At 41.4% G+C, this 60,123-nt stretch overlaps 3 protein-coding genes and 1 pseudogene across 7 annotated transcripts; all 4 read left to right on the top strand.

The window, feature by feature from the left end:
• Window positions 1-1,707: 1,707 nt before the first annotated feature.
• On the top strand, window positions 1,708-2,670 carry LOC123948729 (olfactory receptor 52B4-like). Its single transcript, XM_046015891.1, has one exon. The coding sequence runs from the start codon at window positions 1,708-1,710 to the stop codon at window positions 2,668-2,670; it is 963 nt and encodes a 320-aa protein (XP_045871847.1).
• A 9,378-nt stretch (window positions 2,671-12,048) lies between these two features.
• Window positions 12,049-13,011, top strand: LOC123949809 (annotated as a pseudogene).
• A 4,497-nt stretch (window positions 13,012-17,508) lies between these two features.
• Window positions 17,509-36,493, top strand: TRIM34 (tripartite motif containing 34). The gene is made up of 8 exons (XM_046017449.1): window positions 17,509-17,711; window positions 23,306-23,786; window positions 24,620-24,715; window positions 25,362-25,592; window positions 31,883-31,905; window positions 33,123-33,223; window positions 33,533-33,559; window positions 33,839-36,493. The coding sequence occupies exons 2-8, from the start codon at window positions 23,367-23,369 to the stop codon at window positions 34,402-34,404; spliced, it is 1,464 nt and encodes a 487-aa protein (XP_045873405.1). The 5' UTR covers window positions 17,509-17,711; window positions 23,306-23,366; the 3' UTR covers window positions 34,405-36,493.
• Window positions 36,494-38,158: 1,665 nt separating this feature from the next.
• LOC123949808 (tripartite motif-containing protein 5-like) lies at window positions 38,159-57,076 on the top strand. Of its 5 annotated transcripts, XR_006820083.1 has the most exons (8): window positions 38,162-38,918; window positions 46,468-46,987; window positions 47,870-47,965; window positions 48,600-48,830; window positions 54,042-54,064; window positions 54,387-54,403; window positions 55,054-55,154; window positions 56,627-57,076. XR_006820083.1 is itself a non-coding variant. In XM_046017455.1 (7 exons), the coding sequence occupies exons 2-7, from the start codon at window positions 46,562-46,564 to the stop codon at window positions 55,800-55,802; spliced, it is 975 nt and encodes a 324-aa protein (XP_045873411.1). In that variant the 5' UTR covers window positions 38,161-38,918; window positions 46,501-46,561; the 3' UTR covers window positions 55,803-56,619. The 5 variants fall into 5 exon arrangements, 4 of the variants coding, with proteins under 4 accessions (XP_045873413.1, XP_045873411.1, XP_045873410.1 ...); XM_046017455.1 differs by lacking the exons at window positions 54,387-54,403; window positions 56,627-57,076 and adding an exon at window positions 55,705-56,619 and having other exon boundaries at window positions 38,161-38,918; window positions 46,501-46,987; XM_046017454.1 differs by lacking the exons at window positions 54,387-54,403; window positions 56,627-57,076 and adding an exon at window positions 55,705-56,619 and having other exon boundaries at window positions 38,161-38,918.
• The last annotated feature ends 3,047 nt before the right edge of the window (window positions 57,077-60,123 follow it).

The following is a 60,123-nucleotide window of genomic DNA, read 5'->3' as shown; positions in this document are numbered from 1 at the left end:
CTGAGCTAGATATTTTAAGATACCCCTTCATCGAATATCTTCAGAAACCCTGGGAAGAAGGTACTTTATTATTGGCTCCATTTCTTCTTCATTCTGGAGAAAACTAGATGAGATTTGACTATCTTCTTGGGAGGTGCCCTCTGAGCCACACCTGGAATATTTTGCTAATCCTGTCTGTGTACATACCCACCACTCTCTCAATCCATAAGCACAGTTAGGACGGATGCCTGAAATACAGCCCACGCTCCAAACAAGCTTCCTGAATGATTAAGCTAATGAATGAAGGAAAGTTTGCTAGGGAGAAATGGTAAAATTACATGGTAGTTTCTAGCAGAAGAATCTTCCAAATATCAAGTATTGCACACCCTCCCCCAGAAATAATGCCTTTTCCCCCCTCAACTTTCTGTCATTTCTTATTATTTTTTAATTCTTTTTAAATTTTTAAGTGTCCTTTACACCCAATACAGGGCTCAAACCTACAACCTCAAGATCAAAAGTTGAACTATCTGCCGACTGGTCCCCCAATTTCAGTCATTTCTAAGCTTAGCTCCCCAGGGTGTGAACATTGAGACACAGAAGTCCTGACTGTTACCTCTGAAAGTTCTCGTGATCATCTTCCCAAGTGAGCAAAATGTATGTGATGAAGTCCAAGAGATTTCAAACTCATTCCATCAATTATTGTTGTGAAATTTGGCAAGTGATTCATATTCTCTGAGTCTTTCTTTAGGTGTGAAATGGAGATAATGAAAATATCAATTTCCTAGTTTGGAGGTCTGCTCGCTACATGATGCTACATGCAATGTGGATACTATAGTTCCTGGAAAAACAATGACTAGTAAATATTAGTTTAATTCCTCTCTGACTGTATTACATTCAGATCCATTCTGTTCCTAGAACACAACTTACTTTTTAAGCATCCAGTTTCTCAGTCAATTACTAGTCTAATAAATCTTCAAGACAGGTAATGGCTGCCCCCTGGGTAAAGGGTGAGGTCTAAGTATGAAGTTATGATCAAAGCTCTTCACTGCCTCCCCTCCCTGCCTTTCAAGCATTGCCTATGCACCTGTCACCCTATGCTGGAAATGTTTCATGAACATTCATGCAGGGATCTGTATATTTACCTTTTCTTATGCTGCCTCTCTTCTGATAAATTACTCAATTTCAAGCATCTTTTACACTCTTCCTAGTCATGCATGAATTTCTCTGTTTATGTATAATCCTCTGTTCGAAAGTGAAATACATGTAGTAATGTTTCTGACTTTGGTTAGCTGGAGGTGAGTATAATTGGCTGTCACTCACTGAGGCACAGACCATATCCTTCATCTTTGCATATTTTCTATTTGCATGTTCCAAGAAGATGAAGAGTGTGAGATATGCCTAAAGCTCTAATATTCACAAATAATATTAGAATAATTCCCCTTAAGAACATATTAAAAAGAATATGTATTTTTAGGGCTCCTGAATGGCTCAGTGAGTTAAGCATCTACCTTCAGCTCAGGTCATGATCTCAGGGTCCTGAGATTGAGCCCTGTGTCAGGTTCCCTGCTCCTGAGTCTGTTTTTCCCTCTCCCTTTGCCCCTCCCCCTGCTCATGCTTACTCACTCTCTCTCTATCTCAAATAAATAAATAAAACCTCTCTCTCTCTCTCTTTTTAAGAATAGGTATTTTGTAAACAGAAAGTAAGATCCCAGGCCATCCGCTCCAGGCATGACTGCCTTAAACCACACTGGTGTTAGCCACCCGGTCTTTCACTTACTGGGCATCCCTGGGCTAGAGGACCAGCACATGTGGATTTCCATCCCCTTCTTCATTTCCTATGTCGTCGCCCTGCTTGGGAACAGCCTGCTCATCTGCGTTATCCTCACAAGGCTCAGCCTCCGGGAGCCCATGTACCTCTTCCTCTGCATGCTGGCCGGAGCAGACCTTGTCCTTTCCACGTGCACCGTACCTCAGGCCTTGGCCATCTTCTGGTTCCATGCTGGGGAGATCTCCCTGGATCGCTGTATCACTCAGGTATTCTTTTTCTCTTCCACTTTTGTCTGTGAGTCAGGGATCTTGCTGGTGATGGCGTTTGACCGCTACATCGCCATATGCTATCCTCTGAGATACACTGCTATTCTTACACCTGCTCTGATTGGGAAAATTGGAGTGACTGTCTGTCTGAGAAGTTACGGTACAATTTTCCCCGTAATATTTCTTCTGAAAAGATTGACTTTCTGTCAAAATAATATTATTCCACACACCTATTGTGAACACATTGGTTTGGCCAAGTATGCTTGTAATGATATTCGTGTGAACATCTGGTATGGATTTTCCATTCTAATGTTAACAGTAGTTTTAGATGTTGTGTTGATTTTTGTTTCTTATGTGCTGATTCTCCATGCTGTCTTCCGCATCCCTTCTCGAGATGCTCGCCACAAAGCTCTCAACACATGTGGCTCCCACATCTGTGTCATTGTCCTCTTTTATGGGCCTGGGATCTTTACAACCCTTACTCAGAGGTTTGGACACCACATTCCTCCTCATACCCACATCTTGCTGGCTAATGTTTGCATGCTTGCCCCACCTGTGCTGAATCCTATCATTTATGGGATCAAGACCAAGCAAATCCAGGAGCAGGTGGTCCATGTGTTGTTTACAAAGCAGAAATCACTTTGGTTTAAAATCTGAGTTTTTGGACTCTCCAGCCATCAGTGAGGTGGTCTCTGGAAGTGGTGGGTGGGAGGGATCCGCTGAAATACTCGGAAATGGCTCAGTGAGTTCTGTCTGTGGGGCAAGTTCACCAGGGGGTTGCAGGACTTACTCCTTCATCGTCAAAACAACCTGAGCACAGCACTCCCATTGGAATGAGCAAGCCGGTTCCTGCAAAGACCCTGGGACAGGATGTTTTGATTTTCAGAAGTCTTATATCCTTAATGACTCTAACATGATCTTTAGAAATAGATGAATTGAGAGCTGTGCTCTGGACTGGGATTTTGTTCAGCTCTTCCTCAGTGAGCTTCCTCAAGCTCTGAGATGTCTTGTCTTGTGATGTCTCTAAACAATCATATACTCCTTAATGCCCTTCATTTTGGCTAATGACATTCTTAGAAACAGTGATTCCTATGTTTTATAGTTATCCCTATTACATTATAATTTATATCCTGTCAACATGCATGTCTGTAATAAGAGAATGTAAATGAATTGTGTGTTTTGTATTTGGCAGAACAACCTCTGAGGGGATTGAGGGAATGGACACTGGTCCCTCCTGTGGTTTCTGAGGGGTGATGTGTGCTGGGGGATGATGAGGAAGGGATCCTCCAATCTCAATGTCAGGCCATGTTCTTCAGTGATCCTGTCTTCATTGGGGCATTCAAGGATTTAGTGAGCTGACTCCTGATGTCCTTTATGGCAACACTGCCCATGTCACCTCCATCGGACACCAGGCCATTAAGGCCTCACCATTTCCAGATCATGCCACATTCTCCATGTCCCTGCTCTGCCTTGGGATAACCTCCATTGGCTTGTGGAAATGCCTGTTCCTCCTTCCACACCCACTTCTCACCTGGTCTCCCCTATGACATGCTCTCCAACCACAGCTCTCTAGTTGGTACATCCTCTCAGAAAAAGATCGCGTGCTGTCCATGTTTCGTTTTTAAATATGCATTTAATTAAAAATCTATGTCCTGGGTGCCTGGGTGGCTCAGGGGGTTAAAGCCTCTGCCTTCGGCTCAGGTCATGATCTCAGGGTCCTGGGATGGAGCCCCACATCGGGCTCTCTGCTCAGTAGGGAGCCTGCTTCCCTTCCTCTCTCTCTGCCTGCCTTTCTGCCTCCTTGTGATCTCTGTCAAATAAATAAAGCCTTAAAAAAAAAAAAACACTATGTCCCTTGTAGAAAATATTAGAAATTATGAAAAAAGACAAACATGACATGGAACTCATAACTCCATAAACGTACAGTCCCTGAGCAATTTTATTGTTAAAATTTTGTCTCCTGTGGTGACAGATCTGTATCTGTATACGTACATATCTTTATCTGCATCTGTATCTATATCTGTGTCTATATTTTTTTCTCCATCTGTATCTACCACTTGATTTACTTCTTTATCTACCTGGAAAATATTATATGATACATATATAAAATACTGATTGTACTAGCATATGGTTTGCAGCTACTTTTCCCTGGCAGTACTTGTTGACATTGTTTCTAATACATATGCATTTATATAATCAATTACTGTGTCTGCATAATATTTTACTGCAGGGTTTTACTGTATTTTATAAAACACTATTTTTTAAGCCTTTTTTGTGTGGCATTATGACTATATATTTACAACTTCAAAGCTCAATTCTATTTGCTGTTTAAGTATGTAGTTCAGATACATTTAGATAAATTATTTGTTAAGTATTATCTTTCAATATAAGGTGCAAATACTCAGTGTAAGACAGCTGGAAAACAACAAATGTATAGGGAAAATCCCTAGTCAGGAGAAAACCACTGGTAACATTTTAGTATATTGCCTTATATTCATTGTTCTTTGCATATATTTTTTTAAACATTTTAAATTTTATTAGACATTTAAAGTGTTCTGTTTTTAACTATGCATTTTAGTGTACTTTTCTTTCTTTACATTTTTTTAAAGATTTTATTTATTTATTTGACAGAGAGTGAAGTCACAAGCAGGCAGAGAGGCAGGCAGAGAGAGAGGAAGCAGGATCCCTGCTGAGCAGAAAGCCCCACATGGGACTCGATCCCATGACCCTGAGATCATGACCGGAGCTGAAGGCAGAGGCTTAACCCACTAAGCCACCCAGGCGTCCTATTTTTTTTTTTTTTTTTTGAGTGTAGTTGACACACAATGTTAGATTAGGTTTGGGTGTGGAACATAGTGATTGCACAAGTCTAGACACTGTTCTGCATTCACCACAAGTACTGCAATAAACACTGGGTGCATGTATCTTTTTGAATTAGTATTTTCATTTTCTTTGGGTAAATACCCAGTAGTGCAATTGTCGGGTCATAGGGTAGTTCTCTTTTTATTTTTTATTTTCATTCTTTAAGCCTTTTTAAAAATTTTTATTTTTTTGAGAGATATACAGAGACAGAGCACAAGCAGAGGGAAGGCAGAGGGAGAGGAAGAAGCAGACTCCCCGCTGAGCTGAGAGCCCGACATGGGGCTCATTCCTAGGACTGGAAATTGTGATCTGAGCCAAAGGCAGATGCCCAACCATATAAGCCACCCAGACACCCCAGGTTAGTTCTATTTTTAATCTTTTGAGGAACCTCCGTACTGTTTTTCACAGTGGCTGCAGCAGTTTGCATTCCCACCAACAGTGCATGAGTGTTTCTTTTTCACCACATCCTCGCCAACAGGTTGTTTTTTGTGTTTTTGATTTTAGTCATTCTGTTCAACTTTTTTCTTATATAACATTGGAAGTAATGACTTTCATGTTCTTTGCATGTTGGAACTAAAACTGCAAGTCTCTGATATTCTTCTCTAATTCTCAGTAGTTCTCTTTCACTAGAAACTCTTACTCTCTTTGCCCAGCTAAGTGTCCATTTTTGAGTTTGCTTGTTCACATTTTGACCGACAGTGGCAGAGGAAGGTTCCAGAGTGCTAGGATGGGTGCCCTGAGCAGCCATGTAGGTGGGTGGGTCAGCATTGCCCTTTGCTTAGAGAGCCTCGCTCTTTCACATCAGGAATGAGGTAAGGCCTGTTCTGTGCCTCCAGCAACAGAGGTCAAATGGTGTCGCCATACTTGGCAATATCCCCCGTTCTTCTGGCATTTTCACTGCGGGTTATCCCTTACCAACTTCTGAACTGACACAAATAGAAGTAATGAGCTGCTTGACCAAGTTTTTTCTGGTCCAGTCCCTTCCTTGTCAGGAATTTTTCAGTCCCCCTGCTCCCAGCGGATGACTTTTGCTGAGGGAGGGGATATCAAACAGACACACCCAGTCTCTCTGCACGTGGACACACACCTTTATCTCCAGCACTCATCCGTGGAAACTGACAGCAATCAGCTTATCTATTTCCTTTGGACCCTTGAATACCAGTCAGTTTATCAGCACAATGCAGCACTGGCTCTTGAATTATTGACAAAAACTCTCCAGGGACAGTCAGGTCTTTCATTCTTTGAAATTCCCAATTCCCCAGTTCAAGATGAGAAAGTGGTTACAGAGGAAAAAAAAAAAAAAAGACTTGAAATAGCGAACCCCAGCAAAAAGATCTGCAAGCTAAGGATCATGCTCTTTTCCACAGAGCCCTCAGCCCTAGAAATGGCCCCCTCTGCTGACAAGACCAGGAAGCCTGCAGTTGCTTCCAGTTTTTCCATTTTCAGGGAAAGACCAGAGAAGGGATCCGAATTTAAAAAAAAAAAAAAAAAAAAAAAAAAAATCGTGTGGATTCTCACCACCCAGGAATCAGTTTTAGGACTTTCTCCTCATTATTTCTGAAAGTGTATGTGACAGGAATGCCATCTCTTATCTCTGGGGCCTTAGGACGACGCCGGGCCATAGTTAGAGATGACATATCCACCATGAAAATTTGGGGGGATTCAGGAGAAACTCAGGGCATAAAGAACCTTCAGTCTGCAGGACTGGTTAGTGAGCAAGCAGCAGTATCTAGAGCCACCACCAGAGGGCGATCAGAAGTTTCTCAACCCTGGGAATCTGAGCTCGTCACTGGAATACACCTAGGATCTGTGCTCATTTATGTGAGATTATGATCTTCCCTTTGTTTGAGGACGACGCTGGGCAATCTCTTGATACTGATTGTACCCCAGATCTGTTTTGGCTTTGTTAATCTCAGGACCCTCAACCTTTCCCCCTCTGTAATGTCTCTCCCAAGCTGTGCACCTTCCCACTGGCTCCTGATGATGACAAACACCACCGAGGCAAATCAGCCGATCTAGGAAATACACCAGCAAGTCCTCCGCCGCAGATAAGAACGGGATCAGGCCCCATCCAATCCCCAGTTAAAGGATCTTTCCAGAGGCTCTGGGTGGTTCAGTGGGTTAAAGCCTCCACCTTCAGCCCTGGTCATGATCCCAGGACGCCCTGGGGCTCTCCACTTAGCAGGGAGCCTGCTTCCTCTTCTCTCTCTGCCTGCATCTCTGCCTACTTGTGGTCTCTGTCTGTCAAATAAATAAAATCTAAAAAAAAAAAAAAAAAAGATCTTTCCAGCACACTTTTGGGAGCGTTCCTTGAAGAAGGAGCCTATAATCAGTTGGCTGCAGAAGGCCCCTGATCATCAAGATTCAGAAAATTTAAAACAGAGCATGATTCGATATGTTACCAGGTGTTTGGGGTGTAATTCCCCCTTCTTAATTTTTTGAAGTTGGCATTTTTTTTTTAAGATTTTATTTATTTGACAGAGAGAGATCACAAGTCGGCAGAGAGGCAGGCAGAGAGAGAGGAGGAAGCAGGCTCTCTGCAGAGCAGAGCGCTGGATGCGGGGCTCTATCCCAGGACCCTGAGACATGACCTAAGCTGAAGGCAGTGGCTTAACCCACTGAGCCACCCAGGCGGCCCGAAGCTAGCATTTTTTTACCTTGAGCACATTCCACGATACCTTGACCCTGAGGGTTGTAGGGAATTCCTGTTTGTAATGTGACCTGAAGAGCAGCACAGAAGGACAAAAAGGCCTTACTAGCATAGGCAGGGGCATTATCCATTTTAATAATTTTCGGAAAACCTGAAATAGAAAAGGCATAGAGGCAATGAGCAATTGCATGCTTAGTTGCTTCTCCCATTCCGGCTGAAGCAACAGGGAAATAAGAATAAGTGTTGGTAATAACATGGACATAAGATTGTTTATCAAAAGGGGCACCTGGGTGGCTCAGTGGGTTAAAGCCTCTGCCCTCGGCTCTGGTCATGATCCCAGGGTCCTGGGATAGAGCCCCGCATCGGGCTCTCTGCTCAGCAGGGAACCTGCTTCTTCCTCTCTCTCTGCCTGCCTCTCTGCCTACTTGTAATCTCTTTCTGTCAAATAAATAAATAAAATCTTAAAAAAAAAAGATTGTTTATCAAAAGACGGAACCTGAGCAACATCCATCTGCTAAAGGTGACCTTAACAAACCGGGAGTGTTAATGCTAAAGGACGGAACAGGGAGAAAGTCAGGGCAAGCAGGACAGGACTTTATGATCTGACGAGCAGCCTCTCCAGTGAGAGAGAATTGTTTGTGAAGAGGGGAAGCATTTTGATGATGAATAACATGAGACTAAATGGCCTGATCGACCTGTACAATTGTGAGGAAAGGTGCATGCATGGTCCTATTGGCTTTTGAGCTTCCACACACCAAGGAACTTGGGTGTAAAGTGAATGAGCTTTAATGTGACTGATGAAACAGGGAGCAGAGTGAGTTCGATTAAGTTTTTGCAAGCTTAAAATTGTTGCAGGAGAGTAGCGTTGAGGGTAGAGCCAAAAGTTGCAATTTCAATAGTCACAAGAACAGTGAGCATGTATTTACTATCTGTATATAAATTGAAGGGGTGGGGTGCCTGGGTGGCTCAGTTGGTTAAAGCCTTTGCCTTTGGCTCAGGTCATGATCTCAGGGTCCTGGGATCAAGTCCCGCATTGGGCTGTCTGCTCCAGCGGAGAGCCTCCTCCCCCCTCTCTCTCTGCTCGCCTCTCTGCCTACTTGTGATCTCTCTCTCTGTCAAATAAATAAATAAAATCTTTTAAAAAAAAAAATTGAAGAGGTGAGAGGAAACATGGGTGACGCCCATTATAACTGCATGTAGTTCCCTCAGTTATGCTGATGAGAGAGAGACCTGTTGGTCATCAGTTACTACGTTACTACAGCAGCAGTACCTGAAGCGGATCCCTCCGTAAAGATGGTGCATGTGCCACGAATTGGCTGAGAGTGAGTAACCTTGGGGAATACAAACTGCGTAGTCAAAGTGAAATGAATTGACCAGTCAGAAGGTTAATGGGAAGAAATCTGTCCAAGAAAATCAGCCAAAGTAATTCTGGAATCGGAGAGATAAAATTGCCTGAGCCACAAATTTTCAACGGAAAGTAGGGCTGTTTGCCATCCCTTGAGGGAGATCTTTCCACTGATAGTGTACCATGGGAGTGTAAAAGCTAATCGTTTCTGATCTGAGGGGTACAAAGGCTTGGTAAAGATACAGTCCTTCAAGTCTAGAACAACAGGGTGAAAATGTAAAGGGGGAAATAATAACAATATGGTTAGGAGCATGGGCCATGACCTTAATTTCACCAGTATAATCAGAGTCAATGACTCCAGGGAGAACAAAAAAATCCCTTCATGGTCAGGCTGCTGCTTCCTAAAGGCAAACTAACAGTATCAGAAGGAGGTGATCCAAAAATTCCAGTAGGTATGGCTTGGGGACCTATTTTAGGGGTTAATACGAAGTGAGAGGAGGCACTGAGGTACAGTCCTCAGCTTCCTTTGGTAGCCCAGGACAACTGGGATATTCGGGCTGGGGGGGGCGGGGCGGGGGGGGGGGGATCTGTGGTGGATACACAGACATCACTCTCACTGTTTGACAGGGCAGGGGCCAGCCCGGAGTTCCTTTCCTGGGAGTTCAAATCCCTCTGCATTATACTTAAATTTACATTTATTTGCCCAATGTTTCCCTCACTAAGGAGGAGGGCTGGGTTGGGTCTCTTGCGTGCCAGCAGCAAGTGCTACTCCCTGCATATAAGACGGTCCAATATCAGCACACAACCTGATATAATCTCACAAATCACCCGCTTTCTATAGGAACATCTAGCAGTCTGGCAAGCAGCATCAGCATTTTTATAGGCCAATTGTTTTACTAAGATCACGCCTGCTTCTCCATCCACTACCAAACAATCAACAGCCTCCAAGAGGCGAGAAACAAAATCCTAATAAGGTTCCTCGCATCCCTTTCTAATTTTACTCAATTCCTCCATCTTTCCGCCAGAGTCAGGCAGTCGCCTCCATGCTTGTGTGGTGAGGCGATTAATTTGGTCATTAAGCAGCAGCTGAATACATGAGCTGCGAATCTGTAGGTGCATGTTGACCCTCTCCTACCTACCTAGCAAAAGTTAGATTATTTAAAAAAAAAAAAAAAGTTATATTATGTAGGCAATTCCATTCAGCTTGCTCGGAATCTCCTCGGAACAATCTGATTTGTATAACAAATAGTCTCCCAGACAGAGGCAGGCACAGCAAAGCATCACCCATCTTTAGGAGGAATAGCCTCAGTAGCAGAGCTATCCACTAAAGTTAAAGTAAAAAGACCTCTAGGGCCGTGCTTGCACCAAATGGTCTTTAATTCTTCAAGAGTCTTCAAAGGTAGTGGTTGATGCTCTTGAATGACCTGACCTTGAGCATGGACAGTCTCCACGACTGGGAAGCAGCTAAAGCCTGTGGTCTCCTCCCCACATCCCTGTGCCTGCAAAGTGCCCATGGTAAAGGAGACTGGACTGGAGTTTTGAGACAAGATCCAGCCCACTGTACACGAAGAGGAGGAGGCCATGAAGGGCAAGCCAGTGCCAGGGCGGCAGGAGGGTGTAGAGGGAGCAGCAGTAAAGGCTAATTTAGAAAAGGTAGCAAAAGCCTCACTGAGGTCCTCCTTATCCTCCTCCGCAGTATCAGAGGGAGGAGGTGATTCCCTTCCCTTTTCATACTTTCCTTCCATCCTCTAATTCTCTTTTGTATTCCTCTGGCGGAGGCTCATCCTTTAGCGTGGAGGGGTCCATTTCAGCCTCTGCGTAAGTCTTGACCCGCGCATCCATAGGCCCATTGTGCTTTCCATGCTTTGGACCAAGACACTCACGGACCAGCCTCCACAAGGGGAAGGTGTCTACTGGCACGTGCAAGGGGCCACGAACAGTATAAATGAGCTCGCAAAAACAATGCCCAGCCTTTTCTCAAGTAGATGAATTAACTGTGCCCTCCTCTGGAAACTAGGGACTGTTATGCCTGAGTTTTCATGTCTGAGAGACCCCAAGGAGCCAAGCACCGATGCAATCACACAAGGGTTTATTTGACAAGCTTAAGCTTGGGCCCAAGTATACCCAACACAGCGGAGTAGGGACTTGGACCCCGAGGTGACATGCTTAAGCTTGGGTCCAAGTATACCTGATGCAGCAGTGTAGGGACCCCAAAACAGATTACAGTCACAGTTTTTAAAGGCAGAGTAGGGGTGGACTCTCGGTGGCCACGGGCGGGTGAGGACAAAGGGGATTAGGGATGGCGTAAGTCTCTAAGGAATTTTGGAAGCAAGTTCTCCAGGACCTTGAGGGGCTAGCTATTGTTGGGAGAAAGGTTATTTATTACCAATAACAAAAATCTTCTCATGAGACCCTTTTTTTTTTTAAAGATTTTATTTATTTATTTGACAGAGAGAGATCACAAGTAGGCAGAGAGGCAGGCAGAGAGAGTGAGAGGAAAGCAGGCTCCCTGCCGAGCAGAGAGCCTGATGCGGGACTCGATCCCAGGACCCTGAGATCATGACCTGAGCCGAAGGCAGCGGCTTAAACCACTGAGCCACCCAGGCGCCCCATCATGAGACCCTTTAGATGTATATCCGTGGGCCATATACTTGGGAATGATTCTCAACACTATCTTGGAGGTTTAGAGATAAAGGAATTGTTAAAGTAGACTTACAAGATCCTGGTCAGACCTGTTGGCATTGGGGTTGGTCAGGCTAGGATTGTCCTTAGCAAAATCTCAAGGTGAGGGCAGTTAAGTCCCCAGGGGAGAGCCACTCTGTCTGTTTCAAGGGCTTGTCAATAGGTGAGGAATTTTAATAATTTTCTTCTGCCTCTGTGTCCCATATCAGCTAAACTTGAGGTGGGATGGCCTTAATTTTCTCGGCCTCCACAGGACAAACATCCTGGACATATTGTGAAAAATGTTCAGTTGTGGAGTGTGGACGCGACAGCCCTGAGCCTTACGCATAGATTTTAACATTTGTACTAGAAGCTCTCTCTCCTTGGAGCCTAACTGTCCCATAATTTATTTCTCCTGACTAAACATCTCCCCACAATAAGAACATACTGCCCGCTCCTTTCTGCCCGTGGATGCCGCCGAGTAAGCATCGTTAAAGTCTCCCCTCCCACCACCGTCATGTCTAAGTCAGAGTCTCCCAAAGAGCCTGAACAGCTGCGGAAGCTCTTCATTGGAGGTCTGAGCTTTGAAACAACCGATGAGAGTCTGAGGAGCCATTTTGAGCCATGGGGAACACTTATGGACTGTGTGGTCATGAGAGATCCAAACACCAAGCGCTCCAGAGGCTTTGGGTTTGTCCCATATGCCACTGTGGAGGAGGTGGATGCAGCCATGAATGCAAGGCCACACAAGGTGGATGGAAGAGTTGTGGAACCAAAGAGGGCTGTCTCAAGAGAAGGTTCTCAAAGACCTGGTGCCCACTTAACTGTGAAAAAGATTTTTGTTGGTGGCATTAAAGAAGACACTGAAGAACATCATCTAAGAGATGATTTCGAACAGTATGGGAAAATTGAAGTGATTGAGATCATGACTGACCAAGGCAGTGGCAAAAAGAGGGGTTTTGCTTTTGTAACATTTGATGACTATGATTCTGTAGACGAGACTGTCATTCAAAAATACCATACTGTGAATGGCCACAACTGTGAAGTAAGGAAAGCGCTCTCTAAGCAAGAGATGGCTAGTGCTTCATCCAGCCAAAGAGGTCTAAGTGGTTCTGGAAACTTTGGTGGTGGTCATGGAGGTGGTTTTGGTGGGAATGACAACTTTGGTCGCGGAGGAAACTTCAGTGGTCGAGGTGGCTTTGGTGGCAGTCGAGGTGGTGGTGGATATGGTGGCAGTGGGGATGGCTAGAACGGATTTGGTAATGATGGAAGCAGCTTTGGAGGTGGCGGAAGCTATAATGATTTTGGCAATTACAACAATCAATCCTCAAATTTTGGACCCATGAAAGGAGGCAATTTTGGAGGCAGAAGCTCTGGTCCTTATGGTGGTGGAGGCCAATACTTCGCCAAACCACGAAACCAAGGTGGCTATGGTGGTTCCAGCAGCAGCAGTAGCTACGGCAGTGGCAGAAGGTTTTAATTACTGCCAGGAAACAAAGCTTAGCAGGAGAGGAGAGCCAGAGAAGTGACAGGGAAGCTACAGGTTACAACAGATTTGTGAACTCAGCCAAGCACAGTGGTGGCAGGGCCTCGCTGCTACAAAGAAGACATGTTTTAGACAAACTCATGTGTATGGGCAAAAAAAACTCGAGGACTGTATTTGTGACTAATTGTATAACAGGTTATTTTAGTTTCTGTTCTGTGGAAAGTGTAAAGCATTCCAACAAAGGGTTTTAATGTAGATTTTTTTTGCACCCATGCTGTTGATTGCTAAATGTAATAGTCTGATCATGACGCTGAATAAATGTGTCTTTAAAAAAAAAAAAAAAGAACATACTGCCAGCGCATGGGGAGTTCCTTCACCTCTTCACTTTCACTTTAAAGGCGTTTTCTCCTTTGTGGGCACCTGTTGGAGCGCCACTTGTCGTGAACCAGCGTGAGAAGTCCAAGGGAAGACCGAGAGAGAGACGGGTGGGGAATTAAGAAAGACAAGTCAGAAAGCTGGGATCAGGAGGTCTCCATAGGCTGGTAGCCCAGTGGAGTCCCAACATACATGAGAGTCTTTATTTTATAGTTCAATAACAAGAATGTTTATCAAGGAACTTGAGGTCAGACGACCACAAGTTCCACACGGCTGCCTTGCTTCAAAACAAAAGAGTTTATTCGAGCATATTTACAGAGGGACTCAAGGACCCTGTCAGCTTGACCCAGAGCGCTTATGTAAGCCAAAGCAAATAGTGAATTACCTGCAGGCATTTGCTGAGCTAGCCCTTGGCAAAACTCCCTTGACTGCAAGGACCCTGTCAGCTTGCCGTCAGTTCCTCACATATACCAAACTTGCTTGTCCTTCCTTTCAGGCCATTCTTGTCTCCTGGAAGCATAGCTCAGCTGACAGTGACATGCCAGAGAAACTCTTGATACCCTAAGAGGAGTTTCCAAAAATGCCATTTTCTTCTATGTTTAATATATTACATGTTGGTAGATGGTTGTTAAGGAAATAATAAAAAGATGGCAAAGTCATTGCATGGTTTCAAGCCCACTGAATTCATAGAGAAATCAGGTATAAGGAAAATGGGGAGAAAAAAGTGAATAACATATTAGTGATGAAAATTGGATGTTAATCACACAGAAGTGATGGACAGTGCTGAGGTAATTTACACACCCAAACTAATGATTTACACACCTAACCTAACAAAACTAATGACTTGTTATCTGAGTGATGTAAATTACCAATATTGAATTAAGGATAAGCAAGCCCAAATGGGCAATTATTGACTCCTTAAAAGTGGTCAAAGCATATGTCTAAATAGAATAGATACAGAAATTTTTTATGGGAAAGTTGTTAAAATTTCAAAGCATTGTTTTGTCTTTCTGCTAGGGGCTTGCCCTTGGGCCCCAAGAGTGAGCCAGGTGACGAAGTAGAGCAGAAAGAACAATGGTACCTTGGAAAGCAATTCCAGAGGTGGTGCTTTTTATGTAACCTGCTCTCCAGGAGCCCAGGAGACTAGGACTTCCTTGCTGAGTACAACATAGAAAATTAATCCATCAATTTATTCTCCTCATGTGCTCTTCATGGAGGCACAATGTGCTGGGATCATCTTGCACCCAGAAAAGGTGGGGACTCCTGACAGGGACACCCCTGTTCAAAATGACTTCCCATCAAGTGTGGTGTCAAAGGTTATTTCAATTTCAAAGCAGTCCTTCCTTTCCCAGGCCCCAAAGGCATAATTCACCATTCCAGGCCAGTGGTTCTCAACCTGACACTCAAATAAGAATCACTTGGAGATACTATATCAAAATAAAAGGCTTCTGCACAGTGAAAGAAACAATAAACAAAACTAAAAGACAGTCTAGGGAATGGGAGAAGATACTTGCAAATGACATATCTGACAAAGGGTTACTATCCAAAATCTGTAAAGAACTTATAAAACTCAACACCCCCAAAAAACAGATATCTAACTAAAGAATGGGCAGGAGGCATGAACGGACTTTTCTCCAAAGAAGACCTACAAATGGCCAAAAGACACATGAAAAGGTGTCCATCATCACTTACTGTCAAGGAAATGCAAATCACAACTACAATGAGATATCACCTCACACCTGTCAGACTGCCAAAAATCAACAAGAAACAACAGATGTTGCTGAGATGTGGAGAAAAAGGAACACTTGTGCATTGTTGTTGGGAATGCAAACTGCTGCAGCCACTCTGGGAAACGGAATTGAGTTTCCGCAAAAAGTTAAAAATATAACTACCTTATGATCAAGGAATCACATTATTGGGTATTTACCCAAAGAATACAAAAATGCTAATTCAAAGGGATATATGCACTCCCTTATTTACAGAGACATTATTTACAATAGCCAAATTATGAAAGCAGCTCAAGTACCCATCAAATGATGAATGGATAAAGAAGAGGTAATATATATCTACAATGGAATATTATTCAGCCATAAAAATAATAAAATCTTGCCATTTGCAATGATGTGGGTGGAGCTAGAGACTATAATGCTAAGCAAAATAAGTGAGAGAGACAAATGCCATCTGATTTCACTCATGTGGAATTTAAGAAGGAAAACAAATGAGCAAAGAAAAAAGCAAAGAGATGAAACTGCCCCTCAGAACAATGTATTACTTAAAATATAACCCCTGGAAGATGTTACTAGTTACCAAGCACATTTAGATACAGCTTTAAGAAAAACACATACTGGCAACAGGTCTTTGTGGGAGAGGCTGATATATACATACGACCTTGAAGCTGAGCCACAGGGAAGCCGCCTGCTTCCCTTTTCCGTTATCTCCCCTTTCTCCTCCCAAAAGCGCCTGTTGTTAGATGAATCCCTTGAATGTTCTTGTTTAACTATAAACTTACCCTCTTTCTTGTTTGTCCGCAAGACCCGTGACTAATGTTTGACCTTCATCGACTCTCGTGCGGCAGTCTTTTCTACTGTTGTCCCCTGCTTCTTTTCTCTTGCTGCTGACTTGTTTGTGCCTCATTCTTCTCCCATTCACCGTTTGCCGACAGGAAGCGGCAAAGAGAGAGAGAAACCAAGAAACGGACTCTTAACTATGGAGGGCAAACTGATGGTTACCAGAGGGGAGATGGGTGGGGTACAGGTAAAACAGGTGCTGGGGATTAAGGAGTGCACTTGTGGGGCACCTGGGTGGCTCAGTTGGTTGAGCAACTGCCTTCAGCTCAGGATATGATCCCGGAGTTTCAGGATGGAGTCCTGGCATCAGGCTCCCTGCTCAGCAGGGGTCTGCTTCTTCCTCTGCCCCTCCCCCTGCTCGTGTGCTCTTTCTCTCCATTTTCTCCCTTTCTCTCAAAATCCTAAAGGGGTGCACTTGGGATTGAGCACTGGGTGATGTATGGAAGTGTTGAATCACTGTATTGTACACCTGAGACTAACAGTATACTGTATGTTAACTAACCGGAATTAAAATAAAAAACTTAAAAAGCCAAAGTTTTATATCTGTGTGACTACTGCACAAATAGGAATTAGAAAATGATACTCCAAAAAGTTGTCTTGGTCCTTTGTAGCCAGCTCTTCCAACACCTCCTTCCCTGGTCTGCCCAACTCCTGGCTATTTCCTAGGGTGTGGTGATGTACTCTTTGGAGGCAAATGGAAGGGGGGACCTGAGGGGATATTTAAAATTGGTAGGCTGAACTGATGGCCTGTGCACAACCATAAAATGGGAGGAGACTCTTGGTGCCTAGCTGGCGCAGGAAGCAGAGAGGATTAAAACAGCCTCTCAACCTCAGCACCCAGTGCTGATCAGGGAGCAGGAGGCTGGCTGAGGACAAAACAAAAGCTGGCACCTTGCACCCCCTCTCCATCCACTCCCCTCGGTAATATGTGTAGCATTCCTCAGGCACCCCTGACCACCATAAAGGAGAAACAAATAGTTAACCTGCAGAGATCACTATCCTGCAAGACGGTAATCTCCCAACTATCTAGATGTTAATGGCTTGCCAAAAGACCTCAGGGATACTCCCGGCACTTTGTAGGCCCTCTTTAGCATATGAAAACTCCGTTGAAGCCTCCCTTTCCCTCACCTTCCCACAACCGCAGGGTACATAACCTGCCATTCCTCACAACCCGGGGCAGCAGCTCTTTCTGCCCGTGGGTCCTGTCCCCATGCTTTAATGAACCACCATTTTGCACCAAAGATGTCTCAAGAATTCTTTCTTGGTCATCGGCTCCAGATCTCAGCCCACGGAACTTCACCTAGGTTCTAGAACTTCATCAGCACCATGGACATGTTGCACCAGATCATCCTTTGCTGTGGGAGGTATCCTGCAGAGTGGTTAGCTGTACCCCTGGCCTCTAGCCACTAGATGGCAGTAGCATAACCTAGGTAGGACAACCAAATCTATCCTCATGCTTTGCCAAATGCCCTTGGGATGAGCCCGCCCTCCCCCAGTTGTAAACTACTGAGCTGAAGCATTTCTTTTCCAGTGGCCCTGTAAGGTCAGCTGCTCATTGGGTCCAGAAGCTCCTTCCCCTTTCATTTTCCTTTCAACGCTGAAGATTTCAGTTTCATTTCCCCCGCAGTGGCTCAGGAGGAGTGGCTTCAGGCCGACCCAGTGGCCTGTTCGGTGAGGAAATGCTGACCGCACCTGCCCTGGCTTTTCTTCACCACTAAATCAGGAGCCAAGACTAATCTGCAGGGCTTCAAGGTACGTGGGGAGGTTAGTGGGGGGCAGGCCGTGCAAGACGCCAGAAGGAAGGTACCATGTGAAGGTATGTGAGTTTAGTGTGTGGCCCAGTCTCAGTCTGAAGGGAAGAAGAGTCAGTATGTGGACTTTCTGTTCTGAGTGCAGAGTCCTCATTCTGGAGATGGATGGCCTGGGGATGTTGTTTCTTTCCTGGAGGGGCCCGCCCTTCTCCAGGCTGCATCCGCCCTCATCCCCTCCTGTTCTATAGTTTGAATTGTCTACATCACGGGGGAGAACTAGAATCCCTCTCCTCTGTCGCGCTCTCTTCCCCTTTCTCAAAGATGAACAGAAAGTATCTTCTGTTCTGCCCAGCTCTTCCTGCTTGAAGAAAAGCCAGTAGAAGAGGTCCCTGTGTTCTAAATGTTTGAAAACCCAGGCTCGTAGAATGGAGCACCAGACAAATGGAGTTTGGGAGGCAAGCATGGCAGGGTTCATGTTGAAGCTGATTCTCTCATTCCCTGCCCCCTGCCTGGAACCAACTGAAGGGTTATCTGCGGCCTTCCCGAGAGGTCTCCTCAGCTGCCGGCCTGTAGGGTGATGTGCCTGCCACCTGCTTCTGTGGCCCCCTTTCACCCTGTGTCCTTCCGAGTGTCAGTCTCAGGGGTCTCCCTGCACATCCCTGCATAGGTCCCTGGCTTCTTGCTTGCAGGAGGCTTGGCATTCCTCCTCTACAAAGACACTATTGCAAGGTTACCTCAGTTCCTTAATATTTTTCTTCATGCAGAGGTAATGAACAGGAGCTGATTATTCCTTGGAAGGAGCCCAGAGATCCAGTGGCCTTGGATGAGAAATTTGCGTCATGACTGACAGTGATGACATTCCCATCTTGAGCTCTCTTGGGAGCAATGTTCACATTGATGGGTTGGTTACATACCTTCTGACACATGTACCTCCAGTACCCCTACTTTCCAGAAGTCTCTGTTGCTGTCTTCCTGGGGTCTATGCTTTACTCCTGGATAGGGTCCATTTCTGTGCAGATACTGATGTCCCCCAGGGTCCAACAGAAGGCCCAACACGTGGCATGAAATTTATTTATTTATTTAAACAATTGATTTATAGTAACTAAAGCTGCTGGTGTATAAAAAAATGCAACGAATATGCTTTCAACATTGAGTAAATGTTAAATACATATAGGAGCTCACAGTTGTGTTGGGGAGAGATTGTAAACAGACAAATAATTGATATGTATACAAGAAGGGGACTAATATTATGGGGTAACAGTTTTTAAGTGTCAAATGTAATGACTTGGTAAAGGCCTTGCAACTTAAGTCATTTTCCTGAAGGCATCCTCGTGAGGAGATACTTGAGTAGAATCTTAAGAATGTGAAGGATTTAAAGGCTTTAGCATGGGTTTCCTCCAAAGATTGAAAGGAGGCCCCACATTGGCTGGGGCAGAGTAGGCCAGGAGGAGGAGGAGCTGGCCTCGGGTTAGAGGCAGGAGGAGAAGGTGTGTCATGTGGCCCAGACTAGTGATGAGGACCGGCTCATGCTGGATGACCTGGATTTGAGCACAAGGGTGACAGGACTGGTGTCTGCTCTAAGGAGCACTCTAGTCAGCGATGTGAGAACGGCGATGGCCGCACACTGAGGAAGGGCAATGGTAGTTTCAGGGAGAACCATTTCCCAGAATTCACACAGGAGATGCAGGTGACTCCTGCCAGGGGGATGGCAGTGGAAATGGTTGGGATTGATTTGAAGAAACAACTCAGCATCTTCTGATGAACCAATGAGACCAGGAGCAATTTAATAAAAGTGATCCCATGTTATAAAGTGAGTTTTTTTTAAAAGACTTTAAAAATCACTACTTTCTAAAAACATATTCACCAGAGAGCTAGATGTCTTGGAGAGAGGGTCATGAACGGAGGTCTTGGGGGTGGAGAGGTGCAAATTTAGTCCTGGATTCTAAGGAGTTACTGAAGCAGGAATTCTATTCAGTATAGAGTTATGGGAAGGGGGAATTGCAGTATTTCTGCGTTCCCCAGGTCTCTCCATGTCAAAAACGGGTCCAACTTTCCCCACAGGCAGTTCCTGGCCCAGGAAACCATGAGAAGTGTCTAGGACCCTATCTGAAACTTCAGTGAACATCCTTCCCTCCATCCTGGAGACACTTTTATTTTACTGTGTGACCTGGGGAGAGGCAAAGAGTTGCATTATCAGAGTCCAGATGTTAGGAGAAGACTCCAGCATAGGATACGGTTATCTGACACTTGTGGCAGCCAGTTGACCTGGGACTCCAATCAGGCAGATACTACTTGTATTCTCTTCTTCTTTTCCTGATCACTGCTGGGCTCTTGGGTCACTCTTGGGCATTGGTGGGGGCACTGCCCCTGTGTGGGGGCTCTGGCTCCTTTGTATCTTCCTCCTCCTGTGGCAATGTGATGACAGTTGCTTTAACATCAACTTCTTGTAGCCCCACTGTGAACATACGGGGTTTATAACCTCATAGTAGAATACATGGTCCACTGCCCCGTAGACGTTACATGTTTCTCAGCATTGGTTGGATACTGAACAGAATGAAAGATAACAGAGAACCCCACGCCTATGGTTGGCTTATAGCTTCATTTGTAAGCAGGTATTTCAATATTATCATGTTGTATAAACCCCTGCTCTTGCCAGTCAATAAAGCCTAATCTGACTATAGTCACTGCGGCCAGGAGCTGACAGCATATGGCCTTTGGACAATTTTCAGTACCTGTACCGTTGGCTAGATCCCATTGATCAGCCCACTTTCAGCTTTATTTTTCAGCAGGTTCACTTCATGGATGATGGGAGAAGTGAGCATATTTCTAGACCTACATTCATCTCCATACAGCATTCATCATGCCCCTCTTTTCTCTTTTTAGAGCAAAGGGAAGATTATAGTTTATTACAAACCTTAGTTCTTTCTTTCATTATCAGACCTTTTCAGCTATGTTATCTTCCTAAGGTTTTATAACAAATTACAAATTAGAACCACAGGAGTTTATTCTCCCACAGTTCGGGAGACCAGAAGTCCAAAGTCAAGGTGTTGGCAGAGTGAGTTTCTTCTGTAGGTATACGGAGAGAGAATCTGTTCCACGTTTCTCTCCTGGCTTCTCGCAATCCTTGGCATTTCTTGCCTCCTTGCTGCATAGCTGCAGTCTCTGCTGCCATTGCTACGTAGCCTTTTTCCCTGTATATGGTGTGTCCTCTCCTCTTCTTTAAGGACTTTTCTCATTGGACGTAGAGCCTACCTATTCCAGCATTGCCTCATCTTAACTTGATTATGTCTGCAAAGACCTTATTTCCAAACAAGGTCACATTCACACAGGTGATGTCGATGTGGGGAATAGAGTTCAATCATTTAAAAGTCTTGAGGAGGATCATGATTTAATTGAAAACATTTAATGTTTTTAAACATTTAAAACAAGTATCATGACTAATATCTACTGAAAGCTTCCTTTTTATTTACTTTTTAATTTTTTTTCTGCTTCACAGTTCCTTGTCTATAAGTCTGAGAATCAGCAGCGTCTCCATGCTGTCACTGTGATACGCCTTCTGACCACCAGCAATAGTTTTAGGTTTGGTTTGCCACTCCCACTCCTGTGACTTAGCAGGGCAGAAACCAGTCAGGTTCACACAGCTCAGCTGGAGCATACAGGACAGGAGACTCAGCATGGCAGCATGGCTGCCTCATAAGAGCTCTCAGTGAAGGTCCATATGGTGTAGGAAATACTTCATCCCCTTCATCAGGTCATTTGTGAGAGAACGAGACCATGTGGTATGTATGAAACTAGCATAGCTTAGCGTGAGTCTTGGGCGAACAGACTGATCACCTTATAAAAGAGCCATGAGCATAGCTTCCAGGACCCTGTAGGTAAATATTTCATTACATGAGCCACAGTGCCCTTGTGGAAGCGGAGGTCTGTGCTTATAAACATAATAAAAATAAGACAAAGTGGTAGGAGAAGGTAATGTCAGTGTCCTTTTTATGGGAAGAAAGGACTTAAGCCTGATGATGACCCTCTGTTTCCATATGTCCAACCTAACTCCCAGGCCTGTCCCTTTTATCTTACCATCTCTGTCTGCCTCATCTACTCTCCATTCCCTGCAACAGCCTGTCCTACAAACTTCCGTCACTGATCCCTGCTCTTTGGAGAGAGACACTGTCTTCTACATTGTTTAGGAAGTGTCACATTTTTTGATCTCTGCTGGCACATTAATGCCAAAAGTCTAGCAGCTCTCTGCACACCAGCCATATGGGCATTTAAAAACCTGTGGAAGATGTTACGCCTTCCATCAACAGGGCATTCATGTATGTGACGACTTCTCTAAAATGTATTTTTCCTCTTCTTCATTCCATATCCTTTCCCACTACTTTTAGTTCAATCCTTACTTACTCAAGGAGGATATCTTTGATATTCTCCTGTTTGGCACATCATTAGTTCCCTTTAAACAGGGACCTCTGGGTGATAGTGTTTATCACACCTACCAGACCTCTGAAAAAGAATGCTGAGGACATTGTTTTCACCCTAATTCAACTTACTGAATGAAATAATCCTTATAAACTACTTCATTCAATTTACACATTTCACTAAAGTACTCTGTTTCTCAAGGACTTTTGTATAAAGAATAAATAGGTCAAAGTGATTTATAAATTGTAACTGGTTCTACAATTCTTAGTGGTAAAATTCATTCCCTATTGTGGCCTTGACTGTTTCTGTGAGTGTCTCTGGGAGTAAATATGAGGTAATGGAAGGGTCCTGTATGGGACAGGTAGCATGTGGAGGTAAGCTTTTCTTCTGTGGAAACTCTCAGTGGTACCAACATTACCTACTGGAGAACAGATAATTAATGGAACAAAAAGATGGAATGCTGTTAAAAAAGAGGTCTAATCACCTATGGAGAAATGAGGAGGTTCTTTTTTTTTTTTTTTTTTTTAAGATTTTATTTATTATTTGGCAGACAGTGAGAGAGGGAACACAAGCAAGGGGAGTGGGAGAGGGAGATGCAGGCTTCCCGTTGAGCAAGGAGCCAGACGCAGGGCATCTGCAGAAGGCATCCGCTTAACAACTGAGCCACCCAGCTGCCCCAAGGAGGTTCTTTGTATGTTCATCAAAGGTTGTGTTCCTGTGCCTTCCAACATTAAGGATACAGCAATGAATAAAAACAATGGGCCTGATCTATGTGTGGATTGTATTTTAGGCATAGGGTATTTAAGAAAAAGATAACATAAAGTGATAAAAAAGGATGGCAAATGTGTAGTGAATGATGTATTGGTAATTGTACTATAGATAAAATAATCATTAGGTCCTTCTGACAAAATGATACTTAAGGAGACTGTTGGATGAAGTATAAGAGGAAGTCACGCACAGATCAAAGGGTGGATCATTCCAGGCTTAAAGAAGAGCAGATGCGAAGCCTGGGACATTAACAGTTTACCCAGGCCACTGAATTTCTTTTTTTCCCCCCCACCCATCTTCTTTTTTTTGTCCTTCAGCATTTCGGTATTGGCCAGTCCTTAGTATCTGCACAGTTAGAATCTTTTTTATTTCTGTCGTTCTTACCTCATCCTCTTTCATCTGCCCACCATCCAGGAACGTTTAGGCAAGAAGAGCTACAGGACTAAGGACTGGAAGAAGCCAAAGGAGACTTAATATGGCTTTAAAAATCCTGAACATACAAGATGAGGTGTCCTGTTCCATCTGCCTGGAGCTTTTGACAGAGTCCCTGACTCTCGACTGTGGACACAGCTTCTGTCAAGCCTGCATCACTGTGAATACCACGGAGGCAGAGATCAGCCCAGGAGAGGAAAGCAGCTGTCCCGTGTGTGGTGTCAGATACTCACTTAGAAACTTATGTCCAAATCAGCCTTGGGTCAACATGATGGAGAGAATCAGAGAGTTCAGGTTGAACCCAGAGGAGAAGCTGAAGAGAAACCTCTGTGTGCGCCATGAAGAGAAACTCCTGCTCTTCTGTAAGGAGGATAGGAAGGTCATTTGCTGGGTTTGTGAGCGGTCTCAGGAGCACCGTGGTCACCACACGTTCCTTGTGGAGGAGGAAGTCAAGGAATGTCAGGTAGGGCCCAGGATGGAGGGAGGAAGAGAGGAGGATGGTACTTGGTGGGAAATCTCACCTTTCCACACCTTGGCACCACGGTACTGAATCCTGTAATCTCCTTCCATATTTGTCTCTTACACTATGCTCAGCTTCCAATGTGTGAAGGACATTTCTGCGTATTCTTTTCACTTACATAAAGGATGAGCCTTGGGGTGCCTGTATGGCTAAGTCAGTTAAGCCTCCAACTCTTGGTTTCAGCTTGACTTGTGATCTCAGGGTCATGAGATCCGGCCCCACATGGGGCTCCCTGCTCAGTGGGTAGTCTTCTTCCCCTTTCTCTCTTCCTCTGTCCCTTCCCTCACCCCCATTCTCTCTCTCTAAAATAAACAAATAAATCTTAAAAAAAAAAAAAAAAAAGGATGAGCCTGGAGTCTTGAGCCTACTCTTGGTCAAGAGTGAGAGATTTTCCTTTTTTTTTTTTCCCCTTTTGTTATGGGGGTAGAGAGCTTGGCTCTCATTTTTCCCCTCAGCAGGATGGTTGCTCTTCAACATTGTGGATTGGATTTGGAAAGAGTGTCACTAAGAGTATAGGATTTTTCTCATGACATCAGAGTCAGTCCTCTTTGAAAAAAGAGAACTAGGCTACTCTTGGTGAGGGATGGTGACACCCGGGAACAAAGGATGTATCATCCTTAGCTTTTCTTCTGTATCATAGATTCTAATCACAATTTCTGTAAACTGTCTCTTCAGGGATCAGCCTGATTTCTTCCCCATTTATTCTTTGCTGAGAAAGCTCATAGAGTGATGATGAGTCCTGATATGAGTTATTTGATGTGACTTCTTTTTCATAGGAGAAGCTCCAGGCAGCTCTGGAGAGGCTGAGGAAAGAGCAGCAAAAAGCTGAGAAGTTGGAAGCTGACATCAGAGAAGAGAGGACTTCCTGGAAGGTAGGAAGAGACTCTTCTCAGGGGTTTTTGACACAGGAATCTTGGCAGGATCTTCAGTCCAAATCACAAGGAAGCCCCTTCCTCTTTGCTGCCTTACACAGAATGCATCCAGAAGCCATTTGATTAGTTTTCCTCTTTGTCCTGTCTCTGTTACATAGAGGACTAGAGAGTGGACATGTTATAAGCACACACAAGTATTTGGAACTGGGAATAAAGATAGACTCTCCGTGAGGAAGGATGGAAAAATCTGTCCTCCATTCCTCTTTTCCATTGAGTCTCTGAACCTCCAGTGAAAGACAGTGGGCAAAGGACCAAGATTTTCCCCAAAGTTCAAACTTGGAAGTGTGGTAATGCAGGGAGGCGTGAGTGTCCAGTACAGCCATCTGCAACCTAAACCTCACTTAAAGTTTTACATTTGATCCCAGGATTGGCCTAGATAAGATAGTCTGAGGCCTGTTTTGATGGGTGCTAAAGGGAAAATAGTAGGAAAAATGTCCAGCTTTCCCCCAAATTGCCCCCATGCCTCCATTTCCCTCTTGATTGGAACTCAGAGAAAAAATACTTCTTTTCCTGGCTCCCAGCCCCTTATACAGCAGGTTTTAAGGCAGATAGACTCTTTCCCTCTTTTGTTTATCCAACCTTGCAGTACCAGATACAGACTGAGAGACAAAGGATATGGGCTGAATTCAATCAGCTTAGAAGCATTCTGGACAGTGAAGAGCAGAGAGAACTGCAAAAATTAGAAGAAGAGGAGAAGAGTATATTGGATAGCTTGGCTGAGGCTGAGGCTGAGCTGGCTCAGCAAAACCAGTTGGTGAAAGATCTCATCTCAGATCTAGAGCATCGCTGTAAATGGTCATCAGTGGACCTGCTGCAGGTAAGAGGAGTGCCCCAATCTGGAGTTTTGAAACACAATCTATGCTATCTTCTTTTCTGTGTCCTTGGGCTCTAATCTTCATGTTTTCACTGAGAGGTTCCTTTGGCTTTGTGGGGTCGCTCTTTGCCATACATTCACGATATCATGGACCATTGAATGTAAGCATTCCAGGGGAGTGTCCTACTTTATTATTTAATGAAGTAAGGGAATACATTTGACCTGGGAGAGAAGATTCATGATATTGAGTGATATTTTCTGGACCCCTGTTATCTGTGGTCCCGCGTTGTCAAGTTCTTTTCATTCATCTTAGCCACCAGCAAATACATGCATTTTCAGGTATAAGAAATGTATCCTTTTTTTAAAAAAAGAAATTTAAAATCTGTATTTATTACTACAAACTTCTCTTGTTTGTTTTTTTTTTAAACATGAAAAGATAGAACATTGAGTCTTTTCTTAGGAGGATGGGCAAATATATAGATAGGAGGTATTATACTTGAGAGGTGAGAGTCTGTGTGCAAGTGTGTATGTGAGTGAGTGTGCCAGAAAGTCCACTGGTGTCAGGAAAGCATGCTAGTGCAAATCTATAGACACTTGAGGGAACAATTTAAATCCATACAGTTTTTATTTTTTTAAGCCTTAAGATTGTGACTGTGATCCTGAGCCATGGTAGAGAATTCCAGACTTTTCACATTTTTTTGTTTGATTCTCTATCTTCTCCCTTTTCTTTTCTAGATTTCCAAACGCTTTTTTTTTTAATTCTTCATGTCAAGCAGAAAGCAGAAGGATAATTGATTTCACATGTTGGCTTGTTTCCCTTGTCTCTGATGTTTGTGTCTTAGTTTTTTCCTTTTTTTTAAGTTCCCTTTTTTTCCTTTATTTTAAGTTCCCTTAACTCTTCTCCTCTTTTTTGATTTCAGATTACTTTGGGATAGAGGTCACAAAATCTTTTTTTTTTTTTTTTTTTTTTTTTGGGTATCGAAATCACCTGGAGTACTATAAAAACCTTAGGTCCTCAGACCCATTGTAGTTACATGGCTTTTGCATTTTTTTTAAAATCATCTCTAAGTGGTTATAACACCAAACATATTTTAATAAAAACTACAGTAGGTCTTTTCAACAAATTGGGCTACAAAAACAATATCTATATGCCAAATGCTCCTATTTGACACTGCATACAAAAATTAACTCAAAGGTAGATCAAAAATCTAAATGTAAGTAAAAAGACAGAAATTCTTAGGAGAGAGCATAGGTATCAATCTTTGTGACTTAGCATTAGGCAATAGCTTTTCAGATAGGGCACCAAAAAACAGAAGCACCATAAAGCAACCAAAAATAAAATAAATTGGAGCTCATCAAAGTTAAAAACTGTTGTGCTTCAAAGGAAACCATGTAAAAGTGAAAATAGGAATAGGAAACAATATTTTCAAATCATATATCTGATAAGGTTTAGTATTCATGATATATAGAAAACCTCTCACAACTGAACAATAAAAAGACAACCTGGGGCTCCTGGTGGTTCAAGTCATTTGAGCATCTGACTCGATTTCAGCTCAGGTCATGATCTCAGTGTCCTGGGATCCAAGCTCCTCATTTGACTCTGTGCTCACAGCAGAGTTGACTTGTCCCTCTCCCTGCTCCTTCCCCATCACCTCCTCCTGGCTTGCACATGCCTCTGCTCTCTTTCTCAAATAAGCGTAACTTAAAAAAATAAGTAAATAAATAAAAAGTCAGCCTAATTTAAAAATGGATAGAGGACTTGAGGGGTGCCTGGATGGCTCAGACTGTTAAGCATTCACTTTTGATTTTGGCTTAGGTCATGATCTCATGGGTCAAAAGATTAAGCCCTGAGTCAGCCTCCACACTCAGGGTGGATTCTACTTGGGATTCCCTCTCCCTGCCCCTCTCCCCCACTCACTTGCTCTCTCTGTCTCAAATAAATACATCTTTTTAAAAAAGGACTTGAATAGCTATCTCGCCAGAGAAGATCTATAAATAGTAAATAAGCACCTGAAAAGATGATTGATACCATTAGCCATCAGGGAAATGTAAAATCAAAGCCACAGTGATAATACTGTCAGAAAAATGGACAATACCAAGAGTTGACAAAGATGTCAGGAATTAGAACTTTCGTGTATTGCTAGTGAAGTTTGTAAAACGGTGAAGCTGTTTTGGCAGTTCCTCAAAAAGTTGAAGATAGAGTTACCATATGGCCCAGCAATTCCATTCCTAGAAAGGAAAACATGTCCACACTGAAACTTGTAAACAAAAGTTCATGGCAGCGTTGTTCATAATAGCCCAAAAGTGGAAATAAACCAGTTGTCCATTAACTGAAGAATGAATCAAGATAATGTGTTCTATCCAAACAGTAATATTTTTTGGCTCTAAAAAGAAATTGGCAGTAATATATGCTACCACATGGAAATAAAATGAAAGAGGGCAGACACAAAAAGCCCTTACTGTACAATTCCATTTATATGAAGTCTGTAATTGATAAATCCATAGACACAGACATTAGTAAGTTGCCAGGGACTGGAGAGGAGGCAATAGGAAATGATTGCTACTGAGAGTAAGGTTTCTTTTCTTTCTGCAATAATGAAAATATTTTGGAATTAAATAGTGGTGATGATAAATGTACATTGTAAACATACTAAAACCTACTAAATTGTGCACTTTATAGTGCTAGGTCTTTTTTTTTTTTGATATTTTATTATATCTGAGTAAAAACAAAAACTTCGCAGGCTTATTCCTTGTCCCTTGTTTGTAGAACATCCATGAGTTCTCCACAACTCTTTCAACTGCCAAGTTCATGAAGACTCTTGTGTATATGTCACTTTTCCAAGCATCTGTTCCACTTAAGCCAGCTTAAGTTGGTAACTGGTTACTTGTAATAAAAACAGTGCTCAGTAGATAAATGGTGTAAATTTTGTGGGATTAGCTCCCCCCCCCCCCCCCCCCCCCCCCATTTAGGTAACAGCTTCAAAGAACGACAAATGGGCTAACCACGGGATTTAACTCTTCTACTAGATTACGGCGTTTGGGTGTTCCCTTTCCAACTTGTTAAGATATACTATTGTGGGGCGCCTGGGTGGCTCAGTGGGTTAAAGCCTCTGCTTTCGGCTCAAGTCATGGTCCCAGGGTCCTGGGATTGAGCCCTGCATCGTGCTGGCATAGGGCTCTCTGCTCAGCAGGGAGCTTGCTTCCCTCCCACCACCCCTCCTCCCCCGCCCCCGCCCCCGCCCCCCGCCCGCCTCTCTACCCGCTAGTGATCTCTTTCTCTGTCAAATAAATAAAATCTTAAAAAAAAAAAAAAATACATGCGATTGATTGTAGTGATGTCCCTTAACCTTCTCCCGAAAGAGCTCTTAAACAGCTTTTCTTTTATCTGGATCTTCATTGTAGTGATTGGGGTGGGTCATTTCATCTTACGCATTTTGTTTACTAGAGGGGCGACTGTTTGCATAAAGGCTGCACTCAACACTAACTGGAAAGAAAGAGCCAACAGAAATGCCAGACTTGAAAATGGATAAAAACTTAGATGAGATTTTAGGTTATTTTACCTTAGGAAGGAGGCACTTCTGTTCTTCCTGTTTTTATAACAGTATTATTACATTGGGCCATTTTTGTTTTTCAGATTTTGTAGCATGACACGTGAGTGAATGACAATAGTTAAATGTTGGAGTGAAGATGGCACAGATTATTTTTATCTGCTCCATGTCCATTCAGTCTTTTCCTGGTAACAACACCTGGGATTTCTTTCTGACAAAACAGAACATGTCTCTCTTTATCCATGTACTTGTTTGGGGCTGAGATAATCAGCATCATGGAGGATGGATAGGTTAATCTTACATAAATTAGTTTACCTAATTCCTGTATTTCCACAAACTACACAGTTGGGCATTAGAAGTTGGGCATATGTGGGGCACCTGAGTGGCTCAGTGGGTTAAAGCCTCTGCCTTCCGCTCAGGTCATGATCCCAGGGCCTTGGGATCGAGCCCCACGTCAGGCTCTTTGTTCAGTGGGGAGCCTGCTTCCTCCTCCCTCTCTCTCTGCCTGCCTCTCTGCCTACTTGTAATCTCTGTCAAAAAAAAAAAAAAAAAGTTGGGCATATGACCCAGTTTTGGTCAGTGGCTTGAGGCATCAGAATTGTATTGTCACTACATTGAAGAAAATTGTCCTTTTGCATGTGAATTATATCAGTGAAAATAATTTAAACCAGGAGATTTTCAAGTTGCTATCAAAGCCTGACAACAGACAACTAACGGCAACAGACAGAGAAGAGAGAATTATGAGACATAGAAAAGCCAGATATATGACAGCATTTGAGCTTCCAGATCCATCCGTGACTGAAATAATATTTCTCTGGCCACATGGTTTTTTCTAGAAGGGGTGGCAAGTTGGGGGGGTAGTTTAAGGCAATGTTAGTTGGCTTCTTTGTCATGTACAACCAAACTCTACTAATACATAGAAGCAAAACCATTCCTTTGTTTTGGTTGTAAATCCAGCTGGTTGCATTTAAGAGTAAGACCAAATAATATTGGTGTATATTGTTAAAAACAAATAAATCCACAGTGGTAATGATGTGGAAATTCAGACTAACCAAAAGAAGGATGTGGAAAGGACTGGCTTGGTAGGGTGTTCTAGTATTTGGGACAGGGACTAAGTGAATATTGGTAACATACTCGACAAGTGGACACAATATACTTGGTGAGTAGTAGGTTATATTTTAGATATTTTGAGCTTTTGGTACCTGTTTCTTTTCCATTGTGTATTGTATTAGCATGTATACATGATCTGAGACAACAGACCATGATTAGATTATATAAAGTTTGGGATCAACAGCAACTGCATGTGAGCTGAAATTTCAGAAGTGGAAGAGGTTACCTAAAGGCAGTGTATGCAGCAGAGCTTTGCTATGTATAAACTATGTATTCTGCAAATAAAGATAGTTTTACTTCCTTCCAATATAAATGCCTTTAATTTTCTTGCCTAATTGCCTTGACTAGAACCTCTTTAAATAGAACCACTTTAAATAGAAGTAGTAAGAGTAGACATTCTTGTCTTGTACCTAATCTCGGGGGAAAAATTCAGTTTTTCATCATAAGGATGATGTTAGCCACGAGTTTTTCCTAGATGCTTCTTATCAGCCTGAGGAAGTTCTCCTCTGTTCCCCTCTATTTTTCTTGTTATTCCTTTTTTTTTTTAATGATGAAGGGATGTTGAATTTTGTCAGTTTTTTCCTTGTGTCTATTAAAATCGTCATGTGGTTTTTACCTTTATTCCGTTAATACAATGAATTACATTAATTGCTTTTCTTATGTTAAACCAACCTTACAGTTCTGGGATAAGTCCCACTTGACTATGGTATATATGTATATATATACCATATATATATATATATATATATTCTTGCATATTGTGCTGGATTCAGTTTTTTAGTATTTTGTTGAAGAAGTTTACATCTTTATTTGCTGGTAGTTCACTTTTCTTGTGATGTCTTTGTCTTATTTTAGCATCAAAGTAGTACTGGCCTCATAGAATGTGTTGGGTACTATAACCTCCTTTTCTGGGTTTTTTTTTTTTTTTTTTTTTGGAGTATTTGTAAAATATTTCTCTTATTTCCTCCTCAAACCTTTAGCAGAATTCAGTAGTGAAGCCATCCGGGCCTGACTTCTTTCCAGGGAGTTCTTGATTTCCAGTCTAATCACGACATGTTTTTAGGACTATTTAGAATTTCTATTACTTTTTGAATCAGTATTGGTAGTTTCCGTGTTTCTAGGAATTTGTCCATTTCATGTGGATTATCTAATTTGTTGGCATACAATTGTTCATAGGGTTTATATTCCTATTAATTTTTGTAAAAGTAGGCAGTAATGTCTTCACTTTCTTTCCTGATTAAAGATTTTTTTTCAAATTTATTTTTGAGAGAGAGAAAGAGAGTTCACGAGCAGGGAGAGGGACAAAAGGAGAAGACGACTCCCTGTTGAGCAATGAGCCTGAGGTGGCACTCTATCCCAGGACCCTGCGATCATGACCTGAGGCTCGTGTCTGAGCCTAAGGCAGATGTTTAACCAACTAAAGCACCCAAGTGCCCTCATTCCTGATTTTAATAATTTGTATTCTCTGTTTTTTTCATGGTACGTCTACATAAAAACTTGTCAGTTTTGTTGATATTTTCAAATAGTTCGCTTTTGATTTTTCTGATTTTCTCTAGTATTTTTTGTTCTTTCTTTCATTAATCCTGCTCTAATCTTTATATACTTTTTGACTCATGTTTTCTCTCTTCTTCCCAGGACATGAGTGGAATCATGAAATGGTAAGTTTGGGTGACCAAGAGTGGTGCTTTTGTGTTATGAAGAAAGGTTTGTAGCCATAAGAGTGTTCTGATGGTCAGTCACTCCAAATCAGAGAAATATGGATGTAGTAATCTTTTAAATTGCTGGTCCTGGGCAATGATTTTAGTGTTCCCTATCTGTGGAGAATAGATCAGAATCCATGGTAGTAAATTCAGTGGTTGGCATTCATGGAATTAGGGACAGTAAGGGTAATAAGGATCAGGAATTTCAACTATCAGACTCTTGTGACTTCACTTTGCCCTTGTGCTCATTCCTGTATTCTATAGGTGCGTATCCTATCAATTGGAAGGCTTCATCAGGTCCCAAAATAGGTTATAGGGTCAGCTCCTTTATATTTACTTCGCTTACATGGAAATATAAAAGACCAGGTCATTCTACAGGGTTCTGTTTAGATTTCTAAACTCAAAACCTGAGCCTCAAGGTTAGTGACATTGACCTTGGTGCCATAACTAATCTCTTTCTAGTCACATGTTAGAAACCTATATGGGAAACTGTAGTTCTTGTGGCTTAAGTTGCTAACCCACCTGACAATTAAATTCCTTACAAATGCATGGAATTCTAACCATTTGTACTTCCGTGGCCATAACTTCTCCTTTGCCAAGTGTTTTTAACTTTTTTTAAGAGCACCTGAAATCTCGAATGCTATTTGCAGGTCTCACCAGTGGGGTTCAAGTTTTGGACTAGAGCACAAGCTCACAGGATCTCAAAAAGAGACTTCCAGATCTCACATTATAGCTAGGATCTGCAGCCTCAGTACTAATCTATCTGCCTGGGAAGACACATATATGGCCGACATCAAAGACCCACTGCAATTGACTTGCCCATATATTACATATCTTTTTTAGGGGTAGCAAAAGTATTTTCTACATGTTATTTTATCAGATTTTCTATTATGTCCATGAGGTATCAAGGAAAAGGTTAATTATTCCATTTTTTGAAGAAGAAACTGTTTCGTTGAGGTGAAGACCTTCCCAAGATTACACAGATAGTAAATGAGAAGATAGCCATGAGCACATTTCTTCTGGCTTCAGCATCAGAACTCTCCCTTCTCCCCAGCTTAGGCTTCTCAGGGAGGAAGGTTCAAGTGCATCAGTGGCATGGAAGGAGAGAGAAAGGCAGTAGTATTGGAAGGATACAAGTTAAGAGATGCAGGGTCAACATTTTTTGTCATGCCTAGGAGTGAGATCTGGACACTGAAGAAGCCAAAAACTGTTTCCAAAAGACTGACGAGTGTATTCCATGCTCCAGATCTGAGCACAGTGCTGCACATGTGTAGAGGTGAGGAGAGCCAGGACAGGAGGGTGGAAGTGAGATTCCTGTGGTGTCAACAACTAAACTGGGGAGCTGGTATAGTTTCAAAGAGAGGACAGAAAGGAGGAGTGTATTCAGAGAAGGAGGGATATTGCTGAGAGAGACATGGTTATATCTAAGGGGGAATAGCAAGGTGCCTAGTTCATCATCTCATTCACCAGTTCATAGCCTCACAGGGCTCCCCTCTGCTGGCCCTACTCCAGAGAAGAGATAGGTATTGATTGGTACTTAATCATTTGCTTCTAATCAACATCATTGAATCTCTTACCATTTCAGAGCTAACACATGTCCAGTGCTACTGGGGTAAGAATCCCTGTGTTTCTAATGTCTTTTCAGAAATTTGTGATTCATTGTGATCTCATGATCTTAGGTCCATGTGTATGTATATGTGTGTGTGTGTGTGTGTGTGTGTGTGTGTGTGTGTGTGTGTGTGTATGAAATACATTCCCCAGTGTTTCACCCCCTCCCCAATCCATCAATACAAGCTCTACCTAGCCACTTCCCATGTTCCCTCTTCACAATGTCACCAGATAAACCTGCTCCATATTTAATCACCTGATCTTAATTTTTTTTTTCTTGCAGTGGACATCACACTGAATCCAATCAACTTAAATTTAAACCTTGTCCTTTCAGAAGATCAGAGACAAGTGATGTCTGTGCCAATTTGGCCTGTGGACTGTACTAATTTTGGTATCTTGGGGTCCCAATATTTCTCCTCAGGGAAACACTATTGGGAAATAGATGTGTCCAAGAAGTGTGCCTGGATTCTGGGGGTATACTGTAGAACACGTTTCCATAATAAAAAGTCTGGTGTTAGACAAGGCACAAACCATCAAAGTGCTTACTCCAGATACAGACCTCAATGTGGCTACTGGGTTATTGGGTTACAGAATGAATTTGGGTATAGGGCCTTTGAGGAGTCTTCTTCATCTCAACCCATGGTCTTGACTATTTCCATGGCTGTTCCTCCCCATCGTATTGGAGTTTTCCTAGACTATGATGCAGGCATCGTCTCATTTTTCAATGTCACAAACCATGGGTCACTCATCTACAAATTTTCTAAATGTTGCTTCTCTAAGACTGCTTATCCATACTTCAATCCTTGGAACTGTCCAGGCCCCATCATCCTGTGCCCACCACATTCCTGAACCTTTTTAGCACCTCACCCACTTCTGTGTAGAGCCTCTTTTCCTGGGGCTCACCTACACCTAGCTTACCTGCACCCTTCTGAACAACTCTTCCTTTCTCTTTATTATTACAGAATGGCTTTGTGCAATGCTTTTCTGCATGTATTGAAATGAACATGCAACTTTTCTCCATCTAATTCAACTACCTTTATAGTTTTGTTATCATCATAGTTTAGTAGTTAGTCTGTGGTTTAAGCCTATGTTGTTAGTACCTTGATTTTTTTTCCCCACAGATGACTGAGGTTCTGTTCATTATTTTAATACAGGATAATTTCCCTTAATCTAACCTTTAAGTTCACTTAGTTTTTCTTTGTGATCCTGAATTTCTCTTAAGCCAGTCCTAGATTATTTTTTTGAGTGATTATAGCTTTTAGTTTTAGCATTTCAATTAACAAACTATTTTTGTTTTTTGACATTTCCTATTTGCTTATTATTATAAACATATTTTCTTTCATAGTATTTACCCTAGATACGATAGCTGCTCTCAGGTCCTTGTCTTCTTCTTGTAAATCCTTGTCATAAATATGACATCTGCATTATTTTGGAGTTGATCTCCATTGATTGCCTTTGTTCTTGAGTATGGGCCATGTTAGTTTCTTTGTATGTTAAATAATTTTAACATATATCTAAAATTCCCCCAGGAATTGTGAGTTGTGAATGAGATGTAAAGACTTTGGATTCTGTTTATTTTTCTGAAGAATATTTTTTTTCAAGCCTTTAGTTGAAATCAGATTCAAAATTCTCTCATGCATTTTGCAGAAGCTGAAATCTCTGGTCAGTTCCTTTAGCTCAATTGAGGCTGCTTGGTATCTGTCTCAAACGTGTAGTTCAAAGAGTTGGTCAGTGTGTATGTACAACTTGAGATTTCCTCCTCTGAATCTCTCTTTTACAGACATTTTCCTACCATTTTTCAGCTGTTGTGATAGCCCCAAATCATTCTTCTTGCTTGTCAAGCTAATAAGTCTGTATGCTGCTGAGTTTTAACTGTCCCACTCATTACCAATTGAGTTTTGCTTTCAGATAAAAAGCTATAAAACCAGAAAACTCGTCCAGTAGTATTTCCTTCTGACAGTTGTCTATTACACCCTAGATTCCAAGTGTTTTGTCAGTCTCTAGTGCCTTCATGTTTTTGTTTGTTTTGCTTCATTTTTACAATTGTTCATGGTTTATAGTGTTGATCTGTAGGTTATGGGTGCTATTTTGTTCAAATAAATACCTCCATTTATGGAAACAAAACCTCAGTTTTGCTTGCTTTGGATATTTTAAGCTGTAAGTTCAGTTGCTGAATTCTAGTGTGTGTGTGTTTTTTTTTTCTTTTTTGTTAAACAAACTGACAGATTTTATTCAGTGATTATACCATTTTGGATTACCACAAATTCAGGAAGGGAACAATGATGGTATACAGTTGGGTGGTCAGTACAGAGATATTAAGAATAGATGTATTTTTCAGTATATTTGTTTGAAGTTGAAGGGGATTGGAGAGCTCAGAGTCCCAACTGTCTGATGAGGACAGCATAGTGGTATTGATTATAGTGATCAGAAGGAAAGCACTTCTTTAGCCAGAGACCTCTTCTCTTGTCTGGTACTTAACAACACAAAAATAACAACATAAAACTCACTGATATAGAGATCAGATTGGTGGTTGCTAAAGGCCAGGATTTGGGGGTTGGCAAAATGGGTGAAGAGGATCAAGAAGTAAAGTCTTCCAGTTATAAGTCATGGGGATATAATGTATGGCATGGTGACTATAGTAAATAGTATTGTGTTGCAAATTTGAAAGTTGCTACAAAAGTAAATCTTGAATGTTCTCATCACAGGAAAAAAATTTTTCTCATGACATCCTGTAGTGATACAGATAACTCGATTTACTGTGGTGCACATTTCACCATGTATACAAATGTTGAATCGGTATGTTGTATACCTAATGTATGTTAATTATACTTCAATTAAAAAAGTATCAAAGGGGAATTATATGTATGTCATTGATACCAGAAGAATAACTGAATTTTTTAAAAGGATTTTATTTATTTGACAGAGAAAGAGTGAGCACAGGCAGAGAGGGTGGGAGAGGGAGAAGCAGGCTCCCTGGGGAGCAGAGAGCCCAATGCAGGACTCAGTCCCAGGACCCTGGGATCATGACCTGAGTCAAAGGCAGGTGCTTAAATGACTGAGCCACCCAGGCATCTCGAGAATAACTGAATTATATGATGCGACAGCAACTGTGTTCATAGCAAGAATGGTAGACTAGAAATAGATTTATCATCAAGATGTTCCATTCAGTTATAAATATTTTCATAGTTACATATCTGCATATCTATCAATCAATCCTTATATGCAATTGCTTCTAATAGATTTGAGGCAACAAGCAACAGAATAGAGAAAGTCCTTCCCTGACTTCATGAAACTTACATAGTTAGGGGTGCAGTGTGAGGTAGGGGTGATTACCACTGATAAGATCAGTGGTACACTAGGTACACTAGGTTTCCACTAGGCACGTGCCACTAGGCACGTCTCTTTCATGCCTTCTACTCATGCATTTTCATTTTCTAATTCAAGTAATAGTGACTGAGTCCTCACCTCTAAGAGTCAGCAATGACTTCAGAAAAATTCTAGCAGGGGAAGCCCTAGACAAAGCCTACGGAGTGTCTGTGGGCTACATCCCAGGCTACTGGACCTAGGAGAACTAGGCCTGGCTCTGCTCAGGGATGAATAAGGTACTTTGAGGAAGACAACAGAGGAAAGTCAAAGTTCTTTGAAGCAGTTCTTTGATTCAGTATAATAATGCAGTATTTCTGCATGACTCTCCACAGAAATTCCTAGCACCCTGTCCTCCCTGGGTTTGGAAGCCTTAATGGGGTGATGGTTGCTCTGATTTGTAGTTTATTTGATGTTTTCTAGTTTTACAAGCTTTCCAAGTTAAAACTGAGGGATCTACAGCAGTTCACAAAAAAAAAAAAAACCAAAAACAACAACAGCAACAACAAATACACTAACCTTGCTCCTCCTCCTCGGGCCATTTCTGCCACCCAGAAGCTGACCTCACCTGGGAGATCAGCCAGAAGAGCGCATAGGGAGAATTTCCATAAGGGACATCTTGACAACTTCCCATAAAACAAAATGAGGGACACCTGGGTGGCTCAGCAGGTTGAACATTCCACTCTTGATTTTAGTTCAGATCTTGATCTCAGGGATCAAGGACCACCACCACCAACAACAACAACAAAATGAGATGCATGCTTGTTAATAACATGAAGAGACCTCAGAAGAGTAGCATCATAACAAGATCCCAATGATGAAGTTCTAGAATATAGGTGAGGTCCCGAGCTGATGACCAAGAAAGAATTCTTGAGACATCTTTGGTGCAAAATGGTTTATTAAAGCATGGGGACAGGACCCAAGGGCAGAAAGAGCTCCTGCCCCGGGGTTGTGAGGGGTAGCAGGTTATGTACCATGGAGTTGGGGGAAGGTAAGGAAAATGGAGGTTTCAACAGAACTTTCGTATGCTAAAGATGACCTACAAGATACTGGATACCAGAGGCCTTGCTATTGCCAAGGTCCTTTTGCCCTCTAGCAAGGTATTAACATTAAGGTGGGTGGGAGATTCCTAGAGAATGTCACATATGTCCCACCCAGGAGTGGGGGTGGGGGAAGGTTGGAGGGTGTCAGCCTTTGCTTTGTCCTCAGCCAGCCTTCTGTTCCCTCATCACTCCACAATGATTTTCCTGATTCATTTTTATTATGCTAAGGTTATAAAGATTATATGTTAAATAATAATAGATGGCATTGCCCAGCAAATGACACTGCCTACAGTTTTATCTCCCCAGCATCTTTAGCAGAAGGGTTATTTGGGCAGTACTGAACCCAAATTCTGAAGGTCAGCCTCACCGTGCTGCCAGTTTGGGATAGTCACTGACAATCCCATGGAAGAAATTTCAGAGTCGCATAGCCCTTCCCTCTCATATGCCTAATAGGATTAACTTAATTTAGGTGAATACAGAATAGTAGAGAGCATGTCCCCAGGGCTGTCTCAGGGCAGCCTTCAGCATGGGTCGCTCTTTGTGGTAAAGGAGGAATTTTATTCCCCTCCACAGGAAAGCTCATTTCTGGGAAGAAAAAGTTAGGCGGATTTGTGTGAAATTATATTGTTCAGGTAAGCCTAGTGCTCCAAAGAACTGATTACCTTGAAAAGACATGAGAGCATCCTCTAAGAGTGGAACAGACGAGTTCAACCACGGGTTCATCGGACTGGCCCTGGGCACGAAGCCTTGTCACTTCCTGGAGTCCCATACTCAGGCCTCCCATTGGTCTGTGGCATCTCTCCTCCTCTTCCTGCCAGTACAGGAGAATTTAATTTTCATTTTCACTTAGAGCTTGGTGGAGATTGGCCCCTAGTTTGCTCAGAGAATCCTGACCGCACTCTGGCCTACCTCCACGCTTCCCCCAGGGAGCCACGACTTCTCACCTGGTGTCTGAAGGTGTGTGGACTGGTTTGCAGAGGGCAGAGGTGGGGAGAACTGAATTTTGGAGTGAGTTTAATGTGTGTTCAGGCAGCTGCAGTGAAGGGTGGATAAGGGCAACACCCAGCTTGTAAACTTCCTGCAAAGAGTGTGGGGGTGGGGTGGATGGGAAGAGGCCTGGGGAAGTTGGGGGAAGGGCAGTCCTCAAAGAAGGGAAGTTTGAAGGCTTGAAAGGCTTTGTGCTTTCCTGGAGATACCATTATTTCTACAGGTTGATTCTACCCTGGAGATTCTCCTTCCCATTCTATAATTCTGAATTGCATGTCGCTGAGGACCAACGAGATCCTCTGCTTTTCAGAGGTAGAAAGTTCCTTCTCTCCACAGCAAGAACAAAGGCAGAGGGATCTTTGAATCCTAACATCTTAGTGCCCACTCGCTAACACTGTAGCATTTCTGCATGACTCTAGATAAATTCTCATCACTTTGGTTTGACTGTGCTTAGGAGCTTGATGGGGTGACAGCTGGCAAGCCCAAATCACTAACCTTACTCATCCACTCCCAGGGCCATATCTGCCACCCAGGAGCAGAGGCCACCCAAGAGATCAGGGGCAAGGGAATAACTTTCCAAATGTGGTATCTTTTCTAAATTTAATTTAATTTAATCTTACTTTATTATGTTCAGTTAGCCACTGTATAGTACATCATTAGTTTTTGATGTAGTGTCCAGTGATTCATTAGTTACATACAACACCCAGTGCTCATCAGAACATGTGCTCTCCTTAATACCCATTACCCTGTTACCCCATTCCCCCACCCTCCTTCCCTCTAAAACCTTCAGTTTGTTTCCCAGAGTCCACAGTCTGTCATGGTTCCACCCCTTCTCTGATTCCTTCTCCTTCAGTTTTCCCTCCCTTCCCCATGGTTCTCTGTACCATTCCTTCTACATACGAGTGAAACCATATGATAATTGACTTTCTCTGCTTGACTTATTTTACTTAGCATAATCCCCTCCAGTTGCATCCATGTCAGTGTGAATGGTGGGTATTCATCCTTTCTGATGGGTGAGGAGTATTCCATTGTATACAGGAACCACATCTTTATCCATTCATCTTCTGGAGGGCATCTTGGCTCCTCCCACAGTTTGGTTATTGTGGACATTGCTGCTATGAACATTGGGGTTCTTTTCACTACATCTGTATCTTTGGGGTAAATACTTAGTAGTGCAATTGCTGGGTTGTAGGGTAGCTTGATTTTTAATGTCTTGAGGAACCCCCACACCATTTTGCAGAGTGGCTATAGCAGCTTGCATTCCCACCGACAGCATAAGAGGGTTCCCCTTTCTCCACATCAGTGCCAATATTTGTTGTTTCCTGCCTTGCTAATTTTTGCCATTGTAACTGGTGTAATGTGATAGCCCATTGTGGTTTTGATTTGTATTTCCCTGATGGCTAGTGATATTGAACATTTTTTTTCATGTGTCTAGTTAGGCATTTATATGTCGTCTTTGAAGAAGTGTCTGCTCATGTCTTCTGCCCATTTGTTGATGTGATTATCTGTTTTGTGTGTGTTGGGTTTGAGAAGTTCTTTACAGATCTTGGATACCTGCCCTTTATCTGTAATGTCATTTGCAAATATCTTCTCCCATTCCATAGGTTGCCTCTTAATTGCACTGACTGTTTTCTATACTATGCAGAAGCTTTTTATCTTGATGAAATCCCAAATGTTCATTTTTGCTTTAGTTTCCCTTGCCTTTGGAAACGTGTCTTGAAAGAAGTTGCTGTGGCTGATGTCGAAGAGGTTACTGCATATGTTCTCCTCTAGGAGTTTGATGGATTTCTGTTTCACATTTAGGTCTTTCATCCATCTTGAGTTTATCTTCGTGTTTAGTGTAAGAGAATGGTCCAGTTTCATTCTTCTGTATGTAGCTGTCCAACTTTCCCAGCACCACTTATTGAAGACACTGTCTTTTTAAAAAAATTTTTTTTCCCGATTTGTTGAAGATTAGTTGACCATAGAATTGAGGATCCATTTCTGGAGTCTCTATTCTGTTCCATTTGTCTATGATTCTGTTTTGTGCCAATACTATGCTGCCTTGGTGATCACAGTTTTGTAATATAGATTGAAGTCAGACAACATGATGCTTCTAGCTTTGTTTTTCTTTTTCAATATTCCCGTGGTGAGTTGGGGTCTTTTCTGGTTCCATACAAATTTTAGGATTGTTTGTTCCAGCTTCTTGAAAAATGCCAATGGTATTTTAATAGGGATGGCATTGAAAGTGTTGATTGCTCTGGGTAGGATGACATTTTAACAATGTTTATTCTTCCAGTCCATGAGCATGGAATGTTTTCTCATCTGTGTCTTTTCATTTGTGTCTTTTTCTCATTTGTGTCTTCCTCAATTTCTTTTTTAAGTGTTCTATAATTTCTGGATATAGATCCTTTACCTCTTTGGTTAGGTTTATTCCTAGGTATCTTATGTTTTTTTTGTGTGTGTGTGCTATTATAAATGGAATCAATTTCTTAGTTTCTCTTTCTACAGTTGCACTGTTAGTGTATAGAAAAACAATTTATTTCTGTGCATTGATTTTGCTGTATGAGTTTTAGTAATTTGAGGGTAGAGTCTTTTTTGGGTTTTCCACATAAAGTATCCTGTCATCTGTGAAGAGAGTGAGTTTGACTTCTTTGCCAATTTGAATGCCTTTTTTTTTCGTTTGTTTTGTTGTCTGATTGCTGAGGCTAGAACTTCTAGGACTATGTTGAATAGCAGTGGTGATAGTGAATAGCTCTGCCGTGTTCCTGACCTTGGGGGAAAAGCTCTCAGTTTTTCCCCATTGAGAATGATATTTGTTGTGGGTTTTTCATAGATGGCTTTTATGATATTGAGGAATATTCCCTCTATCCCTACACTCTGAAGAGTTTTAATCAGGAAAAGATGTTGTATTTTGTCAAATAATTTTTCTGCATCAATTGAGAAGATCATATTGTTCTTACCTTTTCTTTTATTAATGTACTCTATCATGTTGATTCATTTGTGAATGTTGAGCTACCCTTGCCTCCCAGGAATAAATCCCACTAGGTTATAGTGGTTAATTTTTTTAATGTACTATTGGATCCTATTGGGTAGGATCTTGCAGAGTATTTTGGAACTCATGTTCATCAGGAATATTGGTCTGTAATTCTTTTTGGTGGAGTCTTTGTTTGGTTTTGGATTCAGGGTAATGCTGGCCTCATAGAATGAGTTTGGAAGTTTTCCATCTGTTTCTGTTTTTTGAAGCAGCTTCAGTAGAATAGGTACTATTTTTTCTTTAAATGTTTGGTAGAATTCCCCTGAGAAACCACCTGGTTCCAGACTCGTGTTTTTTGGGAAGTCTTTGATTACTGCTTCTATTTCATTACTGGTTATTGGACTATTCATATTGTCTGTTTCTTCCTGTTTCAGTCTTGGTGGTTTTAAGTTTTCAGGAGGGCATCCATTTCTTCCAGGTTGCTTAATTTGTTGGCATATAGTTGCTGATAATAATTTCTGATCATTGTTTCTATTTCCTTGGTGTTGGTTGTGATCTCTCCCCTTTCATTTATGATTTTATGAATTTGGGTCCTTTCTCTTTTCTTTTGGATAAGTCTCATTAGAGGTTTCTTGATCTTATTAATTCTTTCAAAGAACCGGCTTCTAGTTTTGTTGATCTGTTTTACTGTTCTTCTGGTTTCTATTTCATTAATCTCTGCCTTAATCTTTATTACTTCTCTTCTGCTTGATTTAAGTTTTATTTGCTCTTCTTTCTCCAGGTCCTTAAGGTGTAAGGTTAGCTTGTGCATTTGTTTTTCTAATTTTATGAGAAAGGTTTGGATGCCTATGTATTTCCCCCTTAGGACCGCCTTATGGTATCATATAGGTTTTGGACTGATGTGTATTCATTCTCATTATTTTCCATGAATTGTTTAAGTTCTTCTTTAATATCCTTGTTGACCCAATCATTCTTTAGAAGAATGCTCTTTAGCTTCCAAGTGTTTGAATTCCTTCCAATTTTTTTCTTATGGTTGAGTTCCAGTTTCAAAGCATTGTGGTCTGATAACATGCAGGGAATAATCTCAATCTTTTGGTATCAGTTGAGACCCAGTATGTGGTCTGTTCTGGAGAAAGTTCCATGTGCACTCAGGAAGAATGAGTGTTCTGATTTTTAGGATGGGATGTTCTGTAATTATCTATGAAGTCCATCTGTTCCAGTGTGTCATTCAAAGGTCTTGTTTTTTATTGATTTTTTGCTTAGATGATCTGTCCATTGCTGAGAGTGGAGTGTTGAGGTCTCCTACTATTAATGTGTTATTATCAATATGATTCTTTATTTTGTTTAATGGCTGGTTTATGTAGTTGGCTGCTCCCACTTGGGGGCATGGATATTTACAATTGTTAGATCTTCTTGTTGGATAGACCCTTTAAGTATGATATAGTGTCCCTTTACATCTCTTACTACAGTCTTTGGTTTAAAGTCTAGTTTGTCTGATATGAGAATTGCTACTCCAGCTTTCTTTTGAGGTCTCTTGGCACGATAAATGGTTCTCCATCCCCACACTTTCGATCTGGGGGTGTCTTTAGGTTCAAAGTGAGTCTCTTTGTAGAGGGCATATGGATGGATACTGTCTTTTTATCAATCTGAAATCCTGTGCCATATCATTGGAGCATTTAGGCCATTCACATTGATAGTAACTATTGAAAGATATGAACTTAGTACCATTATACTGCTTGTAAAGTCCTTGTTTCTACAGATTGACTCTGTAAATTTCTGGTCTATATTACTCTAGGGGTCTTCTTTTATAGAATCCCCCATAATATTTCTTGCAGGGCTAACTTGGTGGTCACATATTCTTTCATGTTCTGCTGGTCCTGGAAGCTCTTTGTCTCTCCATCCATTCTGAATGATAGCCTTGCTGGGTAAAGTATTTTTGGGTGCATGTTCATCTCACTTAGTACCATGAATATGTCTTGCCGACTCTTTCTGGCTTGCCAGGTCTCTGTGGACAGGTCTAATGTTATTCTGATATTCCTCCCTCCATACATAAGAAATCTCTTCCCTCAGCTGCTCTCAGCATAGCTTCCTTGGCTCTAAGATTTGTAAGTTTCACTATTTTATGACTGGGTCTTGTATTATTGATCTTGGAAGGGGTCCTCTCTGCCTCTTGGACATGGATGCTTGTCTCCTTCCCTAGATTAGGGAAGTTCTCAGCTATGATTTGGTGAAATATACCTACTAGTCCTCTCTCTTTCTCCACCCCCTCAGGGATTCCAATAATTCTGACACTGGAACATTTATGGCATCCTTCATCTCTCTAAGTCAGTTCTTATGGGCTTCCAGCTGCCTATCCCTATCCTCCTTGGCTTCCTTCCTTTCTATCACCTTATCTTCTAGATTAGTAATTCATTCTTCTGACTCATTTACCTTGGCTGTTAGAAAATCCAGTTTTCACTGCATCTCATTCATACTATTTTTAAGTTCAGCCTGATTAGATCTTATTTCTGCCCTTAGAGCTTCTGTATTTTCATTAATGCTTTCTTCAAGCTTAACTATTGACTTCATGATTGCTACCCTGAAGTCTATCTCTGACATCTTGCTTATATCCATATCCATTAGATATGTGGCAGGGGACATTGTCTCTGGTTCTTTTCTTTGTTGGGAGTTCCTCCTCATATTCATTCTGTTGAGGGATGGTTGAGGGAATGTACAGAATCCAAAATATCAACCACAAGCCTAGCAAGATGCACCCTAGGAAAATCCAGAGCAGTTGGAAGCCGCCACCAAATAAACAAAGCCAAAATGAAACACAAGAATTAAATTTATAAAATTAAAAATTTTTTAAAAATTAAAATTTTTTTAAAAAGTGGGATGAGGGGAAGGAGGGCTATAATCACTCAGTGTGGACAAAGTATGGTGTTTCATTTGTTCCTGGGCATATTTTGGTCTGTTTGTTAGAGGACACTACTTCTCAAAATTATAGGGAAAGTAAAACTTGTGTATATAAAAAGGTCATATTGAATAGAGAAAAAAGGACTACAATGAAGCATATATGTATAAAAAATATAGATGTGAAAAAGTACAGGTTAAAAAGCTACTATAAGGGGCGCCTGGGTGGCTCAGTGGGTTAAAGCCTCTGCCTTCGGCTCAGGTCATGATCCCAGGGTCCTGGGATCGAGCCCCGCATCGGGCTCTCTGCTCAATGGGGAGCCTGCTCTCTCCTCTCTCTCTCTGCCTGCCTGTGATCTCTGTCTGTCAAATAAATAAATAAAATCTTTTAAAAAAAAAAAGCTACTATAAAGGGTGTCTAGGTGGTTCAGTCAGTTAAGCATCTGCCTTCAGCTCAGGTTGTGATCCCAGGGCCCTAGGATCAAGTCCCATGTCAGGCTACTTGCTCAGCAGGAGGCCTGCTTCTCCCTCTCCCTCTGCCTGCTACTCTGCCTATTTGTGCTCTCTATCTCTCTGTCAAATGAATAAGTAAAATCTTTAAAAAAAGATAACCGCTATGAAGTAGAAGTTGTTATATTAAAGATCTGGTTGAAATGAGAAAAAGGCAAAAAGAAAAAACAGAGAAGTGTAAGAGAAAGAATAACAAAAAATAGAGAGTTGTATTTGAAAAATAAATAAACTTTAAGGCAATGCCTGGATCTCAGTATATTTTCCCCTGATACTGGGATTTTACAATCTTATGGCATCCATAGTGATGTTGTCCCCTTGTTCTTCCATCCTGTCTTCTGGAGGGAGGGTCCTGCCATGCTGTTTCTCAGGCAGCCCTGCTTAGGAGGAGTTGTACTGCCCCTTACAGGGGATGGGCTTACTGGAGCTTTTGTTTTTATTTGAGCTTTTGTTCTCTGGTGGCTTTCTGTACCTCTTCAGAGGGTCAGAGCAAAAATGGCTGCACCCAAACCTCTGTCCCAGAACATAGAAATCACAGTCTGCTCTTCACGGAGCCCTCCAGGATGCAGAGTCTCTGTTTCTGTATGTGCTGCTGAGAACTGCAGCGCCCTGTGATTCATGTCCACAGTGATTCTCCCAGAGGTGATCCCAGGGGCCCCCGCATGGCCCTACCCTTTGTGCTTCTAAAACGTCAAGGAGCCATGGGTTTGTGCATGCACCTTCAGCTCCTGGATCATGTCTGGGCACTGCTCTAAAGCCCTTTCCCAGCTGCTACTGCTCTGAAAGTTTTTGCTGACCCTGGTGCACTATGCTTTTGTATTCCAGTGTTATATCACTTTCCAGAAGCCAGCTTATGGTGGTTTCTGCCCCCTTCTGCTTATCTTCTGATATCTTCCTGCAGAGTCCTGAGTCACAACTCTGCCCTTCCCACTTCATGACAGGCCCTGCTTTTCTGCTTGCAGAGATCCCAGTACATTCTTATATCTCAGGCTGATGTCACAGGTGTTCAGAATGGTTTGGTAGGTATCCAGCTAAATTCAAGGGACTGGTTGAAATGGGGTCCCCTACTCCTCCCTTCTCTATCTTTCTTGTCCTTCAATATTATGTTTTGGGCTTGTCCTTGATTTCTACACAATTAGTATAATTTTATTCTTACCTTTCCAGCTCTGCCCCCTTTTAACCTTCCCAATCATGCAGGGATCTGTGAGCAAGAGGAATCACTGAGATCAGGAGAGATAGGAGCAAAGGAGCAGCTATTATGGCTTTTAAACTCCTGACAAACATAAAGGAGGAGGTGACCTGCCCCATCTGCCTGGACCTTCTGAAGGAACCCCTGAGCCTGGACTGTGGCCACAGCTTCTGCAAAGCCTGCATCACTGCAGTGAACAAGGATTCTGAGACGAGCCAGGAAGGGAAGAGCACCAATTGCCCTGTGTGCAGATTTGATTACTGTGCTAGGGAGCTGCGGCCTAATTGGCATGTGGCCAACATAGTGGAGAGGCTCCGTGAGGTCAAGGTGAGCTCCGAGGAGGGGCAAAAGAGAAATCTCTGTGAACGCCATGAAGAGAAGCTCTTGCTCTTCTGTAAGAAGGATGGGAAGGTCATTTGCTGGGTTTGTGAACGGTCTCAGGAGCACTGTGGTCACCAAACGGTCCCCGTGGATGAGGCTGTCCCAGAGTACCAGGTAAGAGACCAGTATAGAGGGAACACAGGGCAGGAAATAGAACTTGATGAGAAATCTCCACTTTGCATTCAACTTTCATTACCTTGTCATCATAGACCTGAGGCCTCTGATGTCTTTTCTTTCTATTCTCACCTTCTAAAGGCCTGATGAACATTTAATTTTTTTTTCCTGAAGGACATTTTTGTGCATTCATTAAATTACAAAAGGATAAACCTACAGTACAGATTTAGTCAAAAGTAGATACTTTTATACCTTGTGCTAGATGGGCGGAGATGTAGTGCCCAAGAGAGACCCTCATCACCGATTTGAACAGGAGGGTGGATGGAGATGTAAGTTCTTTCTTTGCTGGAGGGCTTGGTTTGTTTTCATAGTACAAACAGAATCATCCTCTCTTTTTGATGAGGGTTGGTGAAGTCTATCACCTGGGTCTTTTTTTTCTCCTCTTGATTAATTTTGGTTTATTTTTTTAAATGCAATAATAAAATACTGGGAAATCTTTTAATATAGTTTTCTGAATAGAATGCAGTTTTGTTAATATAATTGATACATTTATATATAAAAAAAGTATTTCTGTAGATGCTGAAAAGATTTTTTTTATTATTATGTTTAGTTAGCCAACATATAGTAAGTACATCATTAGTTTTTGATGTAGTGTTCAATGATCCATTAGTTGCAAATAACACCCAGTGCTCATCATCTGGGCCTTAAAGAACACATTTATCATGTCACGTTTTCTTCCAAGTCATAGTTTCTAATTGCTGTTCTCACTAATTCTGTAAACTCTAGTCTCTTTGGACATTGGCCTAATATTTTTCCCATTTATACTCTATGCTGACACTTAGAAATCTGACAGCTTGACTCTGGTGTGACTCCTCTCCATAGGAGAAGCTCCAGACAGCTCTGCAGAAGGTGAGGGAGGAGCAGCAGGAAGCAGAGATGTTGAAAGCTAACCTCGGAGAACAGAGAACCTCCTGGAAGGTAGGGAGAGATACTTCCTGAGTGAGACAAAAATATAGACAGGACCTTGGGTTTTAGTCACAAGGAGCTCCCTTCCTTTTTGTTTCATGATAGTCAGTATGACCAAAAGTCATTTGGTTAGTCCTTTATCTTTTCCCTGATAAAGGTGGGGGCTGAAAAATGAACATGTTATAAATGAACACAGACATTTAAGGGGAGGTATTCACATAGAGGATGGCTAGTGAGTTCTGTGTTAAATTCCTGTTATGATTTTGAGTATTTGACCCTCCTGGGGGAAGACAGTTAGGAATGATTCATGGTTCTGTCTGTATTGTTCAACTTTCAGCCGAGGGTGAGAGGATGGGAGTCAGGAGTAAGGCAAAGAGACTTGGTTGTCCTGGACAGCTGTGTGAAAGCAGAGCCACACCCAAGGATTCTCTTTGGGCTTAGGTTAGCTTCAATAATGTAAACTTGAGGCCATTATTTTGGAATGTGATGGAGAAAAAATAATGGGATAAGTCAGCATCCCCAAGAATTGCTCCCTTGCTTCTCTCCCATTTCCCAGTAAGAAGTTTCCAAAGAAAATAGTTCTCTTTCTGGCTCCTGGTCTCTGGCCGATAGCCTGACTACCACTCTCTCTTTCTCATTCCTGAAGAATCATATGCAAAATGAGAAAAGGTGTATCCAGACACAGTTTAAAAAACTGAAGGCTATGCTGGAGCATGAGGAGCAGAAGATAGTGCAGAAGCTGGACAGCCAGGAGAAAACTGTTCTCGACTCCTTGGACTCAGTGGAGGATGAGCTGGCCCAGCACAGCCAGATGGTGAAAGACCTGATTTCAGAACTAGAGCATCGGCTTCAGGGGTCAACAGTAGACATGCTGCAGGTAAGACTCAGGAAGAAGCCCCAGCATCTGAGATTTGAGAAAAAATGAAGACCGAGTTTCCTTCTCTCCCATGTTTCTTTGCTCTTCCTGATGATGACACTAAGGTTCCTTTGGCCTTGCAGTATCTCCTTTCCTGTATCTGTGACAGAGGTTATAGGAATAAATAACAAGGGACAATCTCATATTTATTTATCAAGTGCAGTGCAGAAATCTGGCAGGCTGAATTTGCATGGTATCCAGGGATAGTCTAGAGGCCTCTGTGATCAGTGATGTATTGCTAAGGACTTCTCAGGTACCTCTTCATGAATCAGCTTGATCACAAACAAGTGAATGTCACATTCTAAGACCCTATTTTTCCCCCTCATAGAATAAACTAAGATTTTTCTCCCTCTTTTTCTATTTCCTGAAAAAAAAAAAAAACAAAAAACAAAGTGTGAAGTACTAGTATTATTTTGTCTTTAAATATTCAATTGAATTCACCAGTGAAGCCATCTCATCCTATTTCTTTTTCAAAAGGGTTAAAATAATATTTAAAAATATATATTAGGATTACTTATATTTTTTACCATGATTAAGTTAGATTTTGATAATAAATGTCTTTGTAGGGATTTGTCCACTCTAAAGTTGCCTGATTTGTAGACATAAAGGTAGTCATACTAATCCCTTATAAGCCCTCTAATTTCTATAGCACACACAGTAATGTCCCCTCTTTTAGTCCTGATTTTGATGATGTGCTTTTTCTCTTTTTTTCTTGGACAGTTTAGTTGTCTTTGGTCATTTTTTTTTTTTAATTTTCTTCAAGAATAAACTTTATTATTTCATTGACTTTTTAAATCTTTTTTTTTTTTTCTTGAAGACTTTATTTATTTGAGAGAGAGAGAGCATAAGTGGGGTGAGGGGCAGAGGGAGAGGGAGAAGTAGACTCCTCACTGGGCAGGGAGACCCACAGGGGCTTGATTCCAGAGCCTTGAGATTACCACCTCAGCCAAAGGCTGCTGCTCAGCCAACTGAGCCACCCAGGCACCCTGCCTTTTTTTTTTTTTAACATTTCTATTTCATTTGTGTCTGGTCTCATCTTTATTGTTTACTTTGTGAGTGTATGTGTATATGGATGTATGAACATGAGAATGTATGCATACATGAATATGAGGTACATATGAGGTGTACATGTATGAAGAAAAGTGTGTGTGTATATTAAGATTAGTTTGCCATTTTTTTCCTAGTTTCTTTTTTTTTTCCCATTTTATTTATTTTTTCAGAGTAACAGTATTCATTTTTTCCTAGTTTCTTAAAGAGAAAACTTTGATTACTTATTTGAGACCATCATTTCTGATACAGTATTTAGTGATATAAATGCAATGATTTAGATCTATTCCATATATTTTTTTATTTTTATATTATTTATTTATGTACTTATTTAAATTCCAGTTAATTAACATACAGTCTAGTATCAGTGTCAGATGTACAAAATAGTGATTCAGCACTTCCATACATTACCAGGTGCTCATCACAAGTGCCCTCCTGAATCCCCATCACCTATTTAACCCACCTACCCTTCTGACCATCAGTTTGTTCTCTATGGTTAAGTGTCTCTTTCTTGGTTTGTCTCTCTTTCTCTCTCTTTTCCCTTTCCTCATTTGTTGTGTTTCTTAAATTTGACCTATGAGTGAAATCATATGATATTTGTCTTTCTCTGACTGATTTTATTTCACTCAGCATAATACTTTCTAGTTCCATTCATGTTGTTGCAAATGGCAAGATTTCATTCTTTTGTATGGCTAAGTAATATTCCATGGCATATCCATCTATCATCTATCATCTATCTATCTATCTATCTATGCATATCCCCCACACAAATATATACCACATCCTCATATATATAAAATACATAAATAAATTTTTATATATTATAATATATATACAACACATCTTCTTTATCAAGTTGTCAATTGATGGACACTTGTGCCATTTCCATAACTTGGACATTGTAGATAATGCTGCTGGAAACATTGGGGTGCATGTATCCCTTTAAATTAGTATTTTTGCATTCTTTGGTTAAATACCTAGAAAGTGTGCAGTTTAATTTAACAATACTTGATTTCTTACTTTTTCTTCTGATATGGATTTCAAATATAATTTCTTCATAATCAGAAAAGACATTTTTTTCAGTATTTAAGTATACTGATACTTGTTTTATGGACTAAAATATTGTATGTCCAGAAAATTTTCCTATGTGAATTGAGAAGAATATGTATTCTGTATTTATTAGATTAAATAGTCTATAGATGTCTGTTAGGTCAAATTGGTTAATAGTATCATCCATGTCTTCTGTACCTTTGATGGTTTTCATACACACTATTCTATCAATTATTTAGAGTGAGCTATTGAAATCTACAACTACTGAATTTTCTATTTTTCTTTTTAATCCTTTCGATTTGCTTTGTGTATTTTGAAGCTCTACTGTTGGGTACATTTACATTTGTAATTGTTATATCCCTTCTTGATGTACTGAACCTTTTATCATTCTGAAATTATCCTCTCATTCTCACATAATATTTATTGTCTTAAAGTCTATTTTGTGTAATATTAACATAGGCACTTGATCTTTGGATCAAGTCTTTGGATCCAAAATCATCTCTTACAGATAGCAATAGTTGAATCTTGCTTTTTATCCAGTCCAACAATCATTGCCTTTAAATGGGGGTGTTAAGACAGTAACATTTAGTGCTAATGTTGATGTAGCTGTGTTTACATTTTTCATATTGCTGGTTTTTTTCCATGTGTCACCTGTAGCTTTCACTGTCCTTTCTCCTTAACTAGGTTTGCTTGATTTAAGTATTTCTAGTATAAAATGTTAAGTTTTCCTATTTCTGTGGGGGTTTTTGTTGTTGTTGTTGTTGTTTGTTTGTTTTTTCATTTTTTTTTCCCTTCCCTAGTGGTTGTTCTAGTGATTACAGTATGCATCTTACTCTCTCGTGGTCTACTTCAGATTAATACTAAATTAACTTCAGTAAGATATAGAAACTCACCTCCAACATTGTTTCATTTCCTTCCAGCTCCAACACAGGCATAATTTAATATGGGTACCTAATCAGTGCAGAGCAATGACATGCAGGCATAAGAGTTTTTTGGTTTTTGTTTTCTGTTTGTATTTTGTTGTTGTTTTTATTCTTATTGTTTATTGTTATTGTTTTTTTTAACATTTAATTAATTTATTTATTTTTTTCAGCATAACAGTATTCATTGTTTTTGCACAACACCCAGTGCTCCATGCAATACGTGCCCTCCCTATTACCCACCACCTGATTCCCCCAACCTCCCACCCCTGCCCCTTCAAAACCCTCAGGTTGTTTTTCAGAGTCCATAGTCTCTTATGGTTTGCCTCCCCTTCCAATTTCCCTCAACTTCCTTCTCCTCTCCATCTCCCAATGTCCTCCATGTCATTTGTTATGCTCCACAAATAAGTGAAACCATATGATACTTGACTCTCTCTGCTTGACTTATTTCACTCAGCATAATCACTTCCAGTCCCGTCCATGTTGCTACAAAAGTTGAGTATTCATCCTTTCTTTTCTTTTTTCTTTTTTTTTTTTTAAATAAACATATAATGTATTTTTATCCCCAGGGGTACAGGTCTGTGAATCACCAGGTTTGCACACTTCACAGCACTCACGATAGCACGTACCCTCCCCAATGTCCATAACCCCTCCCCCTCTCCCAACCCCACCTCCCCCCAGCAACCCCCAGTTTGTTTTGTGAGATTAAGAGTCATTTATGGTTTGTCTCCCTCCCAGTCCCATCTTGTTTCATTTATTCTTCTCCTATCCCCCTATATTGTTATTGTTTTTAACTGGGAAGAGAAGTTCTCTTTTCTTCTGGAGTTTATATCAGGAGATTCAAGTTTCCTTCGTGAATGGAGAGTAAAGTCAATATAGAGGGAATAAATAAAATTTGGAGGACATAGACCAGATCCTGATGATAGGGTTTGAGGTTCAAAATTCATCTTTGATTAAAGTTATAACTGCCCTCCTAAATCCTTTTCTCCACTTAATCTGGTTTTCTTTTTTGGCATATACAACATAAAAACCCTAATACAGAGAGCATTTTTTTTTTTTGTTTTTTTTTTTTTTTTTGCACTTATTGACCCACCTGTTGGCCTATTTCTGGTGACATGAAAGAAGTAAGGCTGAGGTAAAGGAAACCAAATATATTGGTAAATATATGTTTAAACAACCAAAACAATACCTGTGAAGATAAAGAAAATCAGATAGCTAAAAACTGTTAAGAATGTGCACTAAACTGAACTAATATTACACTGTTAACTAACTGGAATTTTAAATAAAAACTTTTAAAAATTAAAACAATAACAAAAAAAAAGAACGTGGATTAAATTGCTCAGTAGATCCTGAAGTGCAGGTAAAAATTGTAATTTTAGGACAGTGGTTGAGTGGATATTGGTAAAATTATGAACAGTGGAGTATAAAAGATGAGATGATTTGGTTGGTGAGTGGTAAGTTACATATTAGACATCCTAACCTACTAGTTCCTGTGGTTTCTTTATTACTGCCTATCTTAACAAGCATCTAAAAGACAAAACTGAGTAAAAACAAAGAGTTGGAAATAAGTGCACATATGTGTGTGTTGAATTTAAGAGACTGGACAAGGTCAACTGTAGATAGTGTGTAAAATGAGGAGATAATTGAAAATTGAAAAACACCTACAATATATTTGCTTGTATCCTCCATAAAGCCTTGTAAACTTCTTGAGGGATACTACAATTATTTACTCTTTTCTTTTCTTTTTTTTACTCATCTTTGAGTCTCCAAAGCCTGTCCTGGTGTTTGGCAAATATAGTGTATCACTTTACATTTCTACTGAGTAAATGAAAAAAGCATTGCATTATTCAAACCATCTCATGCATTTAGGAAAAAATTACAGAACTGTTGTTTTCCTCATGAATTAGTCTCATTTCCAAATACTAGAAGCTTCATGCTATAATTCTGCAAGGCTCAAAGCTGTTTCTACCTTTTAGGAAATCTGAAAACCTCACATGAGTCTTCTGGAATGATTAGCTTGGATCTTATTTTTACTTATTTGCTCTCACATTGGGACCATCTTTACTCCCACCATGGGGTTAGTGGGGATGTGATGAAGCTTTGTAAGGGGGAGTTTCTATTACCCATTGACTCCTGTCTTCACTTTTCTCCCTAGGATGTGCATCACATCATGGAAAGGTATGTGTGGGGGATCAGAGATGGTCCTTTCGTGTGGTAAAAAGAGGTTTAAAGTCATTAGAGTTTTGTGATGATCAGTTAGAATAAAATATCTCTCAAGGCAGGACAATTTGGGTGTAGTTACATGCCAAATTTCTGTTCACAAATCATGGTTTGAGTGTTCTATAACTATTGAGAATGGAACAGGTACTATGGGAGGGAATGTGGGTGGTGGGAAGTCACAGTGTGGGTCAGTAGCAGTACTGGGGATAAGAGGTGGCAGACATCTTAAATTTTATCCACTTGCATGCCCGTATCTAACTCAGGTACTTTTATTTCATAGGTGTTTGGCTTATCATGGTAAGTTTATGTCTGCTTCACCTGCCAAGCACCTGGAATTGGAGAAAATTTCCTTATATTTAAACTTCTGCCCTGGGAATTGAAGAGACCTTCTATATGGCTCTGTTTAGATCTCCAAAAACAGACTTGAATCTCAGGGAATATTTTGGCTTTAGTCCACACAAGTGATCCATCTTGGTCACATGCTTTAGAAGCCAGAATGGAAAGGTAACATCCATTCAGGAGTCAGATTCTGCAACCTTACTTTCTGATCATCTGCCCTGGAAATCCACATCCATGCAGTGAACCCACATCCATGTAATGACTTTTCCACACATTAAGTTTTTTTTAAGGTACCAAAGTTTTGTTTTGTTATATCCATTATTTCATAAACTTCCTAGGAAATCGAGAGGGAGAAGTTGATGATCTAATTTTTGAAGGAAGAAACTGTGTCCCTGAGACCTCAAGACTTTCCTAAAGTCATACAAAGGGTGACTGGGAATGTAGACATGAACACATTTCTTCTGGCTCCAAGGTCAGAAGTCTGCTGTCCTCTTTCTTAGGGTCTCTGGAGAGGAGGGTTCAAACTCTTCAATGGGGTGAATAGGAGGTCAGTCATTTTGGAAGGACAAAAATTCAGAAGTGTGGGTTTCAATTTTTGTCATCTTTAGGAGTAAGAACTTGACTCTGAAGAAACAAAAAACTTTCATCAAGGAACAAAAGAAAGTGTCCCGAATTCCTGATCTGAAAGTGATAATGCAAATGTTTAAAGGTGAGGAATGCTGGAGCAAGTAAGTGGCAGTGGGAGTCTTGTGGGTGGGGGCTAAAAGGAGAAAAGGACACAATTTCTAGGTATGGAGAGAGAACACAAGGGACATCATGTGATGATATGGTCATGTTTGATGGGGAGTGGCCAGGTGTCTGGGGCATAATCTCCTTCACCAGTTCATTATCTCGCCATAGTCCCCAGTCCTTCCCCTATACTTTAGGGGAAAGAGATTTCAGGGCTGCCTCCTTTGCTTGTCTTGATTATGTTTTTTTTATTATTTGAGAGCTGACACATGTCATGCTACTGAGGTGAGGAGAAATCAGTGTCATCAAGCCACCTTGTTCTCACCACCTTTCAGAATTTTTCATTCCTAGTAGGTCTCATGTTCCAACACCCATGTTTTCCCTTCTAACACATACAAACATATTCTGCTTTCCCCAAGAACAGAACAGAATTCTTCCCAGTTCTCACTCAAGGTATTCCCAAGATCCCTCTCACGGTGTCACGAATAAAGCTATGTCAAGTCTCTCACCCAGCCCCAATTTTTCTGCAGCTTACATAACTCCAAATCATCTCCGAAGTACAACATACACTGCCTGTTTCTACAGATCAAAGACAAATGAGATGTATGTGCTGTTGGAAACCGAATAATGCATATAATAACAATTAATGTTTCCTGGGCTCCCTGGTTATTGGGTTTTGGGAAACATTACTGGGAGGTAGATCCTGGAGGTGTAGGAAGGAAAATGCCCAGAACCCAATGTGAAATTTCATGATAGACATGATTGAAATGATCAACATGTTTATTCTATGTTTCTACCACATATGATTACTGCATTAAAAGGTGTCACATCAACTTGAATATAATGCTTCTGAGGAGTCATCCTCCTCTGATCCCTTCATCTTAATCCTGGCCCTGTTTGTCCCTCCCCACTGTGTTGGAGCTTTCCTAGACTATGAGGCTGGCACTGTCTCATTTTTGAGTGACACCAACCACGGGCTTCTCATCTATAAATTCTCTTCATGTTCCTTTTCTCAGGAAGCTTTTCCGTATTTCAACCCTGTGAAATGTAATGACCCTGTAGTCTGTGCTCACCCAGCTCTTGAACCTTCTTACACCCCCGCTAATTTCCTTGTAGTGCCTCTTGCCTTGGCTACAGCTGATGCTTCAAGCTTATCTGCGCCATTCTCACCATCTTTTCCTTACTGCCTGCCTTCCCTCCATTTGAACACCCTTCATTCAGGAGAAGATATAAAAATTAATAACTAAGAGTGATAGTTTTGTGTCCAGAGTCTCTGGGTTCCTGTCCTGTCTCTCCACACAATTCAATGGAACCTTGAATAATGTACACGAATACTGTGTTTATTTTCTTGAAATCATCTTGGTGTGAAAACATAAATGTTTCATAAAACATTCATGAAAATAAATGTTATTAAGTATAAAGATCTGTTTTTATTTTTTATTTTTGTAAAAGATTTATTTATTTGAGCAAGAGTGAGTGTGAGAGAGAGAACAGGAGGATGGGAAGAGGGAGAGAGAGAAGCAGACTCCTCACTGACCAGGGAGCCTGACATGAGGCTCCACCCCGGACTCCAAGATCGTGACCTGAGCTGAAGGCAGATGCTTAACCTACTAAGCCACCATGCACCCCTGAGTATCTTGATTTATTAATAAATATTTGCTACTAAATAATATAAGCTGTGTCAGTGTCTCATGAAATTCTATGGGATTCAGTTTTCTCATCTGTTAAAAAAAGGAAAGGAAGAAAGAAATAGAAAAGAAAGAAAGGAAAAAAATGTACCTGATGTAGAATTGTGAAAATGAAACAACAGGTGTCTATTTTTTTGCCCTCTCTCATTCTGACTAAAATAAATGATTTTAAGAATACATATTAGCTTAATGTATTCTTACATTAAGAATATAAGTTCTTGGGGGGGAGTCAAGATGGCGGGGAAGTAGGAGGAGGCACCATTTCAACCTGTACCCTAAAGTGAGCTGATTACCTACCAAAGAACTCCGACCACCCATTAAATCAGCCTGAGATCAGAATTATACACGTCTGGATCTCTACAGGAGCAGAAGACGCCAGTGGCAGGTAAAGCAGACTGGGAACGTCCGACTGATATCGGAAGATAAACAAAAGGGGGAGGGAGCCACCAGAGGTGACCGATCGGAAAGTAACACCCCAACACGAGAGTGCTCTGCGTCTGGGGACCAGCATTAACTTGGAGTCTGGTTGAAAGCACTCAAAAAACAAACAGCAAAGGATCGCGGGGGGTAATAGTGGGAACCTGGGCAGTTAGGGTCAGGGACCTAAGTCCCCAGACCCAGGACAGCCTCCCCTGGCGCGGAGCCAGAGAGAGTGTGGCGGAGAAATCAGGTCTCCGTCCCTGAGCCGCCAGTGCACCTGAATGCCAGCGCGCCCGAGAACGAGTGGGGTCTGGCTCCCGTGAGGGGCTGGGAGCCTGGCCAGATGGCAATCCTGAAACGCGCGCATCCCACACCCTCCCTTGGGATAGGTGCTCATAGGCGCTAGCCTGGAGCTCTGGCAGCTGGAAAAACCAGACATTCCCAGCCTGGGACAGCGGGAAAATCTCAGTGTGCCATCTCTGCTTGGAACGCCTCTGGCGGTCTGGAGCTGCCTAGACAGCCACCGCTGCCCTGGTTTTGGGTACAACGAGGAGCTCCTGCATTCCCAGGGACAGTGACTCAGAACCGACTCTGCCAGCAGCTTTTGCAAAACAGTCTGAGGCTTCTCTCTGAGAGGGAGGTTGGGGTGCTGTTTGCTCTCCTCTAAACCTCCAAAAACCATCAAAAGCTGTCAAGGTGAGAGAAAGCAGATGAAAGAACATAAAAACCCCCAGAGAACAAAAGGCTGAAAAAAAACAGTTTCCTGAAAAAAAAAAAAAAAAAAAAGAGCTCACCCCCTTGAGGGGAGCGGGAGGACCTAACTCAGGGAACATCATTGTCTGAAAACCCACGTGGCAGGCCCCTCCCCCAGAAAACCAACCAGGAAGGAAGAAAAAAAAAAGAAGACTACAGGAGAACAACCACCACTACTTCATAAATACAACTTTTATTTTTAACTCTTTACCAATATTCTGGTTCTTTTTTTTTTATACATACAGATAATTTTTTAACCTATTTACCATCACACTGAGATGTCCAGTACGTCAAATTCTTTAATAACCTTCTAACCTGAACTTTTTGATACATACACCTGTGTTTTTCTTTTGTTTTTCTATTTTTTTAATTCTTTTTTAATTTTAACTTAGTTTAGTCTAATTTATTCTTTTTTAATTTTTATTTTCCACTATACATATAGAGTTAAACTTCAAGGTAATCCCCTTTCCCCAATCAATGCTACCCCTATAGGCAAACCAGTTTCTAATCCCCCTGTAACTTAGGAAAGTTGAGTCCCTTAACAAAAACATCAAGATACCTTCAGGAAGAATCAAAATAACCTTCCTCACCCACACTGAGAATCTATAACCATTCTCCCAATTTTTCCTTCTGTCAGTGTTTCTGTGAATTTGTGTTTGTCCTGATAATATATAAACCTTATACTTGTGGTTCTTTCTGATGAGGTTCTTCCCTTTTTTTTTTTTTTTTTGCTTATATATACATATTTTTTTCTCTTGTCATATACTTTTATCACTCTTTTTGTCTGTCTGTTTTTGTTTGTATACTCCACAAATCTAACCTTGTGGCCCATTTGGGCTGAGCCTTCTCTTTTATCTTCCCTTTTTTTCCTATCTCTCTCTCTCTTTTTTTTTCCTTTTTTCTTTACCTTTTTTTTTTCTTTCTTCTTCTCTATTTCTTTTTCTTTTCGTTTTTCTCTCATTTGGGTGGGGAATCCTGATTGCACAGAAGCGTTCCAGGGTGCACATGGACTGCACCACAATCGATAAGTCCAGCTGCATCTGTTTAGTCATCTCTTTCCAAAATGACTAGGAGGAGGAATACCCAACAGAAGAAAAATACAGAGGATGGGCCTTCTGCAACAGAGCTAATGGCTATCGACATAGACAATATGTCAGAAAAGGAATTCAGACTAACAATTATCCAGGCAATAGCTAGGTTGGAGAAAGCCATGGATGACCAAACAGAATTGATTAGGGCAGAACTGAAAGCCACCAGGGATGATGTTCAAAATGCTCTCAATGAGTTCCAATCCAATCTAAATTCTCTAAAAGCTAGGGTAACTGAAACAGAAGATAGAATTAGTGATCTGGAGGACAAACAGATAGAGAGAAAGGATCAGGAGGAAGCCTGGAACAAACAGCTCAGAAGCCACGAAAACAGAATCAGGGAAATAAACGATGCCATGAAACGTTCCAACGTCAGAATTATTGGAATCCCTGAAGGGGAAGAAAAAGAAAGAAGTCTAGAAGATATAGTGGAAGAAGTTGTCTATGAAAATTTTCCCAATCTCACGAATGGAAACAACGTTCATGTACTAGAGGCAGAAAGATTTCCTCCCAAGATTTTAGATTCTCGAAAGTCCTCACGGCACCTTATCGTTAGAATGGGGAATTATGTTTCAAGAGAGACCCTCTTAAAAGCAGCTAGGACAAAGAAGCTTCTTACATACAGAGGAAAGCCCATTAGAATAACGTCAGACCTTTCCACAGAGACCTGGAAAGCCAGGAAGGGCTGGCAAAATATATTCAGAGTACTAAATGAGAAGAACATGCAACCAAGAATGCTCTATCCAGCAAGACTGACATTTAAAATGGATGGAGAGATAAAGAGTTTCCAAGACCGGCAAGGATTAAAAGACTATGCAACCACCAAGCCGACACTGCAGGAAATATTAAGGGGGTTCCTATAAGAGAGAAAAAATCCTAAGAATATCATTGAACAGAAATATACAAACAATCTACAGACAGAAAGACTTCAAAGGCAACACAATGTCAATAAAACCTATCTCTCAATAATCACTCTCAATGTGAATGGCCTAAATGCGCC

This window comes from Meles meles, chromosome 8, assembly GCF_922984935.1.
Source record: "Meles meles chromosome 8, mMelMel3.1 paternal haplotype, whole genome shotgun sequence".
In the NCBI taxonomy this organism is placed as follows: Eukaryota; Metazoa; Chordata; class Mammalia; order Carnivora; family Mustelidae; genus Meles; species Meles meles.
This window is presented reverse-complemented; position numbering and strand designations above follow the sequence as displayed.

What these genes read in the sequence shown, in the direction of transcription:
- LOC123948729 (XM_046015891.1), top strand. Translation starts at nt 1,708, where the DNA reads ATGACTGCCTTAAACCACACTGGTGTTAGCCACCCGGTCTTTCACTTA.
- TRIM34 (XM_046017449.1), top strand. Translation starts at nt 23,367, where the DNA reads ATGGCTTTAAAAATCCTGAACATACAAGATGAGGTGTCCTGTTCCATC. An exon ending in AGGAAGTCAAGGAATGTCAG is followed by an intron (nt 23,787 to 24,619) that starts GTAGGGCCCAGG and finishes TCTTTTTCATAG; the next exon opens with GAGAAGCTCCAGGCAGCTCT. An exon ending in ACATGTCCAGTGCTACTGGG is followed by an intron (nt 33,560 to 33,838) that starts GTAAGAATCCCT and finishes TTTTTCTTGCAG; the next exon opens with TGGACATCACACTGAATCCA.
- LOC123949808 (XM_046017455.1), top strand. Translation starts at nt 46,562, where the DNA reads ATGGCTTTTAAACTCCTGACAAACATAAAGGAGGAGGTGACCTGCCCC. An exon ending in AGGCTGTCCCAGAGTACCAG is followed by an intron (nt 46,988 to 47,869) that starts GTAAGAGACCAG and finishes TCCTCTCCATAG; the next exon opens with GAGAAGCTCCAGACAGCTCT. An exon ending in AACAGAGAACCTCCTGGAAG is followed by an intron (nt 47,966 to 48,599) that starts GTAGGGAGAGAT and finishes TCATTCCTGAAG; the next exon opens with AATCATATGCAAAATGAGAA.